Here is a 72,089-nt window from a genome sequence, read left to right as displayed (position 1 = left end):
GACAAGCCAGAAGGTTATTGGAATGATGTTTTGTGGACGGACGAGACCAAAATAGAACTTTTTGGTTTAAATGAGAAGCATTATGTTTGGAGAAAGGAAAACACTGCATTCCAGCATAAGAACCTTATCCCATCTGTGAAACATGGTGGTGGTAGTATCATGGTTTGGGCCTGTGTTGCTGCATCTGGGCCAGGACGGCTCGCCATCATTGATGGAACAATGAATTCTGAATTATACCAGCGAATTCTAAAGGAAAATGTCAGGACACCTGTCCATTAACTAAATCTCAAGAGAAGGTGGGTCATGCATCAAGACAATGACCCTAAGCACAGAAGTCGTTCTACCAAAGAATGGTTAAAGAAGAATAAAGTTAATGTTTTGGAATGGCCAAGTCAAAGTCCTGACCTTAATCCAATGGAAATGTTGTGGAAGGACCTGAAGCGAGCAGTTCATGTGAGGAAACCCACCAACATCCCAGAGTTGAAGCTGTTCTGTACAGAGGAATGGGCTAAAATTCCTCCAAGCTGGTGTGCAGGACTGATCAACAGTTACCGGAAACATTTAGTTGCAGTTATTGCTGTACAAGGGGGTCACACCAGATACTGAAAGCAAAGGTTCACATACTTTTGCCACTCACAGATATCCAATATTGGATCATTTTCCTCAATAAATAAATGACCAAGTATAATATTTTTGTCTCATTTGTTTAACTGGGTTCTCTTTATCTACTTTTAGGACTTGTGTGAAAATCTGATGATGTTTTAGATCATATTTATGCAGAAATATAGAAAATTCTAAAGGGTTCACAAACTTTCAAGCACCACTGCGTATATATATATATATATATATATATATATATATATATATATATATATATATATATATATTCATTAATTAAATAAATGAATAAAATAACTATGTTGTACACAAAATGATACTGTGATGGCACCAAAACAAACAAACACAAAAAGCTAAAATAAATAACCAAATAAATGAATTAATAATTGGACTTTTTTGAAAATCCTGAAGCCTGGGACACTGCACGTGTGGGACGATTTATCACGCCCTCAGGTCTGTCCGATCAGCCTGGTCCTGCACTGTTCAGAGGGTTGATGAGAGAGAGAGAAAGAGAGAAAGAAAACATCCTGGCGTGAACATGAGGAGCGCAGAATTGAACAAGCATGGCCTGGAGCTCAGCAGCAGAAGCTATTTACAGTGGGTAATTGGAAAGGGCCGTCCAGACTCGAGCCCATTAGGAAAAGCTTAGATGCATTCGCCGCCAATGATGGCATCGTTTGGCTAATCTGGACAAATAATGAATTGAAAAGGGCAAAAACATCCACCCTGGGCAAGTCTGAATATCTGCACAGACAGAACCCAAACACTACAGAGGAGAAACACACTCAAGGAATTCCAATGATTTGCCTACGAGCATGATTTGACTTTCTAAAGCAGGAGAAAAGTGTGTGAGGGTGAGAGAGACATGACTCAAATGAATGGTTCAATGCAGGACTTTACAGTTTGATATCAGTACACTTCGTATTATGTGTTGACATTTTTTGAAATGACTTTTATGTTACAATGTGCTGATAATAAAGACCCCTTCCATAAACATCTCCTTCCAGAAAAGTTCACCATATTATCTAGTCTGCTGTAAAAGTCCCTCTGAACAAGCTGTTATTATAGAAACTATCTGACTGAAAACCTGTGGTGTGCAGCTGCTGTTACAGAAAATAAATCAACGCCTTCTGTTCTAACCAATCAGAATCCAGAATTCAGCACAGTGGTATGCTGTGGAATAATACAATCACACTCTACCCAGTTGATGCTACTTTCTAAACTGCTGTGTTGTACTTTTATCTGTAAATTGCTAAAGGCTAACTTGGCTCCAGCTGCATCAGCAGAAGTGCAGCCAAGACGTCATGTTTTAAGAGGCCAGAGTGAAGAATACATTTCTGAGCCAGCCTTCAGACAGGAATCAGCTGTTTATGGATTTTATATCCAACCTTGTTGGCCATCAGTCGAACGAGACGGCAGTTGGCTCTTGGAAACAGGCAGTGGAGAATGAGTGTGAGGAATTATCGATTAAAGTTGACATTCTTGGTCAGGCACCGCCTCAGAACGTTTTACTGAACATGAAGAATATGCGAGTTGGACAGAAAGACTACACATAGAACTTAAACGCACTCTTTTTGAATGTCCCATTTGTCATATTTCATTTATGACAAGTTTTTGAACCTCACAACCTGGTTCCTGGTAGCTTTAAAGGTTCTTGGAAGAACTCTATAACAGCAGGTTTCTGTTTATGTTCTTTTCATTAATCATACCTTATTTATGTGCCACACCACAAGCTGGCTAGCATGTCCGCCTCTTGATCGGGAGATTGCGAGTTCTACTCTACTAAAAATGGCACCTACTCCTGTCTGACAAGACATGCTGCAATACAGATGTAAATGGGGAGTCAAACTCTTGCTGTTACCTGAGGACTAGCCCCCCACTGTAACCCTGGCTGTATAGGCGAGAAGCCGAGGGCTATGGACACAGAGATTGGTGCTGTCAAATGTGCCTTTATAGCCTGGTTAGTACTGGGATGGGAGACTGCCTGTGAAGACCAGGGCATGGCATGGGAAGGACTTTAGAGACTTTTTATTTATGTGCCATAATATAAAGTTTTGACCCCTGACAACCTCCTGGTCCCCAATCATAGACTCAACAAAACAGGTGAACAGCTAGCTCTTGGGTTCTTCAGGTTGTCCCTCCATCGAATCCAATGGATCCAAGTTGAAATTCTTTGAATGTAACAAAACTTGAGAGACCCTTTTTCTCAGGGTTTATGCCCAGCTGTGTTGAAGAATCTTGTGTAAAACAGAAGCAAGGTTCTCAAAGTTCTATCATAATTCCTCATATCTGTTACATTCTCTGTTATAATGTTTTGACCCCTCACAACCTCCTGGTCCCAACAACATACTTGACACAAACAAGGTTAAATGTAGAACCCCAGATAATCCTTTGCTAACTGCTGTATCATACTGGCTCTATTAGATATGCCAGAACTCAAGATTGTTTTATTTCCATGTAACCATGTTGATGGCAATTGGGTTCAGTCCAACCAAACAATTAACAGTACAGAATAAAGTCCAAAACAAGTCAACACATGAACAAATTGTGCATTATTGCTGAGTTTTAGCAGAGTGTGTACAACTTTCCATTCCAAGGGTCTAATTCACCTAAGACTTTCCATCAACATGCCTCCCACCCAGGGCCGCTGACAGCTTTGGCTGGGCCCGGGACAAAATGCTCTGAATGGGCCCCCCTAACAACCCCCCCCAGCCCCCCCCTAACAACCACCCCCCCCCCCCCGGCCAACCCACACAGCCACCCACCTCTCTTATCCCCAGTGTTGGGCACATTACTTTCAAAAAGTAATTAGTTATACAACTCCGATTCCAAAAAAGTTGGGACAAAGTACAAATTGTAAATAAAAACGGAATGCAATAATTTACAAATCTCAAAAACTGATATTGTATTCACAATAGAACATAGACAACATATCAAATGTCGAAAGTGAGACATTTTGAAATTTCATGCCAAATATTGGCTCATTTGAAATTTCATGACAGCAACACATCTCAAAGAAGCTGGGACAGGGGCAATAAGAGGCTGGAAAAGTTAAAGGTACAAAAAAGGAACAGCCGGAGGACCAAATTGCAACTCATCTCATTATCTCCAGCCGCTTAATCCTTCTACAGGGTCGCAGGCAAGCTGGAGCCTATCCCAGCTGACTACGGGCGAAAGGCGGGGTACACCCTGGACAAGTCGCCAGGTCATCACAGGGCTGACAGATAGACACAGACAACCATTCACACTCACATTCACACCTACGGTCAATTTAGAGTCACCAGTTAACCTAACCTGCATGTCTTTGGACTGTGGGGGAAACCGGAGCACCCGGAGGAAACCCACGCAGACACGGGGAGAACATGCAAACTCCACACAGAAAGGCCCTCGCTGGCCACGGGGCTCGAACCCAGGACCTTCTTGCTGTGAGGCGACAGCGCTAACCACTACACCACCGTGCCGCCCCAAATTGCAACTCATTAGGTCAATTGGCAATAAATCATTAACATGACTGGGTATAAAAAGAGCATCTTGGAGTGGCAGCGGCTCTCAGAAGTAAAGATGGGAGAGGATCACCAATCCCCCTAATTCTGCGCCGACAAATAGTGGAGCAATATCAGAAAGGAGTTCGACAGTGTAAAATTGCAAAGAGTTTGAACATATCATCATCTACAGTGCATAATATCATCAAAAGATTCAGAGAATCTGGAAGAATCTCTGTGCATAAGGGTCAAGGCCGGAAAACCATACTGGGTGCCCGTGATCTTCGGGCCCTTAGACGGCACTGCATCACATACAGGCATGCTTCTGTACTGGAAATCACAAAATGGGCTCAGGAATATTTCCAGAGAACATTATCTGTGAACACAATTCACCGTGCCATCCGCCATTGCCAGCTAAAACTCTATAGTTCAAAGAAGAAGCCGTATCTAAACATGATCCAGAAGCGCAGACGTCTTCTCTGGGCCAAGGCTCATTTAAAATGGACTGTGGCAAAGTGGAAAACTGTTCTGTGATCAGACGAATCAAAATTTGAAGTTCTTTATGGAAATCAGGGATGGCGTGTCATTCGGACTAAAGAGGAGAAGGACGACCCGAGTTGTTATCAGCGCTCAGTTCAGAAGCCTGCATTTCTGATGGTATGGGGTTGCATTAGTGCGTGTGGCATGGGCAGCTTACACATCTGGAAAGACACCATCAATGCTGAAAGGTATATCCAGGTTCTAGAGCAACATATGCTCCCATCCAGACGACGTCTCTTTCAGGGAAGACCTTGCATTTTCCAACATGACAATGCCAAACCACATACTGCATCAATTACAGCATCATGGCTGCGTAGAAGAAGGGTCCGGGTACTGAACTGGCCAGCCTGCAGTCCAGATCTTTCACCCATAGAAAACATTTGGCGCATCATAAAACGGAAGATACGACAAAAAAGACCTAAGACAGTTGAGCAACTAGAATCCTACATTAGACAAGAATGGGTTAACATTCCTATCCCTAAACTTGAGCAACTTGTCTCCTCAGTCCCCAGACGTTTACAGACTGTTGTAAAGAGAAAAGGGGATGTCTCACAGTGGGAAACATGGCCTTGTCCCAACTTTTTTGAGATGTATTGTCATGAAATTTAAAATCACATAATTTTTCTCTTTAAATGATATATTTTCTCAGTTTAAACATTTGATATGTCATCTATGTTCTATTCTGAATAAAATATGGGATTTTGAAACTTCCACATCATTGCATTCCGTTTTTATTTACAATTTGTACTTTGTCCCAACTTTTTTGGAATCGGGGTTGTAGTTACTAGTTACTTTTCCCAAAAAGTAACTGAGTTAGTAACGGAGTTACTTTGTGATAAAAGTAACTAATTACCAGGGAAAGTAATTATTCCGTTACATTTTGTTCCCCCACAAAAAAAAAAAAATCAAATTCAATTAGTGTAATCATAATAAAAGTGAATGTTAAATGTGTTTAATGACTGAAATGGACACTTAACAGAACCAATTAGTAACGTTATCTACACTATATTAATATTTTTGTGGGACAATGTGAGATAAGACATCTATCAAATGTAATATATTTTTGTAGTTACTAAAATTATGTTACTAATTACTGGCCACTGACGAGGACAAACGCTTTGTTCCTCGACATAATGTGCATTGCACTTAAACACTCTTGCCTTTTATTTCAAGTAATGAAAAGTAATGGCTGTATTTCCAATGTGAAAGCGCAGTGCTGGGCTGACCGCTTGCCATCGCTGTGTCTTCTCATTGAAAGAGTGCGCAGTGCAGTAGGCATGGCCTACCTACGTATGCTGTCAAAATCTACTCTGATTGGCTTACTGTGCCGTTGCCTCGTGTTTCCCCGCCGCACACTAAAGCAGAGTAAAGAAAGGCTGAACTAGCAGCGTGCCAGATGAAAACAGCTTTAATAAAGTAATGCATAGTATTTTATTGTAAGTAATGGGAACGGCGTTATAATGATGTAAAAAGTAATTAGTTAGATTACTTGTTACTAAAAAAAGTAACGCCGTTAGTAACGCCGTTTATTTCTAACGCCGTTATTCCCATCACTGCTTATCCCAGTCTCTACTCACTCCAACCCTTAAATGACAGGTATTCAAAAACCATTCAACCGGTCAACAACCATTTCATTTTAGCATTTCAACATTTTTACAGTTTTAACATTTTAACATTTCCTTAGTCTGCAACTATTCAGGTGCGAAATGCAATGTGCCGGACTTTTGTTGTACGTGCGTGCGTACTGTCCAGTGTGAAAAGCAGAGAAGAATACACCGCTCGAGAAACGGCGGGATATGATTGCGGGCTAATGTGAATATTCTTAGCTTCAATCAGATATATGAAACACAATTTTATTAAGCCGTTGTGGTTATGAAATGATTCAATGCCCTGTGCGTTTGATATGGTGTTCAGTGTGACTTGCTCTCCCCTCGTTTGTAACATGAATTGCATGCCGCACGTGCCTTGGTTGGGGTTACTTTATGGGGCTGGAAAAAATTGGCTGTATCTTACCTGGCTCAGCTGCATCATCCGAATCTTTTTTAAAATATTTATGCAGTGAGCCCCTGAGTCTCTTGGTTTCTTCCTCTCTTTTTCTCTTTTCTTTTCTGTGCTCCTGACTTGTGCATGTTGGCAAATGGCATGCACGCTGATTGTCAAAGCGCTATGATCAAACGATGTCGTTTTTTTCCCCTTAATCAAAGAGTCAGACCAAACCATTTTTGCATTAGGGGTGGTAGGGGGTTACTGACGCCTTTTTCAAAGACAATAAAGGCAAAAGATCTAGAAATCATTGATTGAATGCAAATATAGCACATTTCTCCCCCAAATCAACACATTTTGAAATGAAATAAAATAATCGCAACTTCATGAGAGCCCAGTTCTGGGCCCCCCCCATTCCTGGGCCCGGGACAACATACCCGTTTGTCCCCCCCTGTCGGCGGGCCTGCTCCCACCCAATGGCTCCCCAGTCTTCATCTTGCTGATGGAGAGTCCACAAGATGGCTCCACATCAGCAGTTCAGATTGAGCCAGGCTGGGTCATGTAGCTGGTCTGGTAATCAGATATTCGCCTGCAGATACTACCCCAAATGATTGGGTCTGGGGCAGCAGTGTTGCATTCACTGGAGTGGTCTGTATTGGTGGTGGTGGGGAAGCAGAAGCTCAGTTTGCAGATGAAGTTCTTTGTTCAAGATTTGGGTGGAAGAACTGAAAGAATAAAGTACATACTTTGGAAATATGGTTTCCCTGTAGTCTTGCTGGAAATCCTCAGAGTTCAGCCGCTGCTCCTCTGAATTCAGAAGAGCCATTTGAGGTGGATTCGGCACCTTATTGGTTGGTTCCTGGCAGAGCTGTATCAGGCACATCCCACTGGACAGAGATTCTGGGGCAGACCCAGGACCTGCTGGAGTGATTATACCTCACAGTTGATTTAGGAGTGGTTGGGGATCACCCAGGAGGAGCTGGAATCTGGGGCTGGGGAAAATAAATGAGTTAACAAAATGTTTCATTAATACAAATGGACTGAAAGCATCAATAGTGATGGATGTAGCTGCGTAACAGTTATGACTATATATTAGTACCATCAGTATAAGGAGTGCAGGTGTAACAGGGTGTAGTCTGTGTAAACATCATGGCAGGTCAGACTGAAAGATCCAGGGGTTTGCAGCTGTGTCTGAAGAGCAGTCAAAAGCAGAGTTCTCTAATGGCAGAAGGAAAGCAACTGTTTCTGAAGTGTCTTGGTTGAGTCATTGAGCATCTGTATCTTTTGCCAGACGGAAGGGGGTTGAAATATGTGTGGGGGGGGGGGGGGGGGGGGGTGTCACACGACCTTTTAAAGTTATTTTCTGGATGCAGTTGATGTACAAAGATTGCACTAATGAGATATGTTCATGAATGAGTAAGTAATGGAGTATACATATACTGTATATGTATATCTGGTATCATTGCATTGTTTACTCCATTGATAGGGCCTGAAAGAAGTGAATTTAAAAAAATGTAACACTGTAGTACATCTGGTAAGAAAGCACATGAATTGTCTTTCAAAATGCATGAAATATCTTCTCTTTGATCTTTAGAGAGCACAAACATTTTTCCAAGTACATTTATGCAATCCAAATGTGGATGCATCCCATCAATCCAGTACTATTAAACTTACCTTAAAGGAAAAATTCTGGGGGTTTCTAACCAGAGCCCTATTATTACCTCCACCAACTTTGTTGAAGAAGATTATGTTTTCACTTCCATTTACTTATTTGGCTGTTCCCAACATAACTCAAAAAGTAGTAAAATAATTTGGATGAAATTTGGAGGAAAGATGGACCATGGGCCAAGGAACATTTGATTAGGTTTTGATGCAAATCCAGATATGTGGCTTGATAGAGGCATCCACTCTATTGAGGTATCCACTCTACCAAGTGCCCTTCAAGTTCAATCTTTTTTGAGTCCAAATATTTACTAGGTATAAAAAAGAGTTCGCTGTCAAGTCAGTTCAGTTCACAACTAATCCTGCTACTGGTAACATTGTAACCCAGTAATACCTGCTGCATGGTTAGGTGGTTGGTGACTAAACCAGCTCCCTCACCAGCATCATGCTGGTGAGGAGGGTGGCATGACACAAAGCAAGAAGAAAAATAAGACCTATCAAAGGGCAGATGAGCTCAACATGAGCCAACGGCCATCATGCAACAGCAACAAGATGCCCCTGTGCATGAGTGGCCAGAGCATCAAACAAACAAACTTCTCCTAGTCCTATAGGTAAATAGCTCCACTGCCTTGTAAATAACTAGAGATAGTAGAAGGCTAAGGAAAAAAAAAACCCTGACAAAAATATCAAAGTGGAGCCCTATAGATGGTAAAATTTGTCAACTCATCAGTGTTTCCAGCAACTCTTGCAGCCAAACTGGTGCCAAAAGTATTGCTCTGCTCTCTTACATCAGCAAGGTCGAGGGGGGGTCTTGTCGCATGGGCAATCCAGGACCTCCATACTACTGCCCAGGCTTTTTGCGGCATGGAGAAGTACAAAAAAATAAAAAATAAAATCAGTCACGTATTGTCTTATAACCAGCAACCACAAAATTCTATACAATAAAATAATGTGGGGCAAACATCCACATCAAAATAAAATGCTTATTTTCACCACTGATAAGCTCATAATATTATTATAAATGTCTGGTAACATGGAATCGATCCCTACAGAGATACACCTGTGTCTCAAACTGTAGAAAATGACCATTTCTATACTCATTCTTTTACCTTTCTCTTCTTCTGGTCCTGACATGGCACCCCATTCAGTGCCTGTAGTCCTTTACCAAACAGGGGCAGTTTTTTGATATTTACAAAAGGAGAACTCATGCAGAATTCATGAAGAAGCCTATTTCCAAAGCAATGCCCAAATATTTAGCCAATTACAACAATATGGATAAGGCATTTAAATTTGATAACCATCCCTATTTATTTGAATCAGAGTATACAACCCTTGTGTGTTAATCATCTACAGGCACTGAATGGGGTGCTATGTCAGAGACTGGAAGAAAAGAACGATAAAACAATGACTTTCTATGTTGTCAGATACTTATAATAACATTGTGATCCTGTCAGTGATGAAAACACTTTCAGCATTACTACAATTCCCCATAATCTGTCATGCTCCGTCCCGAACATCCACTCCGGAGATTACAGATCTCCCATGCCAGCGCCGATCTGGATCCGGGATGGGAATTCCATCCCACCTCAACTCACTTCCTGGTTTTCACCACTGCTTATTTAAAGGCCGTTCTCAGACTCTGACTTTGCCAGAACGTCTCGTTTGTTTTCTCTAGCCATTTTTGTGCTATTCATGCTTTTTCCCTCTAGCTATTTTTCTAGTTTATGTTTTTTGCACCAAGGGTTTTTTCTTGTTCATGGGTTTTTGCCATTTGTGTTTTTGTCCTGTTTTGCTACCTTTTTTCCCCTGGATTAAATCACCTTTTTTATTGGATTACTGTTTGTGTGTGTTTTTCTGCTTCTGGATCCAAACTTTACCTCCACCACCCATAACAGTACATTCTGGCCAACATGGATCCAGCGGAACTCGCCCATCTGAGAACGGATGTCCAGCAACAAGGGATTCTCCTCGGGACCCACCAACAAGACCTACAGCAAATTACCCAGAACCTTGCCACCCTGTCCGACTCACTCAACCTCCTCACCACGCAGATTCAGCACTTTCAAGCCGTGCCTACCCCTGCCCAGCCATCTCCTACTTCAGTTCCTGTCACCGCCTTTCTCCGCGAACTGAGACTTCCAGTGCCTCAGCCCTATGATGGAGAACCAGGTACTTGCAGATCATTTCTATCTCAATGCTCTTTGATCTTAGAGCTGCAACCTCTGGCCTTCCCCACAGAATGCTCCCAGGTAGCATATGCCATCACACTCCTCACCGGCAAGGCCAGAGAGTGGGGAACAGCGGTCTGGGACACTGATGTGCCCTTTTGTTCCAGTCTCAAGGATTTCTTCAAGGAGATGAGGCAAACTTTCGACCACTCTCTGTCTGGCCAGGAGGCGGCTAGAGGGCTCATGGAGCTGTGGTGGGGTCCCGGTCTACCTCGGACTACGCCATCGAGTTCCGAACGTTGGCGACATCGTGCAGTTGGAACGAGAGCACCCAGATCGACGCGTTCCTGCACGGCCTGTCTGACGCCATTAAGGATGAATTGGTATCGCAGTAACTGCCATCGAACCTCTCCAGCCTCATGGACCCTGCCAACCACACTGATGCCCGGGTCCAGCAATGGAGGAGAGAGAAGAACCGCCCCAGCTTCACCTCCTCTCCACCTCCTGCCGCGTCCGTCGAACCCATGCAGGTAGACCGGGTTCGGGTGTTAGTGGAGGAATGACATTGACGGCAAAGCACAGGGGCCTGCTTCTACTGCAGTCAGCTGGGACACATCTGCCGAGCCTGCTCGCTAAAAGGACAAGCCCACCAGTTGAATCGAGAGGCCTGGGTGGGCAACGCTCGGAATCAGTTCCCCGCTAATTGTACGTTACTCCCAGTCATCATTATCCGTGACAACCAGCATCACCCTCTCCAGGCCCTTGTTGACTCAGGGGTGGACAGGAACCTGATCTGCTCCGCCACCGCCAAGCATCTGGGAATCCTGCTACTCGCTCTCAACATCCCTCTCACTGTCCTGACACTCAATGGCACCGGCTTGACCACCATCACCCACCCGCTCACCCTGAGGATTTCCAGTAACCACTCAGAAACCATCCAGCTTCACGTCATGAACAACCCCCACGTACCCATCGTCCTAGGATTACCATGGTTAACGCAGCACAACCCCCACCTAAACTGGGCTGACAACACCATCCTAGGCTGGAGCCAGTCCTGCCTAGCTTCCTGTCTGAATTCCGCTCTGCCTCCCACCAAACTACCACAGCCTTCAGTCAGCGAGTTCCCCAACCTCTCTCATGTGCCTCCAGAATATCTGGACCTTAAACTCATCTTCAGCAAGACCCGAGCAGTGTCCCTCCCTCCTCACAGACCCTATGACTGTGGACTCGACCTCCTACCTGGGACAGCACCACCCAAGGGACGACTCTACTCTCTCACTCCCATCGAAAGGCAAGCCATGGAGAAATGCATATCTGAATCTTTGGCAGCTGGGATCATCTGCCCTTCCTCCTCCCCAGCAGGGGTGGGATTCTTCTTCATGGAAAAGGACAAGTTGCTCCACCCCTCCATTGACTATTGGGGTCTTGATACCATCACGGTCAAGAACCACTACCCACTACTGCTCATGACCATGGCCTTCGAAGTACTCCAGGGAGCCAAGGTATTTACCAAGTTAGATCTACGCAATGCATACCATCTCATCAGGATCAGGGAGGGGGATGAGGGGAAGATGGCCTTTAACACCACCACTGGTTATGACGAGTACCTCATGGTCTCTTTTGGCCTGACCAATGCGCCTGCAGTCTTCCAGGCACTTGTTAATGACATCTTAAGGGACTTCCTAAACATCTTTGGTTTTGTGTACCTGGATAACATCCTGATCTTCTCCCACTCCCTGGAGGAACATCAGGGTCACATCCAGCAGGTCCTCCAGTGCCTGCTAGAGAACAAACTGTTCGTTAAGGTGGAGAAGAGCAAATTTCACCAGAACTCTGTCTCGTTTCTGGGATTCATCATCTCCCCATCGAGGATCCAGATGGACCCCCTCAAGCTTGAGGAAGTTGCTGATTAGCCCACCCCATCCTCACGACGAGAGCTCCAGCATTTCCTGGGGTTTGCCAATTTCTACAGGTGCTTCATCCGCAACTTCAGCACAGTGGCCGGACCTCTCACGGCATTGACCTTGATCAGGAGCCCATTCAAGTGGGGGGAGGAAGCAGAGAAAGCCTTCTCCATGCTCAAGCGCAAGTTCACCACAGCACCCATTCTCACCATACCCGATCCAGCCAAACAGTTCATTGTGGAGGTCGACGCTTCCGAGTCAGGGGTCGAAGCCATCCTCTCCCAGAGGGCCAGTGATGACAAGGTCCACCCCTGCTCCTTCTTCTCTCACTGGCTGTCCCCTGCTGAATGAAACTACGACATCAGCGACAGAGAGCTGTTGGCTGTCAAGCTCGCCTTGGAGGAGTGGAAGCACTGGCTTGAAGGGTCAGATCTCCCCTTCCTTGTCTGGACTGACCACAAGAATTTAGAATACCTCAAGTCTTCCAAACATCTCAATTCATGGCAAGCCTGATGGTCTCTCTTCTTCTCCCGTTTCCGTTTCATGCTCTCCTACCGCCCAGGCTCCAAGAACGGCAAACCCGACGCCCTGTCCAGGATATTCTCTTCCCACCAGGATGAGTCTAGAATGCCCCAAACCATCCTCCCTCCACATTGTCTGGTGGGAGCCGCCACTGCAGAAGGCCCTGGAGCAGGACCCCGGAGAAGGTAACTCAAGCAACACACCACTTAACCATCTGTTTGTTCCCTGTTCTGTGCGAACCCAGGTGCTGCAGTGGGGTCATGGCTCCAAGTTGGTCTGTCACCCGGGAGCTGCTCAAACCCTGGCACTTATCCAACAACACTTCTGGTGGCCATCCATCAAGGAAGACGTCCAGGAGTTCATGGCAGCCTGCGACATGTGCCCGGAACAAGACAGCCAATCGACTCCCTGCTGGCTTGCTAAGACCCCTCCTGACTCCTCATCGACCCTGGTCTCACATCACCCTGGACTTCGTCACAGGACTCCCCAACTCAGGCGGCAACACATGCATCCTCACAGTTATCGACCGGTTCTCCAAGTCAGTCCATTTCATCCCTCTGCCCAAGCTTCCCACAGCTAAAGAAACCGACGAATTACTCATCCTCCATATTTTCCCCATACACGGACTCCCCACTGACATCGTCTCCAACCAGGGTCCTCAGTTCACTGCGCAGTTCTGGAAGGCCTTCTGCAAACTCATTGGGGTCTCCTGTAGTCTCTCATCAGGTTTCCATCCCCAAACCAACGGCCAGGCGGAACGGGCGAATCAAGATTTGGAGGTGGCACTCAGGTGTATGGCGTCCAGGGATGCCGGTTCTTGGAGTAAGTACTTACCTTGGGTCAAATACGCTCATAACACTCTTCCTTCATCTGCCACAGGTCTCTCACCCTTCCAGTGCTCCCTAGGTTACCAACCACCACTCTTCCCCAACCAAGAGGAGGAGGTCACCGTACCCTCAGCCCAGATCTTCATATGCTGCTGCAGGAGGACATGGGCATTGGCCCAGAGAAGACTCATTTGCTCTGCCCTAGCATCCAAGAGGCAGGCTGACAAACACCGCTCTAAGGCGCCCACCTACCGGGTGGGGCAACAAGTCATGCTCTCCATATGCCACCTGCCACTCAGAACCATCTCCCACAAGCTGGCTCCCAGGTTCCTAGGACCCTTCCTCATCAGTAAGGTAATCAATCCATGTTCAGTCAGACTGGCACTACCACTCACCATGCGACGCATCCACCCCACGTTCCATGTGTCACAGCTTAAACCTCTGGTCTCTAGCTCTTTGTAACCCACCCTCCAAACCCCCTCCTCCTCCCAGGCTCATTAATGGCGGTGAAGCCTACATGGTCAAAAAGCTGCTGAAGGTGTGGCGGTGAGGCAGAGGACTCCAGTACCTGGTGGACTGGGAAGGTTATGGTCCCGAGGAGAGAAGTTAGGTCCCTGCCAGGTTTATCTTGGACCCAACCCTCATCTCCGGCTTTCACCGGCAACACCCCGACACTCTTCCTAAAGGATCTGGAGGCACTCATTGAAGGGGGGGTATTGTCATGCTCTGCCCCGGACATCCACTCCGGAGATTACAGATCTCCCATGCCAGCGCTGATCCAGATCCGGGACGGGAATTCCATCCCACCTGAACTCACTTCCTGGTTTTCACCGCTGCTTATTTAAAGGCCGTTCTCAGACTCTGACTTTGCCAGAACATCTCCTTTGTTTTGTCTAGCTGTTTCTGTGCCATTCATGCATTTTATGGTTTTTCCTTCTAATTTCTCGTTCATGTTTTCTGCACCAAGAGTTTTTTCTTGTTCATGGATTTTTGCCATTTGTGTTTTTGTCCTGTTTTGCTATCTTTTTGCCACGCCCTTTTTTCCCTGGATTAAATCACCTTATTTATTGGATTACTGTCTGTTGTGTGTTTTTCTGCTTCTGGATCCAAACTTCACATCCACCACCCATAACATAATCATACAATTCATAAAATGATTTAACATCATACAGCCTTAAGAAGGGTGGCACGGTGGTGTAGTGGTTAGCACTGTTGCTTCACAGCAAGAAGGTTCTGGGTTCAAGCCCAGTGGCTGACAGGAGCCTTTCTGTGTGGAGTTTGCATGTTCTCCCTGTGTTTACTTGGTTTTCCTCTGGGTGCTCTAGTTTCCCCCACAGGTGGCTCTAAATTGACTGTAGGTGTGAATGGTTGTTCGTCTCTGTGTCAGCCCTGTGATGATCTGGCGACTTGTCCAGGGTGTACCCTGCCTCTTGCCCATAGTCAGCCTGGATAGGCTCCAGCTTGCCTGTGACCCTGTACAGGATAAGTGGCTACAGATAATGGATGGACAGCCTTAAGGAGTCGATCTACATAAATTCCTAACACATCTAAACTGATATAACAGTCAGAATGAAACCTACTACACATCACGGTACTATATACACTTTATCACACCTAGCAATTAGCATTCAGTGAGAGTTATCTTGCTAGCTAACATCTAAGAGATTAGCAATAAAGCTGTTGTTAGTTAGCCTTAGCTAATGTTTTGCTGCTTTCCTTGACTTCTTTGTTGAATTTACCAAAAGTTACTAAAATCAGTCTGATCTAAGATTGCAGGAGAGATCGTTTTTTCTGGATTGTTCTTTGACGTTTACTTTTACCTTCATGCTTTCAAGTAAATTTAGTAGTTTACACTTCATACTTCAATTTGAGTAATGTGTTCAGAGCTGTATTTCAACTTTTACCAGATTTATTTTAAAGATTACTGTAGTACTTTTACGTGAGTAAAGAATTTTGGTACTTGAAGCACCAAAAATACGTAAGAAACAATTAGACCACAATGTCCAATACCATTCTTTTCTTTTTTTCCCCCCTCGATTGCTTGCAGTAAAAGAGTAACACAATGCCAATATCTGGATTTGGTTAGTGCATGCATATAAATATCAGTTTTTGGATTTATCCTTGGAGTGGCCTAAACTCGAAGGAGGTTTTATTTGTTTGTTTGTATATTTAAATAATAAATAAATGGTATTATGGGCGGCACAGTGGTGTGGTGGTTAGCACTGTCACCTCACAGCAAGAAGGTCCTGGGTTTGAGCCCAGTGGCCAACAAAGGCCTTTCTGTGTGGAGTTTGCATGTTCTCCCCGTGTCTGTGTGGGTTTCCTACAGTCCAAAGACATGCAGGTTAGGCTAATTGGTGGCTCTAAATAGACCGTAGGTGTGAATGTGAGTGTGAATGGTTGTTTGTGTCTATGTGTCAGCCCTGTGATGACGTGGTGACTTGTCCAGGGTGTACCCTGCCTCTCACCCATGGTCAGCTGGGATAGGATCTAGCTTGCCTGCGACCCTGTAGAACAGGATAAGCGGCTACAGATAATGGATGGATGGATAAATGGTATTTAATAATAAATTTGGGTTAATCTGTTTCTGAAAGTATAAGCTAAACACACTGGCAGCCTAAGTTAAACCACAGCATTCCTGACCAGGCAGTTACTCAGGATAAATGAATGAATGCTAAATGCATCATTTAAATCAGTGTGTTTTTTTTTTTTTTTTATTGTCCCATGAAATACAGATCTGCTTCCGCTTTTTTTTTTTGTTCCCATGAGATCCCAGTCCCAATGCGCACCTCTAGTCTCACTGAAATGTCCTATTCCTATCAGTATGTGTATCTGTATAGAACACATTATCTCTTTGTTCTGAATAATATAATGGTATTTGGTTACATTCCTATTTCCCACCTTCTTTTTCTGAGAGTGGATGTTTAGCCCTATTTCAATTCTCCAGACTGCTGGAGAGTCACTGTAACCCTGCTCAGGATCCTGCCCTGCATATAAGTGGATAAAAGCATCTACTAAATGAATAAATTAATATATATATAATCCTCCGACTCTGATAATGACTTCATTTTATTCCCAGTAAAGATACGAGGTACGATATGAGCTAGAGTGTTTCTCATAGAAAGCAAAAACTCTTCATGGGCACGATGTGAGAGTGTTAACAGTTCTTGGATAAATTTATTACCCCTCTGGCTCTTTAACCAGTGAAATGGAGCTTGGGAGCTTAAATTAAAACCACTTATCGTTGCACTATACATGACATTGCATAGGAACTCCAGGATTTGTACTTCAAACCCATTTGTAATAAAAATGTGCTGTGCATTCTAGTTTATTGAGCATCTCATTTATTTAAGTAATTGCCCCTTAACATGTTGAGTTACTAAATCCGGCATGGTGTGATCAGCTGACCAAAGAGAACTCATAAATTTCCCTCAGGCAAGAGTGAGAGAGAAAGAGAGAGAGAGAGAGAGATGCACAGTAGGTCATGGAGCTTGTTAGCATACAAGATAATAATTTCACACTACAAGGTTTTAATAGACTATCTACTCATGTACATTGTCTAATTATTCTGCAGAAATAAAGATGTTTGGGGATTAACACACTTTGGGCCACAAGAAGGAATGATACAAAATTCCTAACATGATCTACTATGGCATCTGGAAGCTGTTTACCTCAGTAACTCAGTGGGTGGAGCTTGGGATTAGCCAATTAGATAGTTAAATGTTTATTCCTTATCAGATTTCAGAGTGCTAGTTTCGCTCATACACGACATTAACAATACAGACGCCTCAACTAAATCCAGACAGAGTGGTGTTGTCTTACAGGTCCAGGGTTCGATCCAGAACTCAGAACTCAGATTACTGTCAAAGTGGAGGTTCACATGTTCTCCCCATTCCTGCTTCACTTTCAGTCTACAGTTGTGGTCAGAAGTTTACATACAATGATATGAATGTCATGTTGGATATGAATGTCATGGCAATATTTGGACTGTCAGACATTTCTTTGAACTGTTCTTTTTCTATGGCAGAATGATTGTACAGCATACAGCTTTAATTAAAATAAATAAATAAACACTAGAATTTGGTGCACAAGTTTTAATTTTCTTTGGGTTTTCTGAAATCAACACAGCATCAAAATTAAACATAGAGGGTCAAAAATATACATACAGCACACCTAATATTTGGGTAAAATGTCTCTTCGCAAGATTCACCTGGACCAAACATTTTTGTTTATCATAAACAAGCTTCTGGCAGAATTCTGGTTGGATATTTCACGATTCTTCATGATAGAATTGGTAGAGTTCAATTATTTATTTATTATTATTTTTTTCTTGGCATGGACTCGACTTATAAACATGGTCCATATATTTTCAATAGGGTTGAAGTCAGGACTTGTTTTAAGCTTAATGTTAGCCTGCTTTATCCTCCACAACCAGCTCTGATGCATGTTTGGGTTCATCGTCCTGTTGTAACTCCCAAATCCCAAGCTGTGTTCAAGTTTCTGATGGTTTATGCTGAAGAATTCTGAGGAAGTCCTCCTTCATTACTCCATCCACTTTGTGCAATGAACTAATTTCACTGGCAGCAAAACAGCCCCAGAGCATGATGATCCTACCGCCACCACCAGCTGGTACAGTGTCCCTCTGTACATGGTGGTCATTGTGGCCAAACAACTCAATCTTTGTCTCATTTGACCATACAGCTTTCCTCCAGAAGGTTTTTTCTTTGTCTGTGTAGTCAGCTTCAAACTTTAGTTATGCTTGGAGGTGTGAATTTTGGAGCATGGGGTTATTTCTTGGATAGCAGCTTCTTAGTCCATGGTGATCTGAACTGTAGACAGTGATCCATCAGCTTCCAGTTCATGGCAGGGTTGTGCCATGGTGGTTCCCAGGTTGTTCCTGACCATCCAAATCAATTTCCTTTCAGCTGAGGGTAACAGTGTGGGTTTTAGTGAAGCAAATAACTTGGATACAATTGTTTGAACTGATCTTGGAATTTGCAGTTGTTTAGAAATGGTTCCAAGAGACATTCTGGAGTTGTGTATATTTGCGATCTTCTTTCTCAGATCTGCACTGAGCTCCTTGGACTTTCCCATTTTACTGTGTGTTGGTCAATCCAATGAGTGCTGTAAACAAACCCTTTTTATGAAGGCACAGAGAAGCTACCAACTGTAGTCAATCATGATCACTAACAGGAAGTTAAGAGACCTCGGCCTTGGCAAGATAAGAGACATTTTGGAAGTTTCAGCACCTTCGAATTAATAATCTAAGTGAGTGTACTGTATGTAAATTTTTGACCCTGTATGTATAATTTTGACCCTGTGTTGATTTCAGAAAACCCAAAGAAAGTTAAAACTTGTGCACCAAGTTCTATTTTTTTTAAATTAAAGATGTATACTGTACAATCATTCTGCCACAGAAAAAGAACAGTTCAAAGAAATTACTGAAAGCCCAAATATTGCCATGACATTCATATCCAAGATGACATTCATGTCACTGTATGTAAACTCCTGACCACAACTGTATATTCTCACTTCATTATCAGGAAAGGGTCCCGATCCACTGACATCCTGACTGGGAGAAAGCTCTTGGTAGTGTTGTAGTTAAGACCACCTAAACTGAGATCAAGTCAACACCAATATATTGAAGTATTGAGATCAAGTCAACACCAAGACTTTGAGGGGGTTGAGAGCAAGTCAAGACCAATACTTTGAGGGGGTTGAGATCAAGTCAAGACCAAGACTTTGAGGGGTTGAGATCAAGACAAGACCAATACTTTGAGGGGTTGAACTCAAGTCAACACCAAGACTTTGTGAGATGAGATCAAGTCAAGACCAATACTTTGAGGGGGTTGAGATCAAGTCAAGACCAAGACTTTGAGGGGTTGAGATCAAGACAAGACCAATACTTTGAGGGGTTGAGCTCAAGTCAACACCAAGACTTTGTGAGATGAGATCAAGTCAAGAACAAGACTTTGAGGGGGTTGAGATCAACTCAAGACCAATACTTTGAGGGGGTTGAGATCAAGTCAAGACCAAGACTTTGAGGGGGTTGAGAGCAAGTCATGACCAAGACTTTGAAGGGTTGAGATCAAGTCAACACCAAAACTTTGTGGGATGAGATCAAGACAAGACCAAGACTTTGAGGGGGTTGAGATCAAGTCAAGACCAAAACTTTGAGTGGTTGAGATCAAGTCAAGACCAAGACTTTGAGTGGTTGAGATCAAGTTAAGACCAAGACCAAGGCCGAGCAAGACTGAATCAAGACCAGGACCCGACAAGTGGGTGTGAAGGGGGCAGAGGAGGGGTGACAGCCATTAATAGTAATGAAAGTTTTGATTTAGCAATGAGTCATGTTCTTGGTCACATTTGAAGCAGGAAGTTTTATGTAAAATCCCCACAGTTGTGGTCTTGACCGGTCTTGAAATAAAATCTCAAGTCCTCTCTGTCTGAGACCAAGACAAGTCCAAGTAAAAACATGTTCGAGTCTGAGACGAGACCGAGACCTTCAAAAAGTGGTCTCGAGATCGGTCTCGAGTCCTACAACACTAGCTCTTGGTGATGATGAATGAGTGAGTGTCTGAATGAAAAATGGCTCTAAATACAGCTGAAATCTGTGGTCTGGTAATTCGGCCCAAGGTCAGACAAATATCCCATGTCAGTGACAAATTAAATTCGCTTGAGAAGGAGGATGTGGGATAGATTCACTGTTCACATATTGAAGGGAATATATCACTTTCCCAGAAAACAGTCGATCCTACCTTATTGGCAGCTTAGCGAATTAATCCCTTCTTTTTTCCTCTCTTAATCCTTTTCCTTATCATAAGATTATGAAAAGTCTGATCCTTCTTCTCTCAGATATTAAAATTGCATCCATAATATGACTCTGAGCTTAAAGAAATCAATGCTGGCGTCCCAGCGGCCGCCGCCGGTGGCTCAAGAGCACTTTGTTTTGAATTTCTTTTCTGTAATTTGTAATTCCCCTAGTCCGTCCCAGAGCCCGTGACATGAATAATGCGCGAGAGGCCACACATCGTTGGCATTCAGTAAACGTCAATCTGCTCAAACGGGGCACAAATTGGAAAAACACTCCAGACGTATTTTCATTGAGGTGCTGGAGGTTGGCTTATTTTCTCATTCACCTCACCTGCTTTGACAATATCTTCATGTGTGTGTATACGTGTGTGTGTGTGTGTGTGTGTGTGTGTGAGAGAGAGAGAGAGAGAGAGAGAGAGAGTGAGGGTGGGTGGTTCTGAATGACCGGGCACACAGTTTTGCCCAAACATGGCACCCAGCTTTGTGTAAAGCTCATTTCTCCCTTTCATCTGCTTTGCATTGAGGACTAGAGGTTATCCACTCATGCATGCACAAATAACCCGAGTGCCCTTTGTGTGGAAAGAATAGAAGTTAGTCACCTAGTGTCACCTTTTCTTCACACACACACTGATAAAAAGCTCCTGTCTCGTACCCCGTGAATAGCAATGTGGCCGAGGCAATCTCTCTCTCTCTCTCACACACACACACACACACACACCAGATGAGCTGTAAGCAAAAGGTAATGTATTGCTCTGCGTGCAACTAATACTGACTCGTTCTGCATTCATTCTTTTTACCTTATCACAGTTTGAGAAGTGTACGATTACACAAATACATCCTGGCCTAACATTAGCAACAAAATGTTAAACACTTTCTCCAAAAGTGATCTACATTCCCAATGAAATAGCCCGAGAGCTATGATTTGATTGCAGATGTGGTTGTATTGACTTTTGAACCAGGAAATCACAACAAATAAGAGCATTTGAATCCCATGCCGAAATGAAACACAATCAATAGCAAGCGAGAGAAATATGGAGATTTTAGCACACCTTCTTTAAGCTTTGGAAGATTTCTTACCTTCACCTACGCTGAAATGCTGTGTGATTTTGAAGTTTACAATGAAGTTGCTGTTGAGGCACTGGGACAAGTTAGAGGCTCCATGGTTCTCGGACCCGCCTGATCCATCCTGATGCCCTACTTCTGGCTGGAGTCTCATCACATCAGTCCTGTGGAGGATGGCCCCATATGGACAGTCAAAAGTTGCACAAGGGGAAGCCATGGCCTAAAGGTTAGAGAAGCAACTTTGGGACAAAAAGGTTGCCAGTTTGATTCCCTGGACTAGCAGGAATGGCTGAAGTGCCCTTGAGCAAGGCATCTAATCCCCAGACAGCTCTGGGTAAGTTGTACGTCACTGGATAAGAGCATCTGCTAAATGCCATTAATGTAACATAATGCACTTAGAAGACAGCTCTGGACACTTACAATTTTGCTGTGATGGCTGAGGACTACAATCACCATGATAACTTTCAGACTGCAGTTGTCATGAACAGTTTTACACTCAAGTCTCCATCACCAATGAACAGTTGAGAACTTCAACAAAACAGACTTCATGTTAAAACTATAATGAATTTCCTGGTTAGACAGTTGTACCTTGTGACTCTACAGGACACAGTTATAGAAGCAAGTTCTTTATAATCATGCTATCTGTTCTCAGGGGCAGCATGGTGGTGCAGTGGTCATCACTGTCACCTAACAGCAAGAAAGTTCTGGGTTCAATCCCAAGTTTGCATGTTCTCCCCATTTCTGCGTGGGTTTCCTCTGGGTGCTCCAGTTTCCCCCACAGTCCAAAGACATCCAGGTTAGTCTAACTGGCTGCTCTAAATTGCCCATAGGTGTGAATGGTTGTTTCCCAAGCCCAGAAATGGGAGGGTTGTGGCAGGAAGGGCATCTGGTGTAAAATTATGCTCCAATTAATATGACACATGGATCAATAGTGTCCACATGGACCCCAACCTGGCAACAATGCCAGACAAGGAGGAAGAAGAAGAAGCTATCTGTTATCACCCAAATGAGGATGAGTTCTGTTTTGAGTCTGGTTCCTCTCAAGGTTTCTTCCTTGTGTCATCTTGAGGAGCTTTAACTCACCACCATCACCAGATGTTTGCTCATCAGGGATAAATACATTTATTTGGGATAAAATTAACTCATGCTTAAAGTCTTCAATTTTATGTAAAGCTGCTTTGTGACAATGTCTGTTGTTAAAAGCGCTATACAAATAAACTTGACTTGACTCTCTCCTTAAGTAGTTCCAGAAACACAATATTGTTGGATCTGATTTTTTGCTTTGATGCCCAAAAGCTCCTGGAACACAACGGAAACTCTGCTCATTGATGAAAGCCACTGAAGCCATGGTTGGCAGTGATTCATCTCATGTCGGTCTGGAAAAGCATCTGCATTCCCATGAGCTCCTGGCCTTTGCTGAATTTTACATTTGAAACAAATGAGCTTGGTTCATTACCCTCCACTCGCTTCATCTAGAAAGGATGTGACTTTATTTATCTGCAATTAGGATTTGTCACTTGATTATGTAAGCTGTCTTTAGCTGCTTCAGGAGATTGGTGATGGTGGTACATTGTAGAAGGTGCTACAAGTATGTCCTGTCGTAATAAGTGTTGTGCTGTTACAGGAAACTAATCAGTAATGGGTTGATGTGATGACTTACAGTTAACATACTGAAGATTTTTTTTTCTTTATCAGATATATTTCAGTTTCTAATAACAATGCTGATCATGTGAGGGTGTGATAACAGACGTTGGTGCACTCAGACTTTTTTTTTGCACCCGACAGATTGGCCCTGGTGCACTTCCATTAGATTAACACCATATAATGGGCTCATGGTTGACACTGCTGTTTTGTCCATCCTAGAGTGGAATTAAATCAGCAAGGGCACTGAAAAAAAGTGACGCCAAAGTGCCCTATGATCCCAGTGCTCCATTAGAGCTTTATTAGTCTCCACAAATGTCATTCTGTCACCAGAGGCACCGTGACCTCCATGCGTGCCTCCTTTTCCTCTGACCAGCACTCACCTGGGCTGCTGTTAACCTTCGTTTCATTGAGGTGCGCCAAATCAAACAGGCCAAAGTGAAGTGCATTATCTTGTTGCTTTGTGCCTCATATTAAATCTGATCAGCCCGACCGGGTTATGCGCAGGGCATTGAGTGCAGCGACTGATCTCCTGGTTTAAATCGATACTCTTAGAAACACGAGGTGATCAAAGCCATGCTCTGGTCCGTGGCAGGAAGAGGATTAGGTTAGTGTGTGCAGATCCCCTGCTAAAAATAATAAAAAGAGACAGATTGTCTTTAGCAATAAAGAGATAAGCTTTGCATCAGAGTCTAAAGATTTTTTTTAATTGTTATTGTTATGCATATTGACACGTCGAAAAATGGACATGAGTGTTTTACTAGGAAATATACCACACTTGTTTTTCATACGAGCTCCATGGAGAACCAAAACTGGGACATAAATCTCTATATGTCACTCATGAGGAAATGGATGAATTATTTTGATAAATTTGGGTATGTTTTGTTTGTGAATGTGTCGATATAATAAAAAGAAAATCACATGTTGGCTTGAAGATCTGAAATTCATCTTCTTATGTTGAAAAACTCACATTTTTCATACGAAACGCATCACGGATCTGAGTGATACATTTAAATAATATTGGCTGGCTTTTTTTCATGGTATATCAGATATATTCCATTCAGCTAGCATGATACTGAATGAGGCTAAGATGAGTAGCTGAATGGAATATATCTGATATACCATGAAAAAAAGCCAGCCAATATTATTATAATTATACATACTCTCTTCATATCAGCATTCTCAAAGGCCAATGCTAGCTTACCCGCAACCCAGTGCTGTTAGCGTGGCAGTCTAGCTATTTTCCAGCTGGTGTAGCATTCATCAGTAGTGTTAGCGAAGGCCAATGTTAGCGCAGTCAAGTATCACAGGCTAATGACCGAGAAACTAAGATTTCTGTCTCCAGACTCTTCTTCCACGCTGCACGCTCGCTACAGTATTTTTCACTCAGACTTGGTCGGCATGGTGGTGTAAGTGGTTAGCATGGTTGCCTCACAGCAAGAAGGTTCTGGGTTCGAGCCCAGCGGCCAGCAGGGGCCTTTCTGTGTGGAGTTTGTATGTTCTCCCCTTGCCTGCATGGGTTTCCTCCGGGTGCTCCGGTTTCCCCCACAGTTCAAAGACATGCGGTTAGGTTAATATGGGATGGCCTTGGGCTGAGGTGCCCTTGAGCGAGGCACCGAACTCCCAACTGCTCCCCGGGCACTGTTAGCATGGCTACCCACTGCTCTGGGTATGTGTGTGTGCTCATTGTGCATGTGTGTGTTCACTGCTTCAGATGGGTTAAATGCAGAGAGGAAATTTCACAAGTGTGTGATGAATAAAGTTGTGTTTTCTTTCTTTCTTTCTTTCTTTCTTTCTTTCTTTCTTTCTTTCTTTCTAAGTATTCATTTCCGTCTGTTATTTACTGAGTTACTTTTAAAATCAACATCGACAGCTACACACAACGGAGTGAGCTGGCAGCCAAAATTCTCTCAAAATCTATATTTAATGAAGCAAACCTGGCAGCCATATCTGTTTACAAATTGTTCCAGTCGCTCACTAGCACAGAAGTTTTACATTTCTGTTGTGTGATGTCATGTTGTCCAGACAACCATGCGATATCATAAACCATATTCAAAGCTCATTCTCCACTGGGTATAGTGACGCAATACATGTAGGATAAGCGATATGCTAACAATATTGCATGCTATCAAACCAAATGAATGAAACACATTCGAAGGGACTAGAACACGTTTTTATTCCATCGAAAAAGTGTCCTGTATGTATAATAATTCCTGATATTTCACGCTGATGACATCATTGCCAGTGTTTTCCCACTGACTGGATATGTGATGTCAAAATGGCGAACCGGTTCAGAATTAAAATTATTTTCATTAACTTGCACATTTTTTTTGTAGATGTGTCCATATAATATAAAGAACATTACATGATGGGACAAAGATAAACTTCACGTCTCCATGCAACCATGTAATATCCTAGAAATATAACATTTAAAATGCTGCATCTTCTTAGCTCTGTTAACTAGGCATGGCTTACTGGGAGGCTTAAACCTACTGGAGGTCCAAATAAGAACATACTAGATGGTGAGAAGTACCTTATAAAACATAATGTGTTTGTTTTTGTTTTGCACTTCTGTTTCGCGCCAGACAAAAAGGATTAGTTTTGAATTTGACACGAACAGAATAAACACACACTTCTCTGTCCATTTATCTTTAAACAAGCCTGTAATCAGTTCACTAATCAGCGGTGGGTTTCCCAAAAGCCTCTTAACCCTAAGAGCATCTGAACTAGGAGAGAGAGTGTTCATTGTGCTGCTCGCTCTACCATTTAATGATTATCTTTGTGCTGCGATGCTTTTGGGAAACTCAGGCCAGATCACTATGGGTTACCTACCTGTCGCTGTAGCTAGTTTCTGATCCGATAAGCTGCCTTCAGCTAAATCATTTACATAAATGCATGCGATTGGTAGTACAGTAGGAGGTTCATTGTTAGAAAGTCGATCATAGTCAAAATGTTATTGCATCATGTACATGTCAACTCCACAGGAAAAAAAAAAAAACACCATGCAGAAAATCCTGTACTTGGTCGTTAGAAATAAGACGTGGCCAAACTGATACCTTTATGATTCTTCATCAAGAGATGAAAGAAATTTAAATGGATTTAAATTTCATAATTTCATTCACCACTTTATTTACTTCTATTTATTTCTTGACTGTTTTTCACTTTGTAACTATGGAAGAAAGTAAGCATCTCTTACTATTTTCTCTATTTTCCTTTTCCATTTCCTCTGTGTGCTTCCAAACAATTTTCATCAGGAATTTCCTGTAGTTGTGGAAACTGTCACATTTGTGACAGCGCCACCTGCAGTACTGGAGCACTCATATCAGGAACATCTGATACAAAAACACTCAGGAAGGTATTTTTACTTTCTGTATCTTATGGATGTCATGTCTACATGGATAAATGCTCCATGTTTATCATTTTTGAGAATCTGATTGGATTTGGGTATTGACCCATCCCACGTGACGTCACGACAAATGCGGCTGCCATTTTGGACATGAACTACCAGTAGTCTACCACAGCCAACAACGAGGAACGGCGGCGAAGCATCAAAAGGAATATAGCCATCAAAGAAAGTTTTTACTTTCAGCAAGACTTCCATCATGCCATTATATTGTTGTGCACCTAGATGTAGTAACCATCAACACACAAGGCAAGATTTATCATTTTATTGGATCCCGACAGATGCTGACCGACGGAGAAGATGGATAGCGGCCATTAACAGGAAAGATTGGCAGCCCTCGGCATACCAACGCTTGTGTAGTGACCACTTTGTTGGAGGTAAGACGAATAAAATTAGCCAGAAAAGGCATTACATTGCTGTTAAAATTTTGTGGCGGCGAGTGTGTAACCAAATAGGTTAAAATAACCCATTGTAAACTCTTTGTTCTTCTGTAGTAGCTATTAGCTAACGACATTAGCTAACGTTGTGTTCCTTTGCTGTTGGTAGACTGTAGGACAGATCAGAGGTAATGTCCTACAAATAAGTGTTCAAAACAAGAGGAACATGTATTTGTCTCTTAAATCCAGGCCGTTCCCTGTAATCTGTAACAACGGTTGGAGAAAGTAATGGCAAATAGTGAGTGCACAAACCATAGAAGGTAAACTGTACACAGCGCCAGGGCAGTGTGATGGTATGTCTACTTTTAGATTGTGTTAGCTTATCAATGAACACACTCGTCACTCGACGAGTTTCACATCTTTACGACGGATACTTAAATGTGTGTTAGGTATTATTGTTGCAGTCTAAGCAGTCATTGTAGCAGCTAGATGAGCAAGAACCGAAAGGGTCTGTGCCATAAACCGTTATTTCTGTACGGCGTTGCTGGTGGAAGCAGGTAAACGTCGTTCTCTAAGCCTGCTAACCTCAATTTTTGCAAATACCTCTCCCTCTGCTCGCCCTGTAAATGCCCTACATCGCTGGATAGTGAAGGTGTTTTCTGCATCTCGCTCCTTTTTCTTTTATGTTTTTCATTTGTCCTCTTCCTCGCATTCAAACCGATTCGAACCGAAGTCCACTTCATGTCCAAAATGGCGGTCGCATTTACGAAGGTCACGTGAGTGGGAAGGGTCAATAGAGGTAAGAACATAGAACAATGCTGCGATCGTTCCCACTCACTTTCTGACTTTTCATTATGGGTCACGAGTCAATCTTGATGTACACAAACCGTGATGGATGACAAAATCCATCTATCCATTATCTCTAGCCGCTTTATCTTGTTCAACAGGGTCGCAGGCAAGCTGGACCCTATCCCAGCTGACTATGGGTGAGAGGCGGGGTTCACCCTGAACAAGTTGCCAGGTCATCGCAGGGCTGATACAGAGTCAAACAACCATTCACACTCACATTCACACCTACGGTCAATTAAGAGCCACCAATAATCCTAACCTGCATGTCTTTGGACTGTGGGGGAAACCGGAGCACCTGGAGGAAACCTACGCGGACACGGGGAGAACATGCAAACTCCGCACAGAAAGGCCCTCGCTGGCCACTGGGCTCAAACCCAGGACCTTCTTGCTGTGAGGCGACAGTGATAACCACTACACCACCATGCCGGGAAGACGAAATCTTGTATCCTAATTGATGATTGGTCAGTGCTACATCACAGACTCCTTTGTGGAAATGTTCCCTTTAAAATGAATGGAGTGAATTTGTATTCAGTGCACAGAGAAGAGGTTTCATCTGACAGGAGGAACAGAGACCAGAAGTCATCATATACTTACTTTAGAATATCCTAATCGTGAAAATGTCTCTTATCAAGATATTTTGAGTTGCCACTTTTGTTTTTGAGGTTTGCTGCTCTAAAGGTTTCAGTGGATTCGGTGTTATATATATTTTATTTGCTTCATATTTTATGAACACACCGTGGACCTGCTTGTTCTATAACATCAACAGAAATCTAGGGCTGATAAAATCTGATATCCACTCAGATGCTGAGCTCGAAGCTGAGAAAAATGTAAACGATCTGTGCCGGGTGTGTTCAAGGTCAGATCTTTACCAGATGAAGTGTGTAAGCGGTTTTATCTACATGAGGGGATATAAAATGGCATATTCTGGAAGGGGTTGGTGTGTATATGACCGTGTGTGTGTGTGTGTGTGTGTGTGTGTGTGTGTGTGTGTGTGTGTGCTGAAAAAACATGTCTGAGGTGAAAGCGAAACAAAAACTGGTGGAAAAATGAGCATGAAAATTCTTCTTGGTGTTATATTGAATATTTCTTTCTTTAAATGATGCATTTTTAATTTATTCAGAAACAATATTATGAGTAAGAATGAAATGAGTTCATGATTTTTATTTGAAGATTGTTTTTTATGCAAAAGTAGATGTGGATGATCCAGAAATCAGCAACTTAACAATATTTTAAAATATTTTTTTTCTTTGTAGATATAAAGGCTGGAAAGTAAACAAAACAAAACATTTTAATCTTGAAATTAATAATCATAACCTTATTTATTATATATTTATCTGATAATAAATGTTACCCAAATATAACTACCTTTATATTCAAGCTAAGATTTTTTTTTTTTTGTGAAAAAAATGAGCTTGTTTTTCTTTCAACATAAATATCCAAATATGATGGCGCCCCAGAATGGACACGGAGGAAAATAAGCTGAACATTTGTGAGATCTCATAAAGTTTTTTTCATTTCAATCAATATCCATCTGGGTCAGTTTGGAAAACTTGCGACAAGTTTCAACTGCAAACCACTGATTTATACATTTCTACTTCACAAACTACACATTTTCCCCCTCCATGTCCCTTCCAGGGCTTCTTAAAAACGTTCCTGTTCAAGATTCTTCCACATTCTTGTTCAGTGTTCTCTTTATGCTTAATGCTCATTAACTGCTTTATTAAGAAAAAAAACATGAAATATGATCTGTATTAAACAAGCTGATTAATGGAGAAATAAATGCTATTTAGCAGCTTATTGTCTTGATGACAGAACCTTGATATTTCTCACAAATCATGTTTTAATTATTTTTCCCCTTGAACAAGAATCTTCAATTATTTTAAGGTTTTTAGTTGTTCTGTGATTAATAATAAGAATGATAATAAGATTAATCATAGTCCTGTATTAAAGCCTGAGCCGGTATTGAAGTAAAATGAATGAAATCATGAAATGTGTCTGATTACTAAATATAACCTAGTGAGACAGTTTTGTCGGAATGCTGGTACAATCTCTGGCTTTTTAAACCATTAATCCCAGCTTATTTGCTGAAACAATCCTGAACAATGTGGCGTGATTAGAATCACATCTCTAATCAACGAGGAGATTTAGTGCCCTTTGATCAGAGAATGTTTGAACTTTATTCTGGAAACAGGAAGCTTTATTGTGCCCTGTCCTAATCACTTCATCCAATACTGAGGCATTTTACGATATCATCACTAATTTTACTGATTTGGCTCATTACAGATGAGAATTAAGTTGAACACTGAAACATATCCAGTGTTAGCCGAGTTTGAAATCCTCTTATACTTCAGCACTGTTGAATATATATATATATATATATATATATATATATATATATATATATATATATATACACACCTGGCTCCTGGAGTCACATAAATATCTGTATTTGCATCAAAATCTAATCAATTGTTCGCTTGCAAATTGCTGACCTTTCCACCAAATTTCATCCAAATCCATTCACAACTTTTTGACTTACATTGGGAGCAGTAAACAAACAAACAAACAAACAAAAAAACCCTAAAACTTTATACATATCTGGATCCTGGAATCACATAAATATCTGGATTTGCATCAAAATCTAATCTGTTGTTCCTTGGCCCATGGCTCAGCTTTCCACCAAATTTCATCCAAATCCATTCAATACTTTTTGAGTGACATTTGGAAAAGCAAACAAACAAGCAAAAACGTAACTTCCTCCAATAAAGTTGGTGAAGGTATTAAGAGAGAATCTGAACCAATTTGTTTCACAACATTACAACTAACTATAAATGGATAAAAAATCTGATGTGTCTTTGCTTAATGAAGAAGAAATTGTCATCGGAAAATTACTGTGGCCTGCGATGACCTGGCGACTTGTCCAGGGTGTACCCCATCTCTCACCCATAGTTAGCTGGGATAGGTTCCAGCTTGCCTGCGACCCTGTAGGACAGGATAAGTGGCTACAGATAATGGATGGATGGATGGAAATTACTGTGGTGTAAAAGGAATAAAACCCTTCATGGTGGGAACAGCGACTCCACATCATCACACCAACCAGTCACTGAATATTTTCCTGTAACAGCACAACACACAGTGTTTTATTCCTTACATATATAGTGCCCTCACTGCTTTGTACCCTACAGTAGACTGAAAGGCCATTTAGCAATAAAGTGAATCTTTGTGACAGATCTTGAAGACGTATGTGGCATGCTGGAGCTCAGCAGATGGTGACATATTGCCAATTGTGAGCATATCATCTCCTGTTCCTGCACTATATCAGCTTTAACCTGAGTCTGACACAGCATCACCGATCAACCAAGACCTCCAGCATTTCACCTGATGATTGACTTTCACACCGTCATAACACTCAATAATAATAATAATCATACACACTAGCCTGGTGTGTATTTACAACCCTGCCTTTCTGTGTGTGAAAAGATAAGAGCACTTAAGCCAGTGGTTCCCATCTCCTAATCCACCCATTCTTCCTGTGAGTTTACCTCACCTCACTCCACTTAGCATGGCCTTTTATAATTATGTGTATATAATAAGACGAGAAAAGAATTTTAATTCAGATTTTCTCAAAGACATCATCAGTGGTTTACTCTCTAATGAGCAAGTCAAGAGCCACAGTGATGAAAAAAAAACTCTCTGAAATGGAGATCCAATTTTTAGATTTAGCCATTTTTTTACCAGATAGTCAAGAAATTATTTTATACAGAATATAAATGAATAATTAGTGCAATGGACTAGTGCATCTCAAAAAAATTGAATTGTGAAAAAGTTTCATATATTCTATATTCATTATACATAAATTGAAATATTTCAAGCCTTTTTTGTTTTAATTTTGATGATTATGGCTTATAGCTCATGAAAATCAGAAATCCAGTCTCTCAAATTATTGGAATATTTCCTGAGATCAATCAAAAAAGGATTTTCAATACAAAAATGTCCATCTTCTGAAAAGTATATTCATTGATACACTCAGTACTTGGTTGGGGCTCCTTTACCATGAATTACTGCATCAGTGGGGCATGGCATGGCATGGAGGTGATCAGTCTGTGGCACTGCTGAGGTGTTATTGAAGCCCAGGTTGCTTTGATAGCGGCCTTCAGCTCGTCTCTATTTTTGGGTCGGGTGTTTGTCATCTTCCTCGACAATCACCCACAGATTCTCTCTGGGGTTCAGATCAGGGGAGTTGGCTGGCCAGTCAAATGCATTAATACCATGGTCAGTAAACCATTTGGTAGGAGTTTTGGCACTCTGTGCAGATGCTGAATCCTGCTGGAAAAGGAAATCAGCATCACCATAAAGCTTGTCAGCAGATGGAAGCATGAAGTGCTCTAAAATCTCCTGGTAGATGCTGCATTGACTTTGGACTTGATAAAACACAGTGAACCAACACCAGCAGAAGACATGGTACCCCAAATCATCACAGACTGTGGAAACTTCACACTGGACTTCAAACCCTTTGGATTATGTGTCTCTCCTCTCTTCCTCCAGACTCTAGGACCTTGATTTCCAAATTGATTTACTTTCATCTGAGAAGAGGACTTCGGACCACTGAGCAACAGTCCAGTTCTTTCTCTCCTTAGCCCAGGTAAGATGCTTCTGACGTTGTTTCTGGTTCAGGAGTGGCTTGATATTAGGAATGTAATGGCTGTAGCCCCTTTTCTGAAGGTGTCTGTGTATGGTGGCTCTTGATGCACTGACACCAGCCTCAATCCACTCCTTGTAAAGCTCTCCCAAGTTCTTGAATCGACTTTTCTTGACAACCCTCTCGAGGCTGCACTCATCCCTGTTGCTTGTGCACCTTTTCCAGCCAGCCTTTTCAGCAATGACCTTCTATGGCTTACCCTCCTTGTGGAAGGTGTTGATGATCATCTTCTGGACAACTGTCAAGTCAGCAGATGTCCCCATGATTGGGGTTGCGTGGACTGAACTAGACAGAGAGATACATGAGATTTATATTGTTTTACTCAAACTTGAAATTAAATATTCTCATAATTTGAGAGGCCGGATTTCTGATTTCCATGAGATAAGCCATAATCATCCAAATTAAAACAACAAAAAAAGCTTGAAATATTTCCCTTTACATGTAATGAACAGGCTGCACGGTGGTGTAGTGGTTAGTACTGTCACCTCACAGCAAGAAGGTCCTGGGTTCAAGCCTAGTGGCTGGCGAGGGCCTTTGTGTGTGGAGTTTGCATGTTCTCCCCGTGTCTGTGTGGGTTTCTTCCGGGTGCTCCGGTTTCCCACACAGACCAAAGACAAGCAGGTTAGGCTAATTGGTGGCTCTAAATTGACCATAGATGTGAGTGTGAATGGTTGTTTGTCTCTATGACTACGTTCAGACTGCACCCTGAAACAACCCATATCCGATTTTTTTGCCCATATGCGACCTGTATCCGATTTGTTATTGACAATCTGAACGACACAGATCCGATTTTTTCACATGCGACCCAGGCCGCTTGGATATGTGGTCCTAATTCCGATGCATATCCGTTATTTTCACATGCGACTGCAGTCTGACCGGACAGGTCGCATTCATGCGACCTACACGTCATCAACAAGAGACAAACGTCACTATTCTGTGTTGGCTAATCCCGCCTCTTTGGTGGAAAACAACAACATTTGTACAGTTTTCAGAATTTAAATAGACTTTTATAGAATTGATCAAGCTAATGGTGGATTTGGTAGGGACCTGGATGTTGATCTGTTAGCCTGATTAAATAAAACAGTTTCTATAACTGATTTATAACTTAAACCATCCTGTATTACAAGATTATAAGATTGTTCTGGAAATTTCCAGTAATTTGACACCTTCGGTCTCATTAGTCTGCTGCCCACATTAATCAGATTATTGTGTGAGTTCCGCCGCCGCCACAAAAACCACATCGCCAGGTCTCGCCTCATCTCCATAGCAAACTGCACTGGTGTTTCTGCACCTTGAGCCAGCGCTGAGAGAAGTTGCAGAATTCAGCTGGCTATAAACAATCTAAATAAATATTTATAAAAATGTAGAAAAAGCTTATTAATATGACGAAATAAATATGTGCAAATTATTAAGCCTGAATTAAGAGTTTGGTAATACAGCGGCCGTATCCCAAATGACTGCCTACTGAAGCTCGAGTGCACTATATAGTTTAAAAATCCATTACTTCCTAGTAACATGTAGTGCACTTATATAGAAATTAGAGAGACATTTAGGAGTCAACCCTCGTTACCAGGCTACACGTTTTCATTTCAGTTCAGAAACAAAAACACACACGAGACCTCACACTTTAACACTAACCAGGTAATTAAACAAACAAACAAACAAACAAACAAACAAACAAAAAAAAAGAAATCATTAAACTTGAAGAGTGCGCTTTTTTTTTTGTTTACGTATTACGTAGATGTGCTTATTACGTGTCAATTTGCGCATGCGGGACACTTTTGGGTCATTTTCCGTTCATATTGGAGATCGCATACAAGTCTCATATAATTGGTAATGTGAACGGCCTAACAAAAAAATCGGATTTCACAACAAATCGGATATGGGTCGTTTCAGGTTGCAGTCTGAATGTAGTGTATGTGTCTGCCCTGCGATGACCTGGCAACTTGTCCAGGGTGTACCCCGCCTCTTGCCCATAGTCAGCTGGGATAGGCTCCAGCTTGCCTGTGACCCTGTAGAACAGGATAAAGTGGCTACAGATAATGGATGGATGGATGTAATCAACATAGAATATATGAATGTTTACCCTTTTGAATAAAATTCCAAAAAACATGAACTTTTTCACAAAGTTCTAATTTTTTTAGATGCTCTAGTATACCACTATAGGCTAATACACTATACTCTAATCTAGAATTCTTCATAGTTCACTTGTCCCACAGAGTGTTTCCCTCAGACAGGGTTCTAAACTAGAACACTTTGGAAGGACCCTTGAACAACCTTGTCTTCTAAAACTTTAGTCAGTAGACTATACATAAAGGAGACAGCTTAATCAGGGTCAGTGAAGCAGGAACCTGTAGAATGGCATGAATAGGAACAAAAACTTATGGGTGAAGGTCCTTTTGTATAAAAGTATGAGTGCGTGGGCCACAGGATGGTAAGAGTAGAACTGAGATACGAACATGTGCTTGTAAACCTCAGGATGGTAGAAGTGGGTTCTGGAGATGAGAAGGAGTTTGTGGGTCAGTGGGTGGAAGAGAAGGATCTGGACCAGAGCAGGATCTTGTACAACTATACCTGTGTACAGGAGTGGTAGCTTGTTAGACTCAGGGTGGCAGAAGCATTGGGAAGGGAGTAAGAACACTGTGTGCTTCTGGATAGGATCAGGAGCTTGTAATCCACTTGACAGAAGCAGGAACCTGCAGTGATTTGGATAGGAGCAGAAGCTTGTGGGCCTCAGGACTGGAGCAGAAACTTATAGACCTCAGAATGGTCGACGTAGGTTCTGGAGATGAGTTCATAGCCTTGTGGCTTGCAAAAGAATAATCTGGAAAAGTGGACAAGCTTGTAGTTTATTTGATAGGAGCAGGTGCTTGCAGCGCTCTCTGGACAAGAGCAGGAGCTTGTGTGGAGTTTCTGGACAGGAGCGATAGCTTTTGTGGAGCTTCTGGACAGGAGCAGGAGCTTGTGTGGAGCTTCTGGATAGGAGTAGGAGCTTTTGTGGGGCTTCTGGACAGGAGCAGGAGCTTGTGTGGAGCTTCTGGACAGGAGTGTGAGCCTGTATGGAGCTTCTGGACAGGAGCAGGGGCTTTTGCAGGGCTTCTGGACAGGAGCAGGAGCTTTTGCAGGGCTTCTGGACAGGAGCAAGAGCTTGTGTGGGGCTTCTGGACAGGAGCAGGAGCTTGTGTGAAGCTTCTGGACAGGAGCAGGAGCTTGTGTGGGACTTCTGGGCACAAGCAGGCACTTTTGTGGAGCTTCTGGGCACAAGCAGGAGCTTTTGTGGAGCTTCTGGACAGGAGCAAGAGCTTGTGTGGAGCTTCTGGACAGGAGCAGGAGCTTGTGTGAAGCTTCTGGACAGGAGCAGGAGCTTGTGTGGGACTTCTGGACAAGAGCAGGCACTTTTGTGGAGCTTCTGGGCACAAGCAGGAGCTTTTGTGGAGCTTCTGGACAAGAGCAAGAGCTTTTGTGGAGATTCTAGACAAGAGTGGGAGCTTTTGTGGAGCCACTGGACAAGAGTAGGAGCTTTTGTGGAGCTTCTGGACATGAGAAGGAGCTTTTGTGGAGCTTCTAGACACAAACAGGAGCTTTTGTGGAGCTTCTGGGCAGTAGGAACTCATGGGCCACAGGACAGAAGTAGGAGCTTGTTGGCCTCAGAATGGTAGGAGTAGAATTTGGATGGGAACATGAGCTTGTGAACATCAAGTTAGTAGAAGCAAGTTGTGGAGATAAACTAGAGCTTGTGGATCTGTGGTTGGGAGAAGAAGGACCTGGATAGGAGCAGGATCTTGTCGCTTTCTGGACATGAGCACAAGCATGTGGCATTCTACAGATGAACAAGATCATGTGGGCTGCTGGAGAGAAGTAGGAGTTTGTGGACATCTCAGATTAGCAGAGATTGAACCAGTAACTGTTTTTAATTCTCATTTTTAAGGCCATATACCTGTGTTGTTGTTATGTGTTGATTCTTTTTTCTTTTAATTATTTTATTTTCTGTTCTACTGTAAATGTACCAATGTACTGCACACAGCAAAACTTTATCTTTGCGTCAAAATGTTCACATCCCAATGACCTGGCTATGTTTCTGAAAGTGTTGATGCAGTATCACTTTCAACTCTGATGTGTGTGTGTGTGTGTGTGTTGTAGAGGACACAGTGGAGGACGCGACTGTTACAGTAATGCGGGACTAATTATGATACAGGAAATAGGAGTACACTACAAATCAGACCAAAACAAGCAGCGTGATCAGAACTGTTGAAAATATTAGATCCAGGAGGAGAGAAGGATACGGAGTGTGTATCTGTCCCTCTGTGGAGGCTGAGGAGTTGTGTGTGTGTGGGGGGGGGGGGGGGGGGGGGAGTTTTAAACATGCCTTCTTAATTATGCATACAGGTTTCACAGCTCAGGAAATAAGTGGAGATGTGAAGTGCCCTTTTTTGATGTTCTTTGTCAGCAATGTCAAAGAGGCATATGGCCCTGGCATGCTTTACTGGAGACATGACAGTCTCTCTCTCTTTCTTTCTCTCTCTAGATCTATCTGTCTGTTTCATACTCTGTCTGTCTGACTCTCTCTCTCTCTGTCTCATACTCTGTCTGACTCTCTCTCTCTGTCTCGATCTATCTGTCTGTCTCATACTCTCTATCTCTTCTTCTATGATTCTCTGTACCGCCATACCAGTTTCTCTCTCTCTCTCTCTCTCTCTCTCTCTTTCTTTGTGTGTGTGTGTGTGTGTGTGCAGTAAATATGAATGATTTTTCCTGCTCTCTTAAATTTGTAACTTAAACCTGGAATGCAATGTCTGCTAATAAAACCAGTTTGAGTCAGCGTTATTCACACACACACACACACACACACACAGAGGGCGGCACGGTGGTGTAGTGGTTAGTGCTGTCGCCTCATAGCAAGAAGGTTCGGGTTCAAGCCCCGTGGCCGGCGAGGGCCTTTCTGTGTGGAGTTTGCATGTTCTCCCCGTGTCCGCGTGGGTTTCCTCTGGGTGCTCCGGTTTCCCCCACAGTCCAAAGACATGCAGGTTAGGTTAACTGGTGACTCTAAATTGACCGTAGGTGTGAATGTGAGTGTGAATGGTTGTCTGTGTCTATGTGTCAGCCCTGTGATGACCTGGCGACTTGTCCAGGGTGTACCCCGCCTTTCGCCCGTAGTCAGCTGGGATAGGCTCCAGCTTGCCTGCGACCCTGTAGAACAGGATAAAGCGGCTAGAGATAATGAGATGAGAATGAGACACACACACACACACACACCTGGTGTAGTGTGTGGTCTAGTGTAGAGTGTGGAGTGTGTGGTATGTGTTTAGTGGGAGGAGGTTCAATGCCCTGACACATCTGTGATGTGGACTGTGGAGTGCGTGGTATGTGTGTAGTGGGAGGAGGTTCGGTGACCTGACAGACCTGTGATGTGGAGTGTGTGGTATGTGTGTAGTGGGAGGAGGTTCGGTGCCCTGACAGACCTGTGATGTGGAGTGTGGTATGTGTGTTGTATGTAGTGTAGGAGGAGGTTCGGTGCCCTGACAGAAGAATCTGGTGCTGTGGGAAACAGCTGCCTCTCCAGTAGCTCTGTAGTTTTTCGCTCTTTAAACCTTTTTTTTACTTTTTTACTTTTCTGCTCTTCTTATGAAGACAGTGTATTTTTCTTCATATTCCATGGATATTTTTAACTTTAACACACAACCAGGAGCCAGTCTTCTTGCTTATTCGAGAGAGGAGCTGCTGGCCCTGAAAACAATGGGACGAGCTGGGATATGACACCCCATCCTGGCAGAGCTGAGGAGGAGACCCAGGGGCTGCAAAGCCAGGGCTAAGCTAAAGGCTAGGCTAGCGGACAACCGGCAGTGCTGCATCCGTTATTATGGGGAATGTGAACTCGCTGCCAAACAAGGTCGACGACCTATCCACACTGAAGAACCAGCGGATTTACCGTGAGAGCAGCTTGTTTATTTTTTCTGAGACATAGCTAACCCATCTTGTACCGGATGCTAACGTGGACCTGCAGGGATTCACTGCTGTGAGAGCCGACAGAGACACTAAAGCATGCAGGAAAAGCAAAGGTGGGGGACTCATCATCTACCTGAACAACCACTGGTGTAACCCGGGACATACATATCTCCGTAAAGACAGTCTTATGTTGCCCGGACTTGGAACTGGTAGCCGTTAGCCTGCAGCCATATTATCTGCCGAGGGAGTTCAGTCACGTGATCACCATCTGTGTTTACATCCCTCTGAGGGCAGACACAGCCGCTGCATGTGAGAGGATTCACTCTGTCACAGCAAGGCTGCAGACACAGCACCCTGAGGCATTTATGATCATTTCTGGGGACTTTAATCACCCTACTTTCGACTCTACTTTGGCTGCTTTTTACCAGGTTGTGGACTGTCCAACAAGGAACAACAAGACAATTGACTTGCTGTATGCTAATGTGAGGGATGCATACAGAGGCTACGTTTACATTACGTCGAATCAGCGGATCATCAGATTAACGTTCTTAAAACGATTCGCGTTTACACTAAAACCGTTAGCCGTGCACACAGCAACACCAATACACGGATACGCTCGGCTCCGCAGGCATCCTGCGCTCCAAATCACTCCGCCCTGAACAGCGAGTGCCCTCTGGAGGGTGCGCACTCCGGCCCTGCGCAGCTCACACAGCGCGCGAGTGAAGTGCACAAGCCACGATTCGGGACTGAGCCGCTGTGTGTGTGATCCCAGCGCATATCACTTACTACTTGCAAGTGGAAGGATGGCAAGCCTAAAGACAATCATAACTACACAATGGGCAGTATTTGCATCAGTATTTGCAGTATTTTCATACTTTTATACTCTTTAATGAAAGGTGATACAAGGCGGAAGTCCGCGCCGTTTTTCAGCAGTCGCGTCACATGACCAACGCCAGCGAATCAGGAAGGTGGATGTCACAGTGACGTTGTCCAATGAGGACGCCAGCTAGAGCTCAGCACAGCGTATTCGCGTATCTCAATGTTTACACAGCACTGGACCAGATACGATCTAGATTGAATACGTGGACGCTGGCGGATTCCCGTTTCCCGGCTTTTCCAGGTGGTTTAATGTAAACGGACAGTGCATCCGCGAAGAAAACGAGACAGATACGGTCTAATGTAAACGTAGCCAGAGTCACACCCCTACCTCCACGAGGGAAGTCTGACCACTACCTGGTTTGTCTACAGCCGAAGTACACCCCCCTGGTTCAAAGGCAGCCTGCAACAACTAGCTCCATCAGGAGATGGTCCCCTGAAATGGAAGGTGCCCTCAGAGACTGTTATGACACCACGGACTGGGATGTGCTGCTTAGCCCACACTGTGAGGACATAGAGGGGCTGACACACTGTCTGACGGATTACCTCAACTTCTGTGCAGATGTGGTCTCCTTAGACTGTATGGTGTTACCCTAATAACAAGCCATGGGTAACACAGGAAGTCAAAGCTGTCCTCAACAGGAAGAAGGATGCCTTCAGGAGCAGGGATAGGGAGGCGATGAACGCAGCACAGCAGGAGGTGAAATGCTGCATGAGGGAAGCTAAGGACAGCTACAGGAGAAAGGTGGAGCAGAAGCTGAAGGAGAACAGCATGAGGGAGGTCTAGGAAGGTATGAAAACCATCACAGGCCACAACACAAAGACCAGAGTCATAGGGGGACAGTGGAGAGGGCGAACAAGCTGAATGACTTCTTCAACTGGTTCAACCAGTCCACGTTCCCCTCCCCCTCCCCCTCACTGCAGCCATCTCTCCTTCTTCCCTCAACACACTTCCCCTCAGTCATCGCAGCAGCCCCCTCCTCCTTCTCCTCCCCCACCTCAACACAGACTCCTCCATGCATCACTGCAGACCAGGTCAGAGGTCAACTGAGGAAGCTTCACCCCAGGAAAGCAGCAGGCCCAGACAAGGTGTGTCCCCAACTATTGAAGACCTGCACTGCTGAACTGGGTGAACCACTCCAATGTATCTTCAACCTCAGCCTGCAGCTGGGTAGAGTGCCCACTCTCTGGAAGACATCATGCATTGTTCCAGTTCCCAAGAAGAACCGGCCCAGAGAGCTGAACAACTTCCGATCGGTGGCACTCACTTCACATCTGATGAAGATGTTGGAGCGGCTCTTCCTCAGCCTTTTCAGACCCCAGGTACAACACGTCCAGGACTGTCTGCAGTTTGTGTACCGGGCAGGTGTTGGTGTGGAAGACGCCATCCTCTACCTGCTACACCGAGCCCACTCGCATCTGGATAAGGGAAATGGCACAGTGAGGATCCTCTTCTTGGACTTCTTGAGTGCCTTCAACACCATCCAGCCCCTACTGCTTCAGGACAAACTGAACAGGATGCGAGTGGACCCTTGCCTGGTCACCTGGATCTCCAGCTACCTCACTGACAGGCTGCAGTATGTCAGGCTGAAGGGCATCACATCTGACACTGTGATTAGCAGCACCAGAGCACCCCAGGGCACAGTGCTGGCCCCTCTTCTCTTCACCCTGTACACCGCGGACTTCTGCTACAACTCGGAGCTGTGTCACATTCAGAAGTTCACCGATGACACAGCCATAGTGGGGTGTATCAGGGACAACAGAGAGGAGGAGTATAGGAGCCTGGTGAGGGACTTTGCTGTTTGGTGCAACAGGAACCATCTGCAGCTCAACACCTCAAAGACCAAGGAGCTGGTCATTGACTTTGGGAGGTCCAGACCAAGGTCACGACCAGTTCTGATCGAGGGAGTCGAGGTGGAGACTGTGGATTCCCACAAGTACCTCGAGCTGTGGCTGGACAGCAAGCTGGAATGGACTTGCAACACCAACCACTTGTACAGGAAGGGACAGAGCAGGCTGTACTTCCTGAGGAGGCTGTGGTCCTTTAACATCTGCAGGAAACTCCTGTGGATGTTCTATCAGTCCGTGGTCACCAGTGTCCTGTTTTACACCATGGTGTGCTTGGGGGGTCAGCACATCCAAGAAGGACACATCCAGGCTGGACAAACTGATCAAGCAGGCCGGCTCTGTGGTTGGCATGAAGCTGGACTCTCTGGTGACGGTGGCAGAGAAGAGGACTATGGACAAACTACTGAACCTCATGGTAACAGGAGGACAGAGGATGGGAAGGAGCAGTAGCCTAGCCTGACAAAAAGCAATACTGGACAATGTGCAATATAAATGTGCAATGTAATGTGCAATACCTCTCCTGCTGGACTTTTTTCATATCTTTTTTTATTTTATTTGTATATGTAAATATTTAACTTATCTAGAAGTTTTCCCTATTTTCTAGTCTCTGTTTATCCTGTAATGATGCTACTGGAATTTTAATTTCCCTGAGGGAATCCTCCCAAAGGAATCAGTAAAAATCGAATCTAATCTAATCTAATCTAATCTAATCTAATCTAATCTAATCTAATCTAATCTAATCTAATCTAATCTAATCTAATCTAATCTAATCTAATCTAATCTAATCTGTGATGTAGAGTGTGTGGTATGTGTGTAGTGGGAGGAGGTTCGGTGCCCTGACAGACCTGTGATGAGGAGTGTGCAGTGTGTGGTATGTGTGTAGTAGGAGGAGGTTCGGTGCCCTGACAGACCTGTGATGAGGAGTGTGCAGTGTGTGGTATGTGTGTAGTAGGAGGAGGTTCGGTGCCCTGACAGACCTGTGATGAGGAGTGTGCAGTGTGTGGTATGTGTGTAGTAGGAGGAGGTTCGGTGCCCTGACAGACCTGTGCTGTGGAGTGTGCAGTGTGTGGTATGTGTGTAGTAGGAGGAGGTTCGGTGCCCTGACAGACCTGTGCTGTGGAGTGTGCAGTGTGTGGTATGTGTGTAGTAGGAGGAGGTTCGGTGCCCTGACAGACCTGTGCTGTGGAGTGTGCAGTGTGTGGTATGTGTGTAGTAGGAGGAGGTTCGGTGCCCTGACAGACCTGTGATGAGGAGTGTGCAGTGTGTGGTATGTGTGTAGTGGGAGGAGGTTCGGTGCCCTGACAGACCTGTGATGAGGAGTGTGCAGTGTGTGGTATGTGTGTAGTAGGAGGAGGTTCGGTGCCCTGACAGACCTGTGCTGTGGAGTGTGCAGTGTGTGGTATGTGTGTAGTAGGAGGAGGTTCGGTGCCCTGACAGACCTGTGATGAGGAGTGTGCAGTGTGTGGTATGTGTGTAGTGGGAGGAGGTTCGGTGCCCTGACAGACCTGTGATGAGGAGTGTGCAGTGTGTGGTATGTGTGTAGTAGGAGGAGGTTCGGTGCCCTGACAGACCTGTGCTGTGGAGTGTGCAGTGTGTGGTATGTGTGTAGTAGGAGGAGGTTCAGTGCCCTGACAGACCTGTGATGAGGAGTGTGCAGTGTGTGGTATGTGTGTAGTGGGAGGAGGTTCGGTGCCCTGACAGACCTGTGCTGTGGAGTGTGCAGTGTGTGGTATGTGTGTAGTGGGAGGAGGTTCGGTGCCCTGACAGACCTGTGCTGTGGAGTGTGCAGTGTGTGGTATGTGTGTAGTGGGAGGAGGTTCGGTGCCCTGACAGACCTGTGCTGTGGAGTGTGCAGTGTGTGGTATGTGTGTAGTGGGAGGAGGTTCGGTGCCCTGACAGACCTGTGATGAGGAGTGTGCAGTGTGTGGTATGTGTGTAGTAGGAGGAGGTTCGGTGCCCTGACAGACCTGTGCTGTGGAGTGTGCAGTGTGTGGTATGTGTGTAGTGGGAGGAGGTTCAGTGCCCTGACAGACCTGTGATGAGGAGTGTGCAGTGTGTGGTATGTGTGTAGTGGGAGGAGGTTCGGTGCCCTGACAGACCTGTGCTGTGGAGTGTGCAGTGTGTGGTATGTGTGTAGTGGGAGGAGGTTCGGTGCCCTGACAGACCTGTGCTGTGGAGTGTGCAGTGTGTGGTATGTGTGTAGTGGGAGGAGGTTCGGTGCCCTGACAGACCTGTGCTGTGGAGTGTGCAGTGTGTGGTATGTGTGTAGTAGGAGGAGGTTCGGTGCCCTGACAGACCTGTGCTGTGGAGTGTGCAGTGTGTGGTATGTGTGTAGTAGGAGGAGGTTCGGTGCCCTGACAGACCTGTGCTGTGGAGTTAATGTGATCAGCACTAATCAGCCCTGAGTGTGTTTCTGCTTTAATTTCATCTCCAGCGTCCAGACGTTTCCTCTCCAGATCTGCAGTTAGTCATGAGCTTCCTGCTCGAGGCACATCTGTCTCACATCAGTCTGTTACTTATTTATTTATATTTATACATTTACACGTGGGCACTGTGTGTGACACTGCAGCACTTTTATTAAAGAGGTTTAAACACACACACACACACACACACACACACACACACACACACACACACACTGCACATGGTCCATAATTTCACTCAGAGACTCCACAGGTTCGGGTGCAGAAAGCATTCATTGTGATACAAGTGATGGCAGGAGCTGAGTCTTTACAATTATATACAATAAATCAATAAGTAAACAAACAAACAAACCAATACATAACTTTTTATTCGATTAATATAATACACATGGTAAGGGCTGTACAGTCAAGTAGCTGAAAAACAAACAAACAAACAAACAAATAGTAAAATCAGAATAAAATCATATATGAACCTTTTAAATGAATACAATAAAAATAAAATTTACATAACATAAAAATACTAAAAAAAGAGTAACTACTTTTACTTTAGTACTTTTTTCAAAAAAAAGTGAATTTTGAGTTTTACAGTAATTTTAACGTGGTTATAATTTTTATCTATCTATCTATCTATCTATCTATCTATCTATCTATCTATCTATCTATCTATCTATCTGTCTGTCTGTCTGTCTGTCTGTCTGTCTGTCTGTCTGTCTGTCTGTCTGTCTGTTTGTTTGTTACTGAAGCCGTTTCTGTGCAGAGTGACAAAAAACAACTGGTAATTTTAAGAATTTTTTTTTAAATATTCACAGATGATTTTTTAAAATTCAGTTTTTGTTTATTATTAATTAATATTGTTTAACATTTATATATAATATTATATTTTTTTATGAATACTATGAATTTTTTTCATGCATTGTGTGTGTGTGTGTGTGAGAGAGAGAGAGAGAGAGAGATTCAGCAGCTACTGTCCTCACCACTTACACACACACACACACACACACACGTTCCTTCCACAGTTGATGAAAAGCCTTCCATGCAAAAATCCTGTCTCTTTCCTGAAAGCGTGTCATTCCACTGCTTACATTTACATTTTATACATTTGCATTCCAGCAGGATAAACATCTCAGCGTTTTCACACATATGTAACCCGTGCATTAAAAAAACAAAAAAAACACCACCACTGATATCACAATCAATAATATGTGCAGCTGCACTACAGTCTGAGCTGCTGCTATAGAAAATGAATCAACACCTTCTGACCAATCACAGTCCAGAACTCAGCAGTACTGTGGGATAAATCACATCACCACATCACCAGTCGAGTCATTAACTGAGGAACTGCGACTGTAGTGGAATGAATTATACGCCAATATCAACTTCTATCATTTATAATCCTAAATATACACAACGTCTTGATTGAACGTGGGACTCTTCTGGGAAATGGATGAAATACGATGACGTAAAAAAGCAGCATGCCGCCTTCTGGACACGGAGCCGAAGCTAAATCAGGGATCAGCACTAATCACACTGACCCTCTTAAAGCTAATCCCCAGATAATTAGAAAGACAGGAAGATGAGATGAGACTCATCCTGCTCAGGTCTGAAATATAGATCCAAAACCATTCCAGTTCCATATGGTGAGTGAGCGTGAGCTAATGCTCATGTGAGTGAATTTCATTCTTATATTGACATCATAGGAGTAAAAGTCACGTGTGAGGAGATGAAAATGGACCGTTTACGTCAGGGGTGTCCAAACTGATCCATAAAGGGCCGTGTGGCTGCAGGTTTTCATTCCAGCCATGCAGCAGCACACCTGACTTGGCTCATTCAATCAACTGAACTGTCTTCACACAGTCAAATACTTGCAGCCACACCCACCCTTGATTAAAGGCTGGGTGTGTCAGTTGATTGAATGAGCCAAATCAGGTGTGCTGCTGCATGGCTGGAATGAAAACCTGCAGCCACACGGCCCTTTATGGATCAGTTTGGACACCCCTGCTTTACGTGATGAAACCAGGATCGGTTTTCACACTGTTTCACTTCACGGCTATTTATATTTATCAGAGTCTATGATAATGATCGTGAGTGCTAGCTAACATACTGCGCCCCCTATTGACAGGAACATTGGATTACCATCACACACTGAGGCTTATTTAGTAAATGATGAATGACTCTATCGACCTATATAAGTTAATCAAAGTAAAAGACAAGACTGTAATGCAAATATTCATTTCTGGTTTTGAGATTTCAATACAGAGTGGGTGTGGCTTTTTTCTTCTTTTTTTTGAATGAATACTTCTATTCCGCTCTCTGAAACATTACAGCACACTGAGGTGAAATTTTTTTTTTAGAAATATAAACTGTGCCAGCACGGTGTGTGATTTTGTTCTTTTTTTTCATTTGTAGCTGCCTGCAGTATATTCAAACAAATCTAACTGGTTCGATTTTCCAAAATATAAACGAACAAGTCGTTGAATTAAAGCCACCTTGATCCTGATCAGGCTTTCATTCAGAACTAGAACTAGTGATGCTGTAAATGCGTCACGCAGCATTCATGCAGATATACACTTACCGGACACTTTATTAGGAACACCCATGCATCCACCTGCTGTTCTGTTTGATGCAGTTCTCAAATCAGTCGATCACTTGAATGCATCAAATCACGCAGATACAAATCAAGAGCTTCAGTTAATTAATGTTCACAATGTCTATCAGAACTGGAAAAATTGTGACCTCAAAGTGAAGTGTGACTTTCTTTCACTGTGGCATGGGTGTTGGTTTGAGCCCAATGAGTATGAAGGTTGAGTATTTCAGAAACTGCTGATCTCCTCCTGGGGTTTTCACACACAACAGTCTCTAGAGTTTACAAAGAATGGTGCAAAAAAAAAAAAACATTAATTTGAGTAAATGAGCGGCAGTTCTGTGGGTGGAAACAAAACAAACGCCTTGTTGATAAGAGAGGTCAGAGGAAAATGGACAGATTTGAGGCGGTTTGAGCTTTTCTTTTTTTTATCCAGGAAGCATCATATAGTCACTCATATAATTACTCTTTACAATCATGGTGAGCAGAAAAGCATCTCAGCATGCAACAGCAGAAGAACACACTGAGTTCCACTCCTGCAGCCAAGAACAGGGATCTTAGAATCAACAACAAGTTCCTATTAAAGTGGCCGGTGAGTGTACAGGTAGTCGTCGACTTACGACTGCGTTTGGTTACGACTGACCGGTCGTAAACCGATCTGGTCGTAAGTCGGCCTATGTTAAATGAACGTAAGTATATTGTGACGTGTAATGATATTGTAATCATCTTAAAGTCTTATTTTATCAACATTTTCTTATTTCACTACCTTGGCTCATTATTTGGTTTAAGTCAAACACTGCATACTACACTGCGTACAGTACAATTCGTTTAATATGTGCAAAACAAAAAATACAAAATACAGGTGTGAAAAATAGAAAACATTTTAGTTTATAACATACCAAAATACAAATGTAAAACAGCAAAATACAAAACTTAGTGACCGCTGGCATCACTGGTGCTTGGCTGTGGGTCGTCTACGTCATCATCAGCTGTTGCAGCGCTCGGGCTGGTGGGAGCATTTGCTCATTTCATAAACCAGGAGCTGGGGCGGAAACTGTATGATGGAGTGCGCGAGGGCGCACGAGAGAGACTGCGCATGTGCCTGGAGCTGGGGCGGAAACTGTTGTACGTGGCGAGAGGCGGTGCCGGGAGCTGAGGCAGAAACTGTCGTACGCTCAGCTAGCTCAGCTGGGAAACACTTGCCAGTCATAACCAGACGGTCGTAAAGTCGATCGGTCGTAAGTCGCATAGGTCATAAGTCGATGACTACCTGTATATATCAATTTTTTTTTTTAGTCTTGTGAGTGATATGAAATCGAAGTCCTCCTGTTTGGGTGACTTTTTAAGTTGTGTCCTGTGGGATCCCAGTCTGGAGCTGATTGCATACAACTGTTTTAGGTGAGTCTTAGAAGTGAGTTGGTCTAAAATTTTCCTCTAAGGAAAAAAATTAAGACTTCCAACCCCTCGGGTATCTTTTATCGACATTCTATGTTGCCATGGAAACAACTAACTATCATTAGCTTGAAGTATTTGCATAAAAGTGGCTTTTATATATATATATGGGTCTGTCTCAGAAACTGGGTACTGTGGGGGTCCCCCACTAAATATACTTACAGTCAATAAACTATACGGTTTTGAATGGTGTTGGTTTTAAATTGAAATAAAATGATGAAAGACATAATACAGATAAAACTAAATCTTTGATGTGAATACTCGATTCAGAATTTGGCAAAAATTCTGCAAATTTGTGGAAAAATGGCGGCTTGATCTGGGACACGATAAATGGTTGACTACATCGCGTTCCCTTAAAAAGGTTGTAGTCCACTGAAAAGTCTACAGTTATCACTAATTGTATTTTAAGTTGTAACTTTAGACACCTAAGGATTGGTGCGCTCACAGAATAATCATAACCGTAATAAAACATCATGCAAAATATTTGATCACCGTTGTAACTCCATTTTCCGCAAACCCAAAACCAATATGATTGCGTGTTTTGATCTAAACGGAAAGCCTCAGGGTCAAGGTCACGACCTCACCAAAAGTAGTAACTTAAAATCACTACGCCGTATAAAAATTTAGTTATAAATCTGTGATTTTGTTTTTTAAAATGAAAGCTGAAAGTTAGGTATAGAATATGTTTTTACAGAATATGTTACGATGGTAGCTGGTCTTGTATGAATTTCTGAGCTATAAAATGAGTCGTGGTCTATTTTTTACCGTAGCGTGTTATTTGTGTGCGGGGAAGGACACACATTAACAATTTGCATGTGTAGAATGGAATTTTCCACTCCAACAGTTAGAAGTTGATCGCGCTTCCATTTGCAGTCTTTCTGTTACGCGGATGATCTGTTCGGACGTTATCGCTGAAAAGGTGAGTTTTGACAGTTTTATTTTGTTTTAGTCTTGCAGTATAAGGCAATAGACTGTTTCTTTTTCATCTTACTTTCATATTTCGTAGTGTTTGCGTATTTTTGGCCAATATTTTGCAACCATGGTCAATTTAGATCGAACTTTTGATAGAATCTATGGCCAGTCATTTTGCCCCGCCCCCGCCTCGCGCTCCGTCCGGTGCGGTAGTGATGCCCCGTTGCTCGCGCGCCGCAGCAGAGACCCGCGCGACCTTCACCCGGTACAGTCGCTGTTCTTTTACCAGTGCCGTTATTCTCATCTTTCCGGTGTGTTCTTGATTTTTCCATTGTGTCCTATTTCTCATCTCATCTCATTATCTCTAGCCGCTTAATCCTTCTACAGGGTCGCAGGCAAGCTGGAGCCTATCCCAGCTGACTACGGGCGAAAGGCGGGGTACACCCTGGACAAGTCACCAGGTCATCACAGGGCTGACACATAGACACAGACAACCATTCACACTCACATTCACACCTAAGCTCAATTTAGAGTCACCAGTTAACCTAACCTGCATGTCTTTGGACTGTGGGGGAAACCGGAGCACCCGGAGGAAACCCACGCGGACACGGGGAGAACATGCAAACTCCACACAGAAAGGCCCTCGCCAGCCACGGGGCTCGAACCCAGGACCTTCTTGCTGTGAGGCGACAGCGCTAACCATAATATTGTGGCCCATATTATTCATATTTAAGTGAATAATCAATTCAGTCATCATAACTTGGTATTTTTAACCCAAGCAATCAAAAAGAGGAAATTTATTCAATATTTTCACTCATCTGTGAAGGAGGGGCTTTAATTCTTCATGATGTCGTTATTTTTTTTTTTTTTTAAGATTTTTTTTGGGCTTTTTTCACCTTTATTGGATAGGACAGCGTAGAGACAGGAAATGAGCGGGAGAGAGAGACGGGGAGGGATCGGGAAATGACCTCGGGTCGGAATCGAACCCGGGTCCCCGGATTTATGGTATGGCGCCTTATCCACCTGAGCCACGACACCCCCATGATGTTGTTATTTTATATGTAAATCAATTTTACAAAAGCATTTGAATTGTAATAAAAAAAAAATCCACAGTGGAGGCCAGATAAAGCAAGATACTATCTTTATTCTTATTAAACATGACAAAAGAAACATTGAGTGTTAAGTAAATGCAAAAAAAATAGTACAATTAGAAAATTTATTTTTTGACCATAATGTCCCAAATGAGAGAGCAGTTTCTGAGACAGCTCCATATATATATATATATATATATATATATATATATATATATATATATATATATATATTTGGATTTAGGAAAGGGTAATGCAAAGAGCAAGTGTCTTCAAAGGCCATTCAAACTCACTTGAAGTCCTTTCTGACAAAGATGATAAGATTTACAAAAAGTGCACAGCTACAGTACAAGTCAAAAGTTTGTACACCCCTACTCTACTAATTTAATCATTCATGCATAGGTGTTTCTGTATTGTGCCTATTTTCTCCAACACTGAAGTCATCAAAACTATGAAATAACATCTTAGATTCTTCAAAGTATCCAGTGCTTACCTTGATGATGCTTTGCACACTATTGGCATTATCTTCAGCTTCATCAATTCATTATCTTCAGCTTCATCATTAATCAGCTTCATTTAGGGAGTCACCTGGAATGCTTTTCAATTAACAGGTGTGGCCTCATCAAAAGTTAATTAGTGGTCGAGTTTCTTACCTTCTTAATGCATTTGAGATCCAGCATCTATCCATCCATCCATCCATCCATCCATTATCTGTAGCCGCTTATCTTGTACAGGGTTGCAGGCAAGCTGGAGCCTATCCCAACTGACTATGGGTGAGAGGTGAGGTACTGTACACCCTGGACAAGTCACCAGATCATCGCAGGGCTTAGACATAGAGAAAAACAACCATTCACACTCACATTCACACCTATGGTCAATTTAGAGCCACCCATTAGCCTAACGTGCATGTCTTTGGACTGTGGGAGAAACCAGAGCACCCAGAGTAAACCCACACAGATATAGGGAGAACATGCAAACTTCACACAGAAAGGCCCTCGTCAGCTGCTGGGCTCAAACTCAGAACTTTCTTGCTGTGAGGCGACAGTGCTAACCACTCCACCACCATAAACGCTGTCTAGTGTGCGGTATGTGTATACCGGAAACACAGGGGGCACTGCGCGGTGGCGACCTGTAGCTGGTGTTGCGCGTCTTGTGTTTGTTACATCGTGGCTTATTTTGTTAAATGTTTGTCAATGTGTCTTATTTTCGTGACGGGATCACAACATGGAGTTAGTCTACCTGCTGTTAATTCTGTTGGCCCTGGCTACATTGGGTGTCCACTCGGTTCCAGACAGAATCCACTACACCCGGGAGTTTCTCTTGGGCCTACGATGGAGGCAGCAGCAAAGTTCGGATTTACGCGTGGATTACCTGCTGAGTGGAATATCGTCTCCGCCGGCGACTGCTGATCTGGCGATCAGAAAGTTTGGGCATAGTTGGAGAAAACCCCGAAAACGGGGGGAAAGTGGAGGTGTCCGCAAGCGTATCCGAAGACAATTCCAACGAAATCGCTTACCGCTTCCTTCAATGGTCCTGGCAAACGTCCAGTCTATACGGAATAAACTTGATGAATTACAAGCCAACATTAATCATGTATGCGAATTCAGGGATGTGTGTGTCATGGCCTTTACTGAAACTTGGTTGACAGAAAGGGACTCGGACACTTATCTGGAATTAAGTGACTTTGGGGCTCCTGTGCGGATGGATAGGGACTGCATTGTGACAGGTAGGACGCAGGGTGGAGGCGTCTGCTTGTATATCAATCGCAGATGGTGCAACAACATCACGGTAAGACAACGCATATGTCTTCCTGACATCGAACTTCTCTCTGTGTCACTTCGCCCTTTCTATCTCCCCAGGGAATTCCCTCAGCTCTTCGTCACTGTCGCTGATATCCACCCCAAAGCGAATGTTAATACAGCCTCACATGAAATCTTTAAGGTGGCGCAGCACCTTCAATCTACCTCACCCGACTCTCCCAACTTTATTATGGGGGATTTCAATCACTGCAACTTGAAGGGGATGTTAGCAGGGTTTCACCAATACGTCATCTGTCCTACACGCCATGCGAAAACTCTAGACCTATGCTTTGGCTCTATTAAGGGGGCTTACAAATGTGTTGCTGGCCCTCCGCTTGGATCATCGGATCATAACCTTATTCATCTCCTACCATTATACAGAACTGTACTGCAATGAGAGCAGCGGGTGACACGGAATGTGGATATCTGGAACAGTGACAGTTCTCTTGCCCTTCAGGGCTGTTTCGACTGCATTGATTGGTCAGTGTTCCAAGATTCTGCTGACAGTATACACGAACTTACCAATGTGGTGTGCAGCTATATTACATTCTGTAAAGACATGGTGATTCCCTCAAGGGAAGTCAGGTTTTACCCTAACAGTAAACCATGGGTCTCACCTGAATTGAAAAACTTGATAAACCAAAGAAATTATGATTTTAACTGTGGTAAGGTGGTTAAGGTTAGAGAGCTGCGGAAAATGATCAGAGCAGAAGTCAAGAAAGCTAAAATTAAATACAAAGACAAATTAGAAGCTGAATTCAACAGTAATAATTCTAGAGTTGCTTGGGATGGTATGAGGAAAATGACTGGCTGTTTTAAGAAGGGGAACAGGGGGGTAGCTCTGGATGGTTTTGACTCACATAAGTGTCTTGCTGATAGTCTGAATGATTTTTATTTAAGATTTGACAAGTATAATTTTATGGATCAGGTCGATAATTTGAGACAGCTGACTAAGACCTCCTCTAATAATATTGCCATTAGCTCAAATCATGTGGTGAGGCTATTCAAACACACTAACAGCAGGAAGAGCCCTGGCCCTGATCTGATATGTGGTAAGCTGCTTAAGACCTGTGCAGTGCAGCTGGGGCCAATTTTTCACAGCATTTTTATGAAATCTCTGGATGAACAGACGATACCTATAATTTGGAAACATGCCATTGTCGTCCCTGTCTCAAAGTGCCCAAATCCCAAAACCCTGAATGATTTTAGACCTGTTGCTCTTACTTCTTTGGTGATGAAGGTGTTTGAGAAGGTGGTAAAGCATACTGACTATACTGTTATAGTCAGTCTGTTGAAGGGGGGAGAAGCAGAGCATGGTCAGGTGGTCAATGACTTTGTCAGTTGGTGTGAAGACTCATACCTTGAACTCAACGTGACCAAAACCAAGGACATGGCTATTGATTTTAGAAAATCGGCACCTATCCCTAAGCCCACTGAGATGGGGGGGTGGGTATTGAACAGGTGGAAAGCTATAAATACCTTGGGACTGTCTTAGACAGTGACTTGTGCTTTCAGCCAAATTCAGAGGCCATATATAAAAAGGTCCAGCAGCGTCTCTATTTTTTAAGAAAAATTAACACTTTTAATGTATGTACTAAAATGATGTCTTTGTTTTACAAATCTTTTATCCAATCGGTCCTGTCTTTTTCTATTATTGTGTGGTTTGGTAACCTAAAACTTGCTGAACGCAACAAGCTGGGTCGACTTGTTACTGTTGCGGGGAAGGTCATAGGGGAGAAGCAGACTCCCCTTTGTGAACTGTTTAATCGCCATGTTCTCAGGAAGGCACTTTCAGTCATAGACTGTGTTGATCACCCTCTCTATGGGGAGTTTGAACTTCTGCCCTCAGGCAGAAGATTTAGAGTTCCCACCCATCGGACCAATAGGTACAAATGCTCATTTGTTTGCACAGCCATAAACATGTTGAATTTGCACAAATAATGCTTCCTCCTGCACTTTCTGCATTTTTTTGCACATTGGACTCCTGGACTGGACTACTCTCCATGTTTTGATTTTGTTTTGATCTTATTTTTTAACCTCTTATTCTTTTATCTGTTTTATTCATATTTTGTGTATTGATCTTAGTCTATATGGTTGGGGGCCTTATGTCTACGTGCCTACCTGTGTCCCTGTTTTTATGTTGTTTTTATTATCTGGTTGTCTGTTTGTGTTTTTAAATACCTGCTACAAACTAATTTCCCCTTTGGGGACAAATAAATTAACTTGAACTTGAACTGCCTGAGATCAAACAGCAAATAATAAAATTATAGTCAAAAAAGTCCTTCCCACGCCTTACAGTACCTGGTATTCCTAGGCAGTCTCCCACTCAAGTACTAACCAGGCCCAACCTGTATGTGGCGCATCGGGCGGCGCCGATCTCCGTTTCCATAGCCCTCGGCCTCTCGCCTATTAAATAGCTAGGGTTACAGTGGGGGGCTAGTCCTCTGGTAACCACGAGAGTTTAACTCCCCATGCACATCTGTATTGCAGCGTGCCTTGCCAGATGGCGGTAGGTACCATTTTTTATGATGGTCTTTGGTATGACCCGACCGTGAATAGAACTCCCGATCTCCCGATCGAGAGGCGGACACGCTACCACTAGGCCGTCATAAAATTATAGTAAATACCCCTATTCCACAACTGTCAAAGTTCCTCCTGTTCCAGGACCTTGTCTTCCCAGGCAGTCTCCCATCTCAGTACTAACCAGACCCTTACGGTGCACTGGACAGTGCCGATCTCCCTTTTTATAGCCCTCAGCTTCTCGACTATTATACAGCTAGGGTTACAGTGGGGGACTGGTTATTTGGTATATATGAGAGTTTGACTCCCTACTCACGTCTGTATCTGACTAGATGGCAGTAGGTGCCATTTTTATGATGTATTCGGTATGACCAACCAGCGACTAGAACTTGCAATCCCCCGATTGAGAGGTGGATACACTAACCACGAGGCCAGCTCGCAGTGATTCCACAACTGTAGTAATCCATATTATATCAAGAACCGAACAACTAAGTAAAGAGAAACAACATCCATCATTACTTTAAGACATGAAGAAGTGACTTTTAATGAATAAAAATAAAGAATAAAGAGTGAATTAGAAGATGTGTCCAAACTTTTGACTGGTACTGGACAGGTATGTCTACCTTTACACTTTTTTGTGACAGGAAGTTTCATAAATGCATTTGCAGTGTCTCGTGAACTGACTCACAGACCTCCTCTGTATCCAACGGACATCTCCACTTGGAATAAAATGAACATGGGTTTTTTTTTTAACCATTGCTGGATTTCCAAATGTTGTAAGAGTGATCAATGGAACATATATTAGGATTCAGGAACCCCAGAAATGTGCAGGCAAGTTGTGCTGCCAAATTTCAAATCCTGAACTGTATTTCTCACTCTCCAGGTTCAACCCATGATTCCAGAAATTTGATGATTTCTTGATGAAATTCATTATTTGTTTGAGAGAGGAGAAGCCCACGGTGTGCTTTTTACTGACTCTGATTATCCATTAAAATCGTGGCTTCTCAACCCTTTTTGAGCCTGGAAGTCAGTGGAGCACAGCCAAAACAGGAAATGTGATTGAAAGGTGGTTTGGAGAGCGACAACAAAGACTTCATGCCTGCATGGACAGCTGAGAATGAAACCAGACAGGATCTCCAGCATCATCTGTGCCTGTGTTCTTCTGTACAACATGGCAAAGTAAAAAATACAGTTGATGTGACTGTAATTTGAATATAATTTGCATTTCCCACATCGCTGCACGATTTAACAATTTAAGACCTGGAGGAAGAACAAGAGCCTGAAGCTTTTGAGAACATCGAGGCAGGAGATGAGGATGGATCTGGACGTTATTTCTGACAAATGACTGTGGAAAATATTTTCCCTATTTAACCCTTTTCCACTCTTTTGGTGGCAGTATTTTTACCAGCAGGAGTATTAGTATTATATTAGTTATTGTAATAGTAGAAGTGGTTGTAGTTGTCATAGTAACTACCTGTAAATGTCTACCAAATATAGATGGCTCCAATTATAACATAAATTATATATATATTTTAAAGTTTTTGACTCTTTTACTTTCTATTATGTTCCAGGAAAATCCAAATAAAAAATAATGCAGTGGTTTCTATATCGACGTTGACTTGTATCTCATTACAGACAGAATGAACCCACGATATTGAATTTTTTTTTTTAATCAACTTCATTTCATTTGTTAATGTACATCCATTCCTGCATTACAGACCTGCAATACATTCCAAAAAAGTTGGGGCAGGGCAATTTAGGGCTAGTAATGAGGTGAAACAATTAAATAATGATGTGATTTGAAACAGGTGATGACAACAGGTGACTGTAATCCTGATTTGGGACAAAATCAGTATCCAAGAAAGGCCGAGTCTTTGAGGAGCAAATAAGAGCTGAGGATCTCCAGTTTGTCAACAAATGTGTGAGAAAATTATTGAAATGTTTAAAAACAATGTTCCTCAAAGAAAGATAGGAAGGAATTTGGATATTTCATCCTCTACAGTGTATAATATCATTAAACGATTCAAGGAATCTGGAGGAGTTTCAGTGTGTAAAGGGCAAAGGGCTCAAGCCTAATCTGAACCCCCGTGATCTCTGATCCCTCAGACAGCACTGAATCAAGAACCGTCATTCATCTACAGCTGATAGAACCACATGGGCTCGGGATTACTATGGCAAACCTTTATCAAGCTACAATACAGAGTTACATCCACAAATGCCAGTTAAAACTTTAGTGTAAAAAGGAAGCCTTATGTTAACTGTGTCCAGAAGCACTGACAACTTCTCTGGGCTCAGAGGCATCTGGGATGGACTATCACACAGTGGGAATGTGTATTGTGGTCAGGTGAATCAGTATTCCAGGTCTTTTTTGTAAGAAATGGATGCCATGTACTCTGAAGATGAAAAGGATGCCATGTACTCTGAAGATGAAAAGGACCATCCAGGCTGTTAGCAGGAACAAGTCCAAAAGCCAGGGTGTGTCATGGTATGGGGTTGGGTCAGTGGCCTTGGTAAAGGTAACTTACATTTCTGTGATGGAGCATTAATGCAGAAAAGTACACTGAGATTTTGGAGCAACATATGCTGCCTTCAAGATGGCATCTTTTCCAGGGAGATTTCAACAAGACAATGCAAAATCACATTCTGCTCACATTACATTACAAAGGCATGGCTGTGGAAGAAGAGGGCGTGTCCCCTGTGTCCTCAATAGAGAATGTGTAGTGAATAGTGAAACGAAAAAAAAGACATACCAACGTCAACCCCATACTGTTACACACCTTAAGACCTGTTTTCAGGAAGAACAAGACAAAATAACACCTGAAATACTTCATCACTTGGTGTCTTCAGTCCATAAACATCTTTTAAGTGTTGGGAGAAGGAACGGGAACATTATAAAGTGGTAAATGCTTCTTGAAAGGAGAACTGAAGTCATTTTTAAACTTGCTTTATTTCTGAATTAACGTGCTATTCAATTATGTTTTTGGTTTTAGTAACCTTATATCGTGACTCATATTGGCAACTAATTGCAATTAAATATTATACTTATCAGCCTATTCGTTTTTTAGCCATGTTGAATTTAGTTCGTTTGGTCCAGGGCAGGCATCGCTTGTCTGCACGATCTTCATGAGACTTGTGCGAGACTTCGAAACGTTAAGTGTCAACCAGGTGTCAGTAATGCCATTTTGAAAACTGTTTTCCAAACAAAATATTGCACAAAAATGAGTTTAAATGATGATTACTGCCTACTTTTTTCAAACTTTCCTGATTGCTATCAAAACAAAGAAAACATCCAGCTTGATTACATCAGCATTTGAAAGAGGGCGCATGTGTCTTTTGAAAACGTTGGCAGACGTCGGTCACTTTGATTTCCACTGTACGTTTTACTTCCGTCCTACGATGTCTCGCACAGGTCTCAATGAATCTCTTTGACATATGGACTGATATATTACAGAGCATATTTCAAACACTCATAACTTGCTATAGCAGTAACAAAATAGCGATCAAAAATTAATTCCTATATTTACTAAAATGAGAGAAATACAATTTTGATAATTAAAAAAAATTGCCTTCAGTTCTCTTTTTTTTACGTGTTTATTTTGTAAAAACAATACAATTCATGAGATAAAACACAAAATCATGTGCCGTTCTATTGTTTTGAGTGTAATACAGGTCAAAGATTATTTACAAATCTGAAACCTTCTGAAATTATATGATGACTTAACCTTTCAGGGCGATAATCAAATTGATAGTTCATACCCAAGTCTCTGGAGCTCCGACTTTAGCTTTGCTTTCTATTTCTAAATTTAGGTTAAGCTCTTGCAATGACAGCACTTTATGTTGTTTTTCCATTATTTGGCTCATACTGATGTTCCTGCTTGGAGGGTCTTTGAAAGTCTTGCTGCCTGAGTCACTTTCTTGCTCACTCCCCACAGGTAGGACCTCACTGCTGTTGCTATAGTTGTCAGTGCATTAATGAAAAAAAAAACAAATTGAGTGATGTTATCGAGCTGTTATCGCACATGTTTCTTGACATGTAATTTAGTACATAGGCATTTTTCTCACATAAACTACTGAAAAAGGATTATGTTGGCTACTGTGCCATTAAGCATTAACTGTAATATTGTGCTGTGATGTTCTCTGAGGAAGAGCATATGTGCTGTCTAGGAAAAAAAAAAGCTTCATGTGACATAATGTTTCAAAACAGAAATCAGTGATCACCAAATTTCTCTGAGACACATCTCATTATAAAAAATCTAAACTGAAATTCTAGGTGTATGGCCATGGGGGAAGCCATGTATGTAAACAAACCAGTGAGATGACATTATCAATTTATGAAAAATGTGAAAATAATAATTCTTGAAAAATTAAAAAAGATATGTTCTTACCATCAAATACTTTTATTCCATATTTCCCTCGCCCCTGATGCAGTAAGCAGGGTGAGGTTTTGTAATCAGTGCGGTTTGTTTGTTTGTGTGTGTGTGTCTGTCTGTTAACAATCTAGCGTCTAGACGGTTGCACCAATTGACTGCAAATTTTCAGCGTAGGTGGGCAATGGTCCATAGATTACCTGATTAAATTTTGGAGGTAATTGGGTCAAGGTCACCGGAAGGGTCAGTCTTTCAGTCAAAATAACATATTTTCCATTATAACTCAAAAACAGTTAGACAGATGTTTACTATTCTGAGCATATAGGAACTCCTATATGGCCTTTCATTTGGCATCATGATTTTTGACCTTGAATGACCTTGAAAGGTCACACTCAAGGTCACGCATTTTCAGAGGGCTATAACTTGAAAACAGTTGATGGTAGACAGACATTTACCATTATCAACTAATAGGAACTCCCATATGGCCTTTCATTTGGCACCATGACCTTTGACCTTGAGTGACCTTGAAAAGTCAAACTGAAGGTCATGGGTTTTCAAAGAGCTATAACTTTAAAGTGGTTCATGATAGCCAGATGTTTACCATTATCAACTTGTAGGAAGTGCCATATGGGCTTTCATTTGGCACCATGACCTTGGACCTTGAATGACTTTGAAATGTCAAACTCAAGGTGATGGATTTTCATAGGACTATAACCTGACAGCTGATGATTGAGAAATATTACCATTCTCAACATATAGGTATTAAATAAGTGCTGCTGGGCAAGGTTTGTTTGTTGCTTGTATTTTTTGGGGTTTTGTTTTTGAGTAGAGTTTTTATTTCATCCTCGGTTGATCCAGCAACACACGCCGCCATTTTGTTTTTCTTTACTCACAGTATATGAGCTGATATCCTAGTAGTAGACTAGCCAATCAGAGCTCACGATTGCTCATATCCAGTGAATGTGGATAGATATGTGTGTGTGTGTGTAATGTGGTTTTGCATAGAAGTTTTAATTTGATTGTTTTATGTAGTAGTTTTTGTTTACTAGTTGGTGTGATGTCAAATTACTTTTATCAACTTAATAAAGATGTAGATGTTATTATTATCTCATCTCATTATCTGTAGCTGCTTTATCCTGTTCTACAGGGTCGCAGGCAAGCTGGAGCCTATCCCAGCTGACTACGGGTGAAAGGCGGGGTACACCCTGGACAAGTCGCCAGGTCATCACAGGGCTGATGCATAGACACAGACAACCATTCACACTCACATTCACACCTACGGTCAATTTAGAGTCACCAGTTAACCTAACCTGCATGTCTTTGGACTGTGGGGGAAACCGGAGCACCCGGAGGAAACCCACGCGGACACGGGGAGAACATGCAAACTCCACACAGAAAGGCCCTCACCGGCCCCGGGGCTCGAACCCAGGACCTTCTTGCTATGAGGCGACAGCGCTAACCACTACACCACCATGCCGCCCCATCACAGGGCTATTATTATTATCTTGCATCTTGCATTTCGGTTTTGATTTTTTGTATGATAAGAGACGTCACTCCCTTCGACCTCTTCATGTTGATTGACTGCAACGCCTGTGTTCTGTCCAAGCAGAGCGGAGCAGGATGTCAGAGGTGATGTATTTACCATTGCTAAGAGCGAAGAGCAAAGGCCTGCAGGTGACTCCACCCTTCCTCCCTCAGGGATTCCCAAGAACACTGGAGATTCATCACTGTATATAATTCAATAATTAATTCTGTCTGTTTTTCTCTTCAGTTTTACACTTGGACCTCCTGCTGTGGCTGGATTTTTGTGCCTTTAGAACTCCTTACTGCCTTTTCTACCCTGTTTTTAAATCATTTCTGTAATAATATGAATAAAACTTTAGTGCGCACAGGGTTTCAAAATCTGACACTTATTTACATGAAAGCTGTGCATAACAACTATACATTAATGTCAAATATATAATAATGAATACAAAAGATTAAAATTATCATAATGAGGATAAAAATATTAAAACTTGCAGCGATTTATATTGATGGTGGAAACTTTCAGAAACAGTGTGAAAATTATAATAACTTAGAGGTTTGGGTACACTGGACAACTTAGAGTTCATATAGAACATGTTTAGTTTTATACATAATGAATAGTTTGAGCAAAATGATTTAACACACTGAGAGTTTCTAACTATAGAATCCAGACTGTTGAATAATTTAGCAGCAGAATATTTGAAGGATCTATAACCAGACTCGGATGAGATTTCGACTATGTGAATGTTAGATTTGTTTCGAGTGTTGTAGTTCTGTACTTCTGAATTGTGCGTAAACATGTTCCTGAGGTATGATGGGCAAAGCCCTTTCAACCATTTGAATACAAATAGGTATTTATGGAAAGTCCAGTGATCAGTTAAAGGGATCCAACATGTCTTTAACTGTTTGAGCCACCAACAGATTAACATCATTAAAGATAGACGGCCTTTCAATTTCATAAAATCAGTGAAATTTAGTTCCCTCTGAAATGTGGTCATTGTGATGTTTATTTCTGTAATATCTCACAAAATATCAGGCCATTCTGTGGCTGGGAAGTTATTTAATTTGAAGGGATTAAATCGCTCGCTTCGTGCAGTCAAGCAGACAGAGGAAGTCGGTGTGCGCATGCGCAGGTTTACCTTCTTCTTCTTCTTTTGGGTTTTACGGCAGCTGGCATCCACAGTGTTGCATTACTGCCATCTACAGGTTTCCCTTTGAGCGTGCACTGACAGTTCCATCATTCTGTCGCTAAACGAACAGCTGATCACACCGAGGTGCTCGCTAAGCACCGATATTTATTAGTTTGGTCCTGCATTTCCTTTCCTTCATGTATAATATAACATCTTTTCTTCTCATTTTCCGTTACTGTAATCGGTCTTTCACATTTCATTCGCACACTCACGCCATCCATTTTTCTCTCCTGTTTCAAATTTGTATCCCATAATGCCTTGTGTCAATGGGGAAAGCCCACCATGTGATGTCATGCATGATGTAATATTTTGAATCGGGTCATGGTGAAGCAGGAAAAAATAGCAGAGAATTTAGGGCCACGCGGAGATAAATTCATTAATTGTTCTATTTAAAAACATAATAATAATAAAATTGGAAGTATTCGAAGTGATTCGAATTCAGTAGCTTTCGGTCACTAAAAAAAATAATTCGGTGTCGGGTAAAATTCTTTTTATGACCTACACTTGAAAAATCTGAAAGGCAGTCTACCTTTAACATTTTTTCTGTTATTGAGCTCCTCACCTTGTTCATTGTAATCACTGAATTTGTTCATTAAAATTGACTTTGCTGCATTCTTCCAAAAATGCACATATTCTCTGCCAAAGAAACTTGCATTGAGCGATTTCCCCATTTTGCTGGCCATTTTGTTCAAGCTTGCTCATTGTCTTACTTTCCCCCAATGCAATGCAAATTAGTCTGTCTTACAAAAGACACCTATGAGCTTGTTTTCTTCAACAGACTTGCTTAAGCGTCTTTGTTAATGGCTACATTAGGGACAACCGGACACTGATCTACACCTCTAATCTCACCCAGATGCCCTGTGAACTTTAAAAAAAAAAGCATGTCTACTCTTCATATTTACAACCCCGATTCCAAAAAAGTTGGGACAAAGTACAAATTGTAAATAAAAATGGAATGCAATGATGTGGAAGTTTCAAAATTCCATATTTTATTCAGAATAGAACATAGATGACATATCAAATGTTTAAACTGAGAAAATGTATCATTTAAAGAGAAAAATTAGGTGATTTTAAATTTCATGACAACAACACATCTCAAAAAAGTTGGGACAAGGCCATGTTTACCACTGTGAGACATCCCCTTTTCTCTTTACAACAGTCTGTAAACGTCTGGGGACTGAGGAGACAAGTTGCTCAAGTTTAGGGATAGGAATGTTAACCCATTCTTGTCTAATGTAGGATTCTAGTTGCTCAACTGTCTTAGGTCTTTTTTGTCGTATCTTCCGTTTTATGATGTGCCAAATGTTTTCTATGGGTGAAAGATCTGGACTGCAGGCTGGCCAGTTCAGTACCCGGACCCTTCTTCTACGCAGTCGTGATGCTGTAATTGATGCAGTATGTGGTTTGGCATTGTCATGTTGGAAAATGCAAGGTCTTTCCTGAAAGAGACGTCGTCTGGATGGGAGCATATGTTGCTCGAGAACCTGGATATACCTTTCAGCATTAATGGTGTCTTTCCAGATGTGTAAGCTGCCCATGCCACATGCACTAATGCAACCCCGTGCCATCAGAGATGCAGGCTTCTGAACTGAGCGCTGATAACAACTTGGGTCGTCCTTCTCCTCTTTAGTCCGAATGACACGGCGTCCCTGATTTCCATAAAGAACTTCAAATTTTGATTCATCTGACCGCAGAACAGTTTTCCACTTTGCCACAGTCCATTTTAAATGAGCCTTGGCCCAGAGAAGACGTCTGCGCTTCTGGATCATGTTTAGATACGGCTTCTTCTTTGAACTATAAAGTTTTAGCTGGCAACGGCGGATGGCACGGTGAATTGTGTTCACAGATAATGTTCTCTGGAAATATTCCTGAGCCCATTTTGTGATTTCCAATACAGAAGCATGCCTGTATGTGATGCAGTGCCGTCTAAGGGCCCGAAGATCACGGGCACCCAGTATGGTTTTCCGGCCTTGACCCTTACACACAGAGATTCTTCCAGATTCTCTGAATCTTTTGATGATATTATGCACTGTAGATGATGATATGTTCAGACTCTTTGCAATTTTACATTGTTGAACTCCTTTCTGATATTGCTCCACTATTTGTCGGTGCAGAATAAGGGGGATTGGTGATCCTCTTCCCATCTTTACTTCTGAGAGCCGCTGCCACTCCAAGATGCTCTTTTTATACCCAGTCATGTTAATGACCTATTGCCAATTGACCTAATGAGTTGCAATTTGGTCCTCTAGCTGTTCCTTTTTTGTACCTTTAACTTTTCCAGCCTCATATTGCTCCTGTCCCAACTTTTTTGAGATGTGTTGCTGTCATGAAATTTCAAATGAGACAATATTTGGCATGAAATTTCAAAATGTCTCACTTTCGACAGTTGATATGTTGTCTATGTTCTATTGTGAATACAATATCAGTTTTTGAGATTTGTAAATTATTGCATTCCGTTTTTATTTACAATTTGTACTTTGTCCCAAGGGTGGCACGGTGGTGTAGTGGTTAGCGCTGTCGCCTCACAGCAAGAAGGTCCGGGTTCGAGCCCCGTGGCCGGCGAGGGCCTTTCTGTGCGGAGTTTGCATGTTCTCCCCGTGTCCGCGTGGGTTTCCTCCGGGTGCTCCGGTTTCCCCCACAGTCCAAAGACATGCAGGTTAGGTTAACTGGTGACTCTAAATTGACTGTAGGTGTGAATGTGAGTGTGAATGGTTGTCTGTGTCTATGTGTCAGCCCTGTGATGACCTGGCGACTTGTCCAGGGTGTCCCCCGCCTTTCGCCCGTAGTCAGCTGGGATAGGCTCCAGCTTGCCTGCGACCCTGTAGAACAGGATAAAGCGGCTAGAGATAATGAGATGAGATGAGACTTTGTCCCAACTTTTTTGGAATCGGGGTTGTATATCTGTCTAGAACATATCAGTTTTTTTATTCAGAGTGATATATTAATATCCGGTAACATTCCTCATGCACTAATGAAAACCAGCGACATTGGTTTCTCCACTCTATAATACAGTACATACACAGGCTAATGAGACACACTGACACTAAGAACACAAAACAGACGCTAACAATAGCTATGTTTGCCCACAACCTCATTATGCACTAATAATCGAGCCGAGAAAGCAATCAGACCAAACGACGCTCATGTCAACAGAGTTTCTATTCGATTAATTCCATCTGTATTTCTGTACCTGAATGATTGTTAAATGAATGAATGTGGCTGCTGGAGAAATCAACGATCATGTGTAAACATTCGAGAAGTCACAACACTACATGCTCTAGAATTAGCATCGGGGTGAGTGCGGTAAAAGGGAGGAAAAACGAAAAGTAAATAACTCCCTGTAAAGTCAGCTAACTTTTAAGTCTGCACTCAGCTCGGCCGAGCATCTGTGGGAATTTTGCACAGCCGTGATCAAAGTGTTCAAGTTCCAGCTCCTCTGTCTTTCAGAGTTTGCGGGATCTTAGTTGAGAATCGTCTCTTCTCTTTTCCAGCAGGTGAAGGCCCACGTGGCTAAGAGCCGCGAGCGAATGAAAAGGAATATATTTATGCTTCCTGGTGACGTGATCTCCTGCTGCTTCATGGAAATGCACCTTCAAGTCCTTTTTTTCATGTTGGGTAAACAGAACAAGTGTAAGAAGTGGAAGTTAACGTTAACTGTGAAACGTTAACTCTGAATCACTGCTTACCCAAGGGCCAGTTCACAAAAGAAAAAATTAAACACACCCTTTATTAAGCCACTCAGCTAACAGTTAGAGTCGATGTGTTATTACATACAATTCTGCTTCAGAAACATGATGCAATGTTCCAGTGACTGTATTCTTGGAATATGGGACTTTGTTCACCCTTTAGACTGTCTCTGTGTTAAATGGCTAAGTGACAATATGCTGCATGTTATGTTTTGTTTGTGAGCTGGCCTAGTGTTTAGTGTCTCTGCATGGATCTTGACTGGGAGATCATGAGCTCTACTCACAGTCGGGTCGTGCCAAAGACCATCATAAAAATGGTACCTACTGCCTTCTGGTGAGATACAGATGTGAGGAGGGAGTCAAACTCTTGCAGTTACCAGAGGACTAGCCCACCACTGTAACCCTAGCTATATAATAGTCGAGAAGCAGAGGGGTATAGAAACAGAGATCAGCACCACCCAATGTGCCTTAAGGGCCTGGTTAAGGGTCTTAATGTGCCTTAAGACTGCCTGGGAAGACCAGGTCCTGGCACAGGAAGGACTTTGACATTTCTTGTAATGCGGCCATTTGTAAGAGCGTGGACAACATGGCTGCTCATGGGAAGCCATGGCCTAATGGTTAGAGAAGCAGCTTTGGGACCAAAAGGTCACTGGTTTGATTCCCTATTCCAGCAGAAATGACTGACGTGCCCTTGAGCAAGGCACCTAACCCCCAACTGCTCTGGGTATGCTGTACATCACTCTGGATAAGAGCATCTGCTAAATGCCTGTAATGTAATAAGCTCACACTTTACTCATGATACTACGTAACTCTTGGCTCATATCATTACATTACAGGTATTTAGTAGATGCTCTCATCCAGAGCAATGTACAACATACCCAGAGCGTTTGGGGGTTAGGTGCCTTGCTCAAGGGCACTTCAGCCATTCCTGCTGATCCAGGGAATCAAACCAGTGACCATTTGGTCCCAAAGCTGCTTCTCTAACCATTAGGCCATGGCTTCAAAGCTCAATTCATGACTTAACTCAGTGAATCAGTGTCACCTCACAACTTGACTCAGGGATTTAACTTTCAGCTCGATTCACGACTGGGGTCGAGGCCAATGCTGTAGTCAGAAAAGAAATCGATACCCTATACATAGCTGTGGACACACCCTTACCCACTGTTAAAAAAAACTGTATAACCTAACATCAGTGCAGGACCACTGAAACGCAGTAGACAGAATATGACTATGTACAGAGAATACAAATGATAGAGATATTTGTTTGGCATGCTTGCAACTTGTTTTGGCTCATTTCACTTAAATCCTTGAAACTTCTCTTTGCTTTCACATCTGCTCATGGATTCAACTCATGAATCGAGTCACGGGTTGAGCTGTGAGCCAAGATGAGAACTGATTCATGGATAAACTTATGAATCAAGTCACGAGTCGAGCTGTGAGCCAAGATGAGAAGTGAGTCATGGCTCGACTCATGAATCAAGTCACAAGTCGAGCTGTGAGCCAAGATGAGAATTGATTCATGGATAAACTGATGAATCAAGTCACGAGTGAAGCTGTGATTCAAGGTGAGAATGGATTCATGGATCGACTCATGAATTGATTCACAAGTCAAGCTGTGAGTCAAGATGAGAATTGATTCATGGATCAACTCATGAACTGAGTCACGAGTTGAGTTGTGAGTCAAGATGAGAATTGATTCATGGATCAACTCATGAATTGAGTCACGAGTCAAGTTGTGAGTCAAGATGGGAATTGATTCTTGGATTGACTCATGAATCTTGACTCCCGAGTCAAGCTGTGAGTCAAGATGATAATTGATGCATGGATCAACTCATGAATCGAGTTACAAGTCAAGCTGTGAGTTAAGATGAGAATTGATTCATGGATCAACTCATGAATCGAGTCACGAGTCAAGCTGTGAGTCAAGATGGATTGACTCATGAATCGAGTCGAGCTGTAAGTCAAGATGAGAATTAATTCATGGATCGACTTATGAATCAAGTCAATCTGTGATTCAAGATGAGAATTGATTCATGGATTGACTCATGAATCAAGTCAATCTGTGATTCAAGGTGAGAATTAATTCATGGATTGACTTGTGAGTTAAGATGCAGATTGATTCATGGATCAACTCATGAATCAAGTCACAAGTCAAACTGTGAGTCAAGATGAGAATTGATTAATGGATAGACTCATGAATTGAGTGATGAATCAAGCTGTGAGTCAAGATGAGAATTGACTTATGCATTGATTCATGAATCAATTCTTGTTTTGACTCATGGCTCGACCCAACTTAGCCAAACTCATAATGCAAACGCTTAAAGGCCAATTTATGCTGACAACCCAGTCCTCGCAGATGGCACCGCAGATGGTGTCTGTGTAGCCCCCCCACCTTCGCAGACGCTCTGCGCGCACCTCCCAAAAATTGTGACCACCGCAGAAGCCTCGCAGACAGCGTCGCAGACAAGAGGGCTCTGATTGGTCCACTCTACATCCACTGTACACGCACTTCTGCTTCCCTACTTTCCCGGTTTGGTTTGTTTTCACGACCGCCATTTTTAAAAACACGAGCGAAGATGGAGCAGCATGAAGAGCGGTTGATCGAGGAAGTGAGGAAGTACGTACATCTATACGACTCCAGTTCTAGTCATTATAAGTAACCGGAGGATAAACACTCCACTAACCACACCCACCAACTACTCCTAGCGATTTCGCGACTTCGCGCCCCCTTGCGTTGTAGCGGTGAATAACATCACGCACGCCTATTACTCCCCGCTCAATGATAAATTACAACTGTCTGCGAAAAGCTATCTGCGAAAGCCTTGTCGCAAGAGCATGCAGAGGCCTTAACTCTACTCAGCTCATGAATCTACTAAGCGCACATCTGAGGACTTGATTCACAGTTTGACTCATGATTCGACTCACACCTCATCTCATAGCTGACAGAACTTTTGCTTTATGCTATTCATAAACTCCAGCTTTTATAATAGCATAAAAGCACAAAGGATGTGTGCTTAAGGCTGTAAATACGCTAATTTTGCTCCATGCTTAGCCTGATTAAGAAACGTGCATCTTTCATTTAATTAGCAAACAATGCTAACTGAGTGCTTTCTGTTAAAAACTTATGCTTTAGCATTTAGCGTCACTAACTGATCGAATGCAAAGGTTTCATCTTCAGTGATGGTGGAATGAAATGCATATATGTCATGTGAGATCACTCTGCAGGCAGGTTTCCTCTAAACCTTCAAGGAACGCCTGAAGAGACTCGGTTAAAATCTTCTGAGAGCTTCTGAGTCTTGATGCAGAATCGCCCTCAGCTGCTGCATGTCTGAAATACTTTGTGTTCGGGTGGAAATCTGCCTCACGGTCATGTCTTTTTTCAATGCTTTATCAAAAGGAAGTATTCAGATATGTGTGTGTGAGCAGTGTATAGCCGCGTGGGACTAAAGCTGACCTTGAGCTGGGGTAGGAAAGGAGGAAAAGTTAGGAATACTGAATCCTGATGATTGGGGAAAGATTGAAGCAATTCAGGGTTTTTTTTTTTTTTCCAAGTTCAAAGTGTTTATTGTTATATGCACAGTAAGGACATGTCCTCTTGCACAATGAAATTCTTAGTTTGCTGTCCACCATGAATGCCAATTACAAATAAATAAATAGGCGGAAGAAGTAATACAAAGTAAAGACAATATAGTGCAAAAATAAAAGCAAAGAAAAGCAACAAAAACAAAAAAACACCCAGTATAGTACAAAATAAAGGTGAATGCAGTGCAAAATAGGTAGTGTAATACAAAAATAAGGCAATGATCAGACATAGCAGCAAAAGGGCAGTAATGTGTGAATGTGCAAACAATGTAACCAGATGTAAACAGTCAAGGAACAGCTGCAAAAAGGGGATGGATGGATGGATGGATGGATGGATGGATGGATGGATGGATGGATGGATGGATGGATGGATGGATGGATGGATGGATGGATGGATGGATGGATGGATGGATGGATGGATGGATGGATGGATGGATGGATGGATGGATGGATGGATGGATGGATGGATGGATGGATGGATGGATGGATGGATGGATGGATGGATGGATGGATGGATGGATGGATGGATGGATGGATGGATGGATGGATGGATGGATGGATGGATGCTTACTTTAATGATCCAAAAGGAAATTTAGACATCCTGTAGCTCTTAAGACACATACTTATACTATTGAGGTATTTCACCTGACGTCACAGGGTCACGTGACGCCCCGGTGTCCACCATTTTGGACGGCAAGCTAGCTAATGTCAACAACAGTAGCTAGTATGTTACTGTAGCAATATTTACGTTCAGTCATTTGGATGACTGTTAAAACCTTTCAGTCTCAAGTTTTTCCTTTACTGGATTTACTAGTTTACTGAGCTAGCGCGCGATGGCTCCCGGCTCGGCCGCCGAGCGCGCGATGGCTCCCGGCTCGGCCGCCGAGCGCGCGATGGCTCCCGGCTCGGCCGCCGAGCGCGCGATGGCTCCCGGCTCGGCCGCCGAGCGCGCGATGGCTCCCGGCTCGGCCGCCGAGCGCGCGATGGCTCCCGGCTCGGCCGCCGAGCGCGCGATGGCTCCCGGCTTGGCCGAGCGCGCTAGCTCAGTAAACTAGTAAATCCAGTAAAGGAAAAACTTGAGACTGAAAGGTTTTAACAGTCATCCAAATGACTGAATGTAAATATTGCTACAGTAACATACTAGCTACTGTTGTTGTTGACATTAGCTAGTGCTAACAGCTAGTTGCTAATACACTGCTACAACTACACCGACCCTAATAATACAGTTCTTGGTCATTGCCTGGTAACAGCAAATTTATAACGGGCCATGTCTCAACAGACTAAGAAGTTATTTCAATGACATTTAATAACATTTTGTTTATCCTGAGGACCGAAAGTAAATGAAAATGTGAACAAACCTTAGCTGTAATAAGATGGCGACCACCGGCTCCAGGGACGACCCGCTGATGTAGGCATGTTACCCAGCCTGACACAAAATATTTGTAGGCATCCAAACTCGTATACGCTTTCAGATCAATACCTGTGTATGGCGATGGGTTTTTAACGACATAGGTATACAGATCATGTGGGCCGAAGTCAGGTAAAGACGAGGGCTTCGTGTACTTCCGTACGTCAGTGAACAATCCTGGTGGAAGCAGGTAAACGTCGTTCTCTAAGCCTGCTAACCTCAATTTTTGCAAATACCTCTCCCTCTGCTCACCCTGTAAATGCCCTACGTCGCTGGATAGTGAAGGTGTTTTCTGCATCTCGCTCCTTTTTCTTTTATGTTTTTCGTTTGTCGCCTTCCTCGCATTCAAACTGATTCGAGCCGTGCCATCCAAAATGGCAGCGTCACATGACTTGGTCACGTGAGTGAAATACCTCAATACATTCAACATACACAAGGACAAAGAAAAACACAACACCAATGGAATGGACATTCATGGTAAATGCATATTCCACATTCAGTCACTGTGAGTGCACCAATAGGAGGATAGTGCAAAGGGTGGGTCAAAGTGTCCATAAGTCTATAGGGATGAAGCATAAAAATCACAAAGTCAGTCAGAACAGGAAAGTACTGATTACTGCACTGGCTTGACATAAGGAATATTTACTTAAATTCAAGCATACAAACAGGTGAATTCCCAGAAAACGGAACTCAAACCCAGTAGTCCAATTTTCCCTACCCCTTCAGGGAAGAGTTAAAAAGTTGAATGGCCCGGGGAACAAAAGATTTTCTCAGCCTGTCTGTTGAGCATGACAGAGAGAGCAGTCTGCCACTGAACAGGCTTTTCTGCCTGTTCAATGTGCTGTATAGAGGATGTGCAGTCACGTGACCCGCACGTGTGTACTCCGCCCACTCCGCCACATTGGACGGCATCAGGATAGTTTACCTTGCGCGAGCGTAATGGATCCAGGCAGTAGTCCCCAAGAAAATTCAGAAAATACCCCATCTACATCGCGCAATTACTTGTCTAAGTTTGTTCAGCATCTTGAAGGTGACGTGAGGCAGCGTTATGTGAAAAAGTGTTCCAGGTTGGGGATTGCAGATCCGTACAACTTGCCGCAATCCTTGTTCAGGGAAATTCGGAGCTGCGATGCCGGTGATTTGCCTGATCTGACCTACCATGACATTTAGAATTTTCTCGTTAATCGTGTTACACTGGCAAAGCCCTCAAAGCTTACAAGAGCCTGGAAGCTTATAAATATTTTGTTGCAGGATGGATATCTCAACTATACCTCTGGAAGGTGCGCGAGAGCGGGCCGAGAGGTTGCGCGGGAGCGAAGCTGCGCGAGAGCGGGCCGAGAGGTTGCGCGAGAGCGGGCCGAGAGGTTGCGCGGGAGCGAGGCTGCGCGAGAGCGGGCCGAGAGGTTGCGCAGGAACGGGCCGCGTAATAACAAACGCAATGCCCCCGAAGAAAGCTCCTACGGTCGAGGAGATTGAGGATATTAAAAAATCCCTCGACTTTCTGGGGGAAGAAATCTCTGCTGTCAGGGTGCAGCAGAAGACCATCCTGGACCTGGTAGAAGAGGTCAAAGCTCTGAGGCTGCAGAATTCAGAGAAGGCAAAGAGGATCGCCATTCTCGAGAACCGAGTGGAGGAGCTGGAGCAGTACACCCGGATGAATGACATCATTGTGACCGGACTGCAGATTCAACCCCGCTCATATGCTGGAGCAGTGGCGAGAAGAGACGGAGAGGAACTGAATGAGGAGGATGCTAACTCTGTGGAGAAACAGGTGTTAGCATTCCTGCACTCCAAGGGGATTGAGGTAAAAAGCAATAACATCGAAGCATGTCACCCTCTCCCACGGAGAAGCAACACAGGTAAACCAGCTGTAATAATGAGATTTGCCAACAGAAAGCATAAGATGCAATTGTTAAAACAAGGGAAGAAACTGAAAGGCTCAGATGTGTTTTTAAATGAGCACTTAACAAAAAAAAATGCAGATATTGCAAAAAAGGCGAGACTACTAAGGAAACAGGGGAAAATCCAAAACACTTGGACACAAAACTGCAAGATTTTCATCAAGTTGAGGGGATCTCCAGAAGAGGCCAAGATCTTGGTCATCCGAGATATTGGGGAACTGGACAAATTCTGAGGGAGCCAAATAAAGCAATTTACAATCATGACACAAGGACTGGACACTGGACACTGGACACAAGAACTGGACACTTTCCATTATACTGAGCACAAAATACAAGATATGGAAAATAATATTGATCCGGAAAATAATCTTTTCAGCAACATCAATATCAGCTGCCGGTATTACACTGAATATCAATACAATGCAAAGATCAGAGA

The sequence above is a fragment of the Neoarius graeffei genome, chromosome 5, assembly GCF_027579695.1.
Source record: "Neoarius graeffei isolate fNeoGra1 chromosome 5, fNeoGra1.pri, whole genome shotgun sequence".
Lineage (NCBI taxonomy): Eukaryota > Metazoa > Chordata > Actinopteri > Siluriformes > Ariidae > Neoarius > Neoarius graeffei.
Note: the sequence above shows the minus strand (reverse complement) of the source record.